Raw genomic sequence first — 72,089 nt, 5'->3', positions numbered from 1 at the left:
ATCGGTATTCGGACGTCGCACAGTGGACTATTTGCACAGAAAAAGCGGACATAGCAGAATTTAAAAAATTTTGGAATAAGTGTAAAATTTCTGGTGCTTGAGTTAGTTAAATATATGAGGAACAATGTATCAACATCCTTTTCTTGATTTATGCAATCATAAAGCGATGTTCTTCAATGAAACTGAAGGATTTTATGACGCGCTTTCCTTCCTTGACAATTGTCCAAAACGCGGCGCTTCTATATTCAAAATTTTTCATCATTTTGAAAACATTGAATACATTGTTATTATATTCAAACTTTTCAGACAAATATAACCTTCATTTTCCAACAGGTTTTACTTTGTTATCATACATATTTGTCTAATAATTAATGTTTGAATATGATCGATAATTTAATCATCTTTTTTTACGATTTTAAAACTTCATTAATGATTTTGTTATACTTCCGGGTGTGCTCCGATACTCTATTTGGTGTCATTCTATTCTGTAACATGTCCTGATTGCAATGCCAAAAAATTTGGTTCCGATCGCGTCCGACTGCAGATTTTATAGCAATTTGAAACTTAATTGTCACCGGATTTTACTCGTAGGCTTACACGCCCGCGTTCATTGACCATGCACGGGACGCTCATAAATTCTTCGAAAGTATTATCTAGACTGTCGACGATTAAGGGTCCAAGTGATGTTTATACTATGGTACAAATAAGACTCCAACTCTGTTCTCTATTTTCTAAATGCATTCAGTTGAAACAGTGCCTTCAGAGTTAGTTATAACAATATATTTTAATTTTTTGTATTGTGGTGTGTCCGCCACTACCTTCTTGCTAATTTATCTTTTCTTCTAAACTTTTCTAACTTTCTCTATTGCCTTAGTATTTCTAAGCACTTCCTATTCTGCAATCTTTAATTTTCGCAGGCTCTAGTGCAAGTCTGGTCAATGTCAGAGTGCACATTTGGCAGCCAGACTTGTGCGGGTCTATATTTTTCCGTTGAGTTTCTCTTTCGCCCTTTCAACTTTCCACTCTGTACTTTTCAACCTCTTAAATCAACTTGATTTATTATTTTGAAACATCAAATTTCTCCATGTTAGAAAGATTTCGACGATACAGCAAATATTATTCTGAACAAACATTTTGTTTCTATAGCGATTAACATATTTAAATATAAATGATAATACTCTGTAATACTAATAATATGTTTAAAAATTGCAAGAAAAATATCTGCAGTTCGTAGTATGTAACAAATGTCAAGAAATTTATGCAAATAAAAGTACTCTTACTTATATCCCGTCTCTTCCGTTTTCGTACTAACTGTGATAAAAATAGTTAAAAATCTAAAGAAGACTGAGTTCAAGCTTTAAAATACTCTTTGATTTACTAATTTTGGACGAATTTTGACAAAGTTACAGAAGTTTAAAGAGCGCGTCAATTTTAAAATACTCATATTCGCTTTTCCGGTACAAATACTCCACTGTGCGCCGATACTTCTAGCTCCAGTCGTCGGATAGCAGAGGAGACTGCTGTCACCGCAAGCTCCGCGAGGTGGGTGGTCTCGATCCAAGACCTTCCGGTGGTGAGCACATACGTGTCATCGGCATAACATGTAAGGCGCGCCCCGGCAGAGAGGGAAACCCGCAACGCGCGGTCGTATCCCAGGTTTCACAGGAAAGGTCCTAGAACTGCTCCCTGGGGTACGCCGCGGGCCACCGATCTCCGGTGCATTTCCCCATCCCGACCCGGGTATTCACGAGGCACGTCGTGATAGATGAGGCCCTCCCTAATCCTCCCCCAGGGCAGGGTGTTAAAGGCGTTCTTGATGTTTAGCAAGACACCAAGAGGTAGGCGACTCCGCGAGGGAACGCACGCGATGCAGCGCATCTATCGTACTGCGTCCCTCACGGAAGCCAAATTGGCAGTCGGCCAAATCGGGACCACCGCGGGACAAGTGTCTGGCGAGGCGGGCAGCTAGAATTCTCTCGAATAATTTGCCCACCTCCCACCATCCATAATTTGCCCACCATCCAGGAGCACTATTGGCCGGAACGAGGAAGGAGAACTTGCGGGCTTCCCCTCTTTTTGGATCAAGACCAACCTACCAATCTTCCATTGGGAAGGAAATCTCGTGCGCTGCAAATAGCTGTTAAAGAGCTGTAGCAGTCGCGGACCGAGGACGCATAAGGCCTTTGCCCAGACACGGCCAGGGATGCCGTCGGGACCCGGAGCAGTATTCCGGGCCGCCATGCGTGCAATCCCGGCCGCGAGTTCCTCCTCCGTGACCCCCAGATCGTCCGACCATGGGAATGAGTCCGACGTGACCGTTGGTGGCGGCTCGTCGTCCCTAGGAAATAGGGTATCCACCACCTCGGTCAAAAACTGGGGGTCTAAACTCTCCGTCAGAGGGGGCGCCCATGGTCGAAGCTTGCCCATGACCATCTTATATGGGCGCCCCCACGCGTCCTTCTTCAAAGAGAGGATGAAATCGTCACACGCCTGGGCCTTAGCCTTCTTGATGGCCGCCTGAAAGGACGTCGCAAGTGTGCGATACGTCCCATATAAAATCTCTTCCCTCGCCGCATCACGGTGCCGTCTCCGGCGAGCGCGTTGGAACTGGCGACGGGCGTGATAGCATTCTCTGCGCATTTGCGCGATTTCGCCTGTCCACCAGTATGCAGCCCGTCGGCGGAAGCCGCCCGTCCGGGGCATAGACGCGTCACAAATCATAGACAACGCGACCCGGAACCAGTCAGCTTCCGCATCTACATCCGCGACAGGCCCAGCCGGGATTTCCGGCCAGGCCACGGCGTGGGAGGCGGACATCAGGGTGTCCTCGTCCAAGCGCGTCAGCGCCCATCTCCGCGGTTGTACGTCTTTTGGGCGGCGATAGGTGGCGGAGTAATGCATACGGATATAGAGGTGGTCACTGAGTGTTTCCACCTCCTCCGCCACCCTCCAACCGGACACGCAGCGCGCCGCAGGGGGCGTTGCCCATGAAAGGTCGACGATAGATTCCCCCTGCGGCCTCACACACGTGCTCGCGGTGCCCCGGTTCAACAGCCGGAGCCCGTTAGCCGCCGCCCAGTCGAGCACCGCCTCTCCCCTCGCATTGGTGCTGGGAGACCCCCAAACTTGAGCTTTGGAGTTAAAGTCTCTCAACACCAGGAGTGGACTGGGAAGACAATGTGCAATGCACGTGGATGCCCCGTCCAAAAACTCCTTGAACGCCGCGAGGGTCCAGCTGGGCGGTTGCATAAATGCTCACTACCGCGGTATCATCCCAATTTACCGCCACGAATCCTCGGCCGCGGTAAATTAACGCACAGACCGAGGACCCGGGCAGAGCATTCAACACAATAGCCACAGAGCCCACATCGTCCCCAAACCAGTGCGGATGTTTGGGGCCTTTGTAGGGCTCCGCAGCTACGGCCAACCCTACCTGCCACTCAGCCAGGGTGTGGACGAACAAATCCTGAGCCCTGCCTGAGTGGTTTAGGTTGGCCTGGAGAACGCAGCCTTTGGGGGCCATTACTGGCTGACGTCCATCGCCCCTTCCGGGGCATCTTCACTCTTCCCGCTTGCTGCAGGCTTATCTGCGGCTGCCGATGACACAGACTTCTTCTCCTTTACAGCTTCCGCAGCTGCAGCCGCCTGCTCCTTTCGGAGTTGTCTCCCACGTCGCCGGGAACATTAGACGCACGTTTTGGCAGCCAATCTCTGCCCAGCCGGCCTCCCTAAATCGGTGCACAGGGGACACCTGGGGGCCGCTGAGCACTGCCCCGCAAGGTGACCGGTCTCACCACACTTATAGCACCTGTTGGACCGGTCAACAGGTGCTTTGCACCGCTGCCTCACATGCCCCGCTTCGAGGCAGCGGTAACACTGGAGTGGGCGAGTTGGCAGAGCCTCCACCCTAGCCGACAACCACCCAATTCTAATCCTCCTGGCGGCAACAAGCTTATTTAGCGCCGCCAGTGGACAACGGACCCATACGGTCCCGAAGCCCGTGGGGGACGCCCGTACCTTTTTTTTTTACGTGGGGGAAATCTTCAAAAAGATACCCCGCACCCTTGGGGACGGGCGCGGGGTTATGCCGGATTTTTACCCGCTAAAACCCCCACGGTGGTCCTCCATGGCGTGCTGGGGAGCCCCAGGAACTCTCAAAGAACACAACTGGGACTCCCCATGGCGCCCGAGCTTTAAATGCCCTTCCTCCAGGCCGATTTTCACGGCGACACCCGGACCACCGAGGTGTCGCCTTCCCCCCCGGGCCCGCGTGCAGGGCGTCCTGGGCCCCCACCCAGGACGCCACGGCCCCTGCGGCGGATCTGCGAGGGGAGGCGTAAGACCTCCCCAGAGCCGCCGGGCTACAAAGCCAGGACAATCGGCGGCCTGAGGCCGCCGAGCCCCCCCCCCCCCCCCGACGTCTGGGGGAGGACGACCGGGAACTTGCGGCCCCAGTGCCACCCCTTCTCGTGGCAGAGCGGGCCGGCCTGCGCCTAGTCCGCTCCGCGGCCTCCTTCTGGAGCATTACCTGCTCACAGAAGGAGGCGACCGCTCTCCAATTTCTCTCGCTTGCCAGCATTGCCCCAAATACTGCTGGCAGCGGGAGGTCGTGCCCGATTTGTTGCTGCGCGACACGGCGCAGCGCTGAAAAGGCGGGGCACTCCTCCAGCGTGTGCTGCGCCGTGTCCACTCCTTCCCCGCAGTGGTGGCATGCCGTCGTCGACTCCTTCCGGATTCGACACAGGTATTCACCGAAGCAACCATGTCTGGTGAACACCTGCGTCACACGGTAGGTGAGCCTACCATGACCTCTATCCTGCCGCTCTTTGAGTAGCGGCAGGAGAGCCCCAACAACCGGCTTATCAGTGTAACGGCGCAACTCGCGTCGCCACCGATTTTCAGCCTGCTGTCGGGCCTGGCGCTTGAACGCTGCGACCGCTCTGGGCTCTGGCGAGACACCATTGAGCCGGCGGACGGCACAGACGCGCGTATAGACCAACGCGTCCGCCACCGCCAGCATTTGAAATGGTATCAGGCCCGCCAGAGCCATCGCCGCCGCGTAGGAGATGGTGCGATATCCCCTAGTGACCCTGATGGCCATCCTTCTGTGCAGCCGGTGCAGCAGAATAATGCTGCCGCTGCACCGACGGGCCATCAGGGCGGCCGCCCATACGGCTGTGCCGTACAGGACCATCGACCGCACCACACCCACATACAGGCGGCGAATCCTCTCCTGAGGTCCCCCAAGGTTCGGCATAATGCGGCCTAGTGCGGCCGCTGCTCGCTCCACGCGGGGGACCAAACAATCGAAGTGACGCTCAAAGCGCCAGCGGTTGTCGAGGACGAGTCCAAGATACTTCATCTCGGACCTGACCTCGACCAAGGCATCACCCACCTGGACCCAAGACTGGGGCAGACTCCTCGACCGCGGCAAGCCATGAAAGACTATAGCCCTTGTCTTACGGGTGTCTATCCTCAGCGCCAGCTCAAGGATCCGCGCGACGACGACGGCAACTGCCTCCTCGACGAGACGAATGGCCCTCTCGATTGTCTCCCCGACGGCAAGAATAAGCGTGTCGTCTGCGTAGCTGACGACATACGCGCCGTCGGGGAGAAAGGCCCGCAGAACGTAGTCGTACCCCAGGGCCTACAGAATCGGTCCAAGCACCGACCCCTGGGGTACGCCACGACTTACCTCCCTCCGCACAGTGCTGTACCGGCCCGTGTACACAATCCCCCTGTCCACTTGTTTATCACGACGTGCCTCCCTAATGGCGGTCCAGGGTAGGGTGTTGAAGGCGTTGACGATATCTAGCGATACCGCCAGATGCACCCCACCCCGGGAAACTGCCGCCTCCGCGAGGGGTTTGACGCGCTCGATCGCATCAAACGTAGAACGTCCCTCACGGAAGCCGTACTGGTTATCAGCCAGATCGGGTCCAACCGAGGACAGGTGCCTGCCGAGGCGCGAAGCTATGATACGCTCAAAAAGCTTTCCCGCCTCATTTAGCAGGCGTTTGGGCCTATACGCGGAGGGAGAATCCGCGGGTCTTCCCTGCTTTTTCAAGAGGACCAAACGTCCGGTCTTCCACTCTGCGGGGAAGTCGCCGCGCTGAAGGCAAGTATTAAACACACCCTTCAGCGCGGCGCCAAGGACGCCCGCAGCCAAGGCCCAGACTCTGCCGGGGACGCCGTCCAGTCCCGGCGCGCGGTTTTTTGCCCCGAGCCGCTTCAGCGCCACGGCGAGCTCCTCATCCGTGACCCCCAGTTCGTCGGACCAGATGACGGGGTCCGACGTGGACGCAGGTGGCGCGTTATCCACACCCTGTGGAAAAAGGGTACCCACCACCTGCTCCAGAAACTGGAGGTCAAGCGATTCCGTCATAGGGGGCGCCAAGGGTCGTAGACGACCCAGAACGATCCTATACGGACGCCCCCACGGATCCCGATCAAGAGTCGCGCGGAGCTCCTCCCACGCCTGGGCCTTGGCCACTTTGATGGCCAGCTGCAGGGCTACGACCTTTTCACGGTAGAGCCCGTACAGCGTAGCTACCCACGCCGGATCTTCATTACGCCGCCGACGGGCACGAGTGTACCGGCGGCGCACCCGAACACAATCGCTGCGTAGCTCAGCGATCTCGGGCGACCACCAGTACACTGATTTCCTTCCCTGGGGGCCCGCACGTGGCATCGCCGCATCACAAATCATTGTGATTGCGCAGCGAAGCCACCCGGCCCCCTCTTGCCCGTCGGCAGGCCTGGCACAATCTGGGTGCCAGGCCACGACGTGGGCAGCGGCCATCAAGGCGTCCCTGTCCAACTTACGGAGTGACCACCGCGGCGATTGTCGCGCTCCTCCATCCGGCGGCCTCGGGGCTCGTCATGCGGGACGGTGGACGTTATATAACGATGGTCCGAAAGAGTCTCCATCTCCGCCACCACCCTCCACCCCGAGATACGGCGCGCAGCAGCAGCGGAAGCAAAAGTGAGGTCTACTATAGACCCCCCATTGTGCCGCACGCATGTATGGACGGAGACTGTGTTCAGCAAACAGAGCTCCAGTCCTGCCGCCCAATTGAGTAGCGTCTCACCCCTCGCGTCTGTCCAGGGAGATCCACAGGCCGTAGCCTTAGCATTGAAATCCCCCAGGACAATGACTGGACGAGGCAGGCAGCGGGACACGCAAAGCCCAACCTCGTCCAGAAATACCTCGAATGACGCGAGGGGCCAGCTCGGAGGAGCGTAAATACCCACCACCACGGTGTCACCCCAACTAACAGCCACGAATCCCCGTCCTCGCTCAACAAGCGAGCATGGCGGGGATCCCCGGCGGCCATTCCAAAAAATAGCGACAGAGGCCTAGTCGTCACCGGACCAGTTTGATTGGACCGGGACCCTATTGGGCTCTGCCACCACCCCTAAACCTGCACCCCACTCGGCCAGAGCCTGCAAAAGCAGGTCCTGCGCCCTAGCCGAGCGGTTTAGGTTCGCCTGAAGGATAGGGCCCGTGGGCCCCATTTCAGGCGATGTCCATGGGGCCATCAGCCCCAATACCTAAACCGCTTGCCCTCGGCCCCGTGTCCTCCGCGTTCTCAGCCGCTGGGGTCGCCGTCGAACCAACGGGCGGGCTCTCCGGTGCAGTGGTAGAACTGCATGGGGCGGGCCTGTAGCGTGTCGACAGGCACGCGGGTCCACCCCATAACCAAATTGCCGACTAGGGCCGCCTTCCGAGCCGCGGCCGCTGGGCAACGCACCCATAGGGTCCCCAGCCTACCACGACTAGACCAGGTCGCACTAGTCCGCTGTGGCGTCACCGAGGGCATCAGCCCCCGCACGCGGAGGTCGGCCGTCTTGACCGGCCGGGCCACCTTGACTCCCGTGCCTGCTAGCACTTCCACCAGTTTGGCGGCGAGCAGGTCCGCCTTGGCGGCACCATCTGCTCCCGGGACCTCTAACTTAAAGGCCCTGGTAGCCGCCACCCTGGGGACCACTGGCGGCACGCCAATGGCCGCCAGGTCAACACTCATACAATGTAAGGCCATTACTAGCGACGATATAAGCCAATCGTTTGGGACATTTTTCGTATAGACACTGATATTTTAAGTACTGGAACTGACGTTCCCTTATTTTTTTGCTGAGTCTATTTTTGTTGCGCGCCTTGCCGCTCGCATTCTTGCGCCTCCGATCATTACGCGAATCTGATTTGGAGCTTTTTTATCCTTTTCTGTAGGCTTTCATGTAAGAAGTTTACTTACAATTTCCTTGACGATGTAATCAGGTACTTCAACTTGGTTCTCGCGAGCGTTAGCACATAGTGGTAATGTACAATGTCAGTGGAACAGCAAACGTTTGTACAGTTAAAGATAAATTGTTCAGCATTTGCTCCACCTCGACTGCATCCGGTTCAAACACACCATATTTCTTGAAAATGGCTTTGTTTCTCTCCTGCAGCTACTTCATACCGACCTTCTCACGAAAGGTCTCCGTGGTTCGTTTTCTTGAAGCCCGTCCTGGGCGCTTCTTCTTTGCAGTGGTGGGATCAGATTTGATCTGACCCCTACTATCGATCACAGTGTTATCACTTTGTTTATCCATAGTGAAGCACTTAAAATTGGCACAAAGTAGGGCAACTGGACTTTAATAAAGCTCTATAAAGAACGGCTTTAGGCGACTCGTCATTTAGTCGCATAGGTTCATTGGCGCACTCACTAGCAGCCTCCGTCGCATCAGATACTTCTGTTGTGAGGACGGATAAGACTAGTGTAAATCCGGCCGTCCGAGGATGAGCGCGGATATGCGACCTCACCAGATGCTTAGACGCGAACTAACTGCTATCTACTCTTCGCTGACCGCTACCAAGAGAACGGAAAAATCCAGGGCGTCGTAGGGCTGTTACTGCGAGCGAATCCTTTCGTCACGGTACCGATCACTGCCGGTGACCGCGTCCACGGGGACCGCGAGGAGGCGGATTCGCTGTGTACACACCAGTACGCACGCCGAGGCCCTGTTAAGGGGGGAAATACCTTTAGAATCTTAAAAAATTGAAAAATTTTTTTTTCCATAAAATGTTAGTGCAACATCTTAAAAATATGGTCTCAAAATTTTGAAGTGAAATACGAAGCCCTTTTGAAGTCATGGCCGATTAGCGCCGCGGGTATAGACGCGTTCAGTGCGGAGGACTGAAACTTTAAACGCGTTCTTCTCAAAACTGCATTTTTACAATTGGTGTGGCTGATAACTCAAAAACTAGTTTATCAATCGCGCTCAAATTTTTTGCACATATCCATGACAATAGTATCTAACATATGAACCTAAATGTATGAAATAAATTGAACATTAAAGTCCTTTTTATTGCAAAATAATGCAAAAATTTTCAATAAAATTCAAAGTTTTTCTTTAAAAGCGCGCCATTTCTTTAATTTTACACATTTTGCACATTTCTGAGGTTCATCTACTAACTGTGAATGTTAGTTTTCGAAACATTGTCTGCAAACTTGTTTCAGACCAATAGATCTAAGGCTAGAACCCACACCGATTCACGAGACGCGCCAAACACTTCCAGGATGGACTGTTATAATTCCGCCACTTTTAAATATATTTAAAAACAAAAAATATTGTGTAATAGGCAATAGTTATAATAAATTATACCTGAAATTTCAAAAACGCAAAACAAAGATATCCTATACAAAAAAAGTCACAAAAATCAGCCTATTTTCATCGGTCTAAAGGTATTTCCCCCCTTAAGGCGGCGGGAATAAGGAATAGGGAAGGGGAGAAAGGAGAAGGAAAGAGGGTGGGTTTTTCTTCCGTTTTGTGGAGCCGCTAGGCTTGGTCAGGCGGTCCACCACGCGCCCATTCTCACACACATTCACACATCAGTCCTTTCATTCTCCTGAAAAGAAATACTCTGCTCGATAAATTAATAAATAAATTAAATAAATAGATATGTCGCGTTTACTTTAGTTTCGTGCCTCGATTTGACTTTGCCCATTTTCTGCTTCGATGTGGTTTTTAATATAGAACGATTCGACACTGAAGTCGGCCAGTAATGGGAAGGCCTTTGGTGACGACACGAGGAACTGTGCCGCCTCCGGCCATCTCCACTGGTCGGCCGGTACTATGACGCGGAGAGCCTCTCTTTGTGGATCGAAAATTGGACACTCCAGAAGGAAGTGTCCGACGGTGTCTCTTTCTGCGCCGCACACGCAGTGCTGGTCATCGACAACACAGTAGCTGAAGAGTCGGTACTGAAAGTTGCCATGACCTGTAAGCACCTGCGTGATGCAATAGTGCGGTTTAATCCATTTGGCGTCTAACCTACCACGAATGTCTGAGAAAAAGGTATACGTGGTTCGACCCTTCTGGGAGGAGTCCCATCGGGATTGCCAAACTCTGTGTACCTTGTCTATCACACGATCTTTCGCTCCATCCAGCCCGGCTGGAATTACAATCTGCCCTACGATTGCGTCTTGTCCCTTTCGAAGGTGATGTAATGCCCTATGCTTCTCTAAAGCGATGTCAATCGGGTCCGTGCCCGTCACCACGCACAGACCGTCCCACGATGATTTGCGGTAAGCCGAAGTCACCGGGATCAGAATCCGGCGTTGTACGGAGCGGAACGTCTTCAACTCACTCTCCGTGCAGAGGTCGGCCCAACCGGCGGCGGCATACGTCACCACCGGGACGAACACACCCCTGTAGATCACAAAGGGAGCGTCGAAGCGGAGGCCCCATTGATACCTCGCTAGTCTACTTAATTTTCCAAAGAGAGGCCCCATTTTGGTATCTAGGTACTGACAGTGGGTACGCATACCCATTCCGCTATCAATGTGCACTCCTAGATACCTGACGGAAGATTTAAAGCTAATGCTCGCGTTGCCGATTTTTATGGTTGGGGCTCTGCTGGATAGGTTCGCTTTGGTTTTCCGGACGACTTTCCGTATCCTATCTGGACGCGCTCCTCCCCGTCGGCCTATCGGGGCCTTCTCGATGCAGCTACTCCTGAGTGGAATTGCCTTAGTTTTGCGGGCTGAGATCTCGAGCTTGGCCGAAGAACACCAGTCTAATATTAAATCGGAGTCGTGTGGATTCATCTGATTCCTCCTGGAAGGCTCGTCTTTTCTTGTAAACGCTCTTTTTGAGCAACGTAAGCTCCTTGGTCCACCATGGGTTCGATTTCCTAAAAACTCTCTTTTTTGGCATGGACACCCTGCAAGAGTCAATATTGACTTCCGTGAGCGTCGCCGCCATGGTTTCAACGTCTTCCGCAGATTCGAACCGAAGGGGCTCGAGCCTCGATCCGGAGAGATCACCCAGTTTATCTGCATACAGCTCCCAATCAGCTCGACTTGTGCGGAACCGAGTGTTTGCGGTACACCGATCAACCGCAGCGGCTTTCAGTACCCTCAACTCGATATCCACGGCGTTATGGTCACTATTCGTCCAGTCATTCCTCACCCTCCAGCTCCCGATAGAACGAAACATGGAGGCGGAAACCAGGGTAACATTGATGAACGATGACCCCTTGGCGTCCAATACGTTGGTGGCTGCGAAGTGTCATTCACAACTTCCATGCAGACTGCTCGGAGAAGCCCCTCGAATAGGGCGCCTCTTTCGTTGGTGCTCTGGAGACCCCAGAGTGACGATCTTGCATTTGCATCTACTGAAACAAGAATTCTCTGTCCCCTCAGGTCATGAAACACCACCTCTAGGTACCTGAGGTGTTCTTCAATTTCGTCGCTGAACTGAAAATAGCACAATACGACGTAAAACGAAAAACTGGGTGCTAGTATTTCCACGTATACGCAGTGGCTGGTACTGAGCTGCGAGATATATACAGCGTCGAAGCTAGAGTTGCAGACCACGACAGCCGCCCCCGGAGGTTGCGACCGCATGGCTACCACTCGTGCTTCGGATCCTCATCCACCGGTGACGTAACTCGAGCTTTGTAACCTGAAGTACGGTTCCTGCAATAACAGGACGTCGAGGTGCTTTTCGGTCACGAGCTGGCCGACCTCTCCCGTAACTGCATTCGAACGCTGTGCGTTCAATTTTGGGGGGGGGGGGGGGGGCCGAAACCATCGCCAAGTTGGTGTTCCTTGGCCCGGGTGCGGAGCATTCGCATTTCGGCATCTCTTCCACCCCTGGCGTAGGGTGGCCGGCAGGGGACTGAAGGTTAGATTAGGTTAGGCCCCTCTACCTTTCGCAATACGGGCTTGGGACCGGCTATGGTGGTAGCCCCCTGGTTGGTACGCCCCTTGCTGTGGGAACGCAAGGTAGCCGCCTTCCAGGGGGTGTTAGGTTAAGTAAATGAGTAATAAATACTATTTACAAAAGCTATTCTAATGAAGAACAAACACAATAATAAATAAGATCCACACACATATGATCCGCACGTTACACAAATTCCGCACATAACAAAATGTGACCTCTAAATTAAGTGTCTCCTTTATAAGATATCTCCCCCCACCTATGGGGTGTACCTCCTAATATGGGGTTCGTCCTTGTATAATGTTTCGGATGGTGTGGTGATTCGGTGAATATGGGGACACCAGTCCGTAGGAAATCACTGGTTTACTTTAGCGTGGGATAGTCACTGGATTTCGAGGAGCAAAATCGGCACTGTTCTTTGAATGTTGTATTTCCAATTTAATACAACTAAACAACTAGTTAACGTTACAATAACAATAAAATACAAATAAAGAACAGAAATACACGAAACGGAATTGGTTATTGATCGCCACGAACACTTTAGAACTGAGCGAATTTGAATTGATGCGGTACGTTTGAAAGATCGCAACGAACAGGTGTACTCGGTGACCGTTCGGGCGCTCGGAGAGATTTTTTCGGCGCGCTAATCGCGAACCGACGGTTTACGATTTGGGTATACTGACCGAGGCGTCAACTTGAGCCCGTCGTCGGTATTGCTCGAGATTCGTACAGTCACAGAAACAAGAAGAAAGAGCAAAAATATTGCACTATACGAATTGCATAAAATAAATGTCATTACAAAAATATTGCAATAAACAACATCTAAAGAATAACAAGAAAAAATAAAAAATAATACAAAAGAACATATATTAATATAATGATATAATAGAGGTAGATTAATAGTTAACACCGTGGAATAAAAAGAGAATAAAATTGCCACCAAAATATTAAAATCAAATATGTTACAAAGCAACAGAAAGATTTTTTAAGCAGTATTTATTAATATAAAAAATAAGTGTGAGTTTGGTATTATTAGTATTAGTAGTATTATTCGACAAATACAAATTTTAATAATTGTTCAACTCTAAATGGGTTGAACCTACTTGGAAAGTCGCAATTAACATTATCACTATGAAAATTCCAACAAATTTTACAAATCGCGTTTAGACATGTGTAACATCCCTGAAGAATTTACAAACTTTCATCCCGGTGTCATTTTTTCAATTATCGACTGTATTTCTCTCTTACCGACCGTGACATTAGACAAATCAAGTACCATAAGAATTCAGTAAACTATCGGTAATAAATGTTTAGTTCTACATGAAAAATTCCGTAATGCTATGTGCCTACCTGTCGCGATGCTCGCCCCGAATTTCCTAGTATTCTCGTGTTATCTTAGAGAAGGATAGGAATATATTTTACAATTGCGACATTATTAGTTAAACAAATCAGTCAATACATGTCGAGCCTACTGATATTGTGTTATCCCGAACTAAAGTCAAATGTTAGTTTATTGCAGGATATGCTGTAAAATATAATATTATGCTATGGAATGTTCTAGAAGCATCGTATGCTTATACATTTAGTTCCGATCCGTATAGAAGTCGTGCGCAGTATATAGAAGAAGATAGAAAATGCAATTTTCATTAAAACACTATTAAATTACTACTTTTATATCTGAAACATTGTAAACGTAAGTTTGTTTATTTAGATACGCCCGGAGACGGGCGTTGCTTCTGTAACGACTCTGGAACCTAGTGTAACATCCCTGAAGAATTTTTAAACTTTTATTGCAGTGTCATTTCTTCAATTATCGACTGTATTTCACCCTTACCGACCGCGACATTAGACAAATCGAGTATCATAAGAATTCAGTAAACTGTCGGTAATAAATATATAATTCTATAAGGAAAAATTCCGCAATGCTATGTGTTTACGTGCCGCGAAGCTCGCCCCGAATTTCCTGGAATTCTCGCGTAGTCTTAGAGAAGGATAGAAATACATTTTACAATTGCGATATTATTAATTATCAAAAACTATTAGCTAAACAAATCAGTTACTACATATCAAGCGTACTAATATTATGTTATCCAGAATTAAAGTCAAACGTTAGTTTATTGCAATATATGTTGTAAATTATAATATTATTCAATGGAATGTTCTAGAAGCATCCTATGCTTATACATCTAGCTCCGAACCGTATAGAAGTCGTGCGTAGTACATAGAAAAGGATAGAAAATGCAATTTCATTAAAACACTATTAAATTACTATTTTTATATCAGGAATATAAATCATTATGTAGAATGCGATATTAATAATGTAATTAAACCGTTCGTTTGTACAATTAATGTCTAATTACGAATTTATAAGACAATTATATATTTCGACGTTATGGGGGTTTTCCGAGAATTCGCCAGGCTGGCGAGTATAAAAGGCCGAGCGGAGATCGCCAAAATTGCAAAACAGTTTTCGAAGTCGAGCCAGCTAGAAGTCTTCAGATAAGTATAACCGGAACAGTTTTCGCTGTCAAGAGCCGCAACGATTCTTAATACTTGACTGGTAAAGCGGGTATACGCCATTTGGATACTTGGTCGTGGGTCGTTCTAGTAGCTAGCTAACGCAGGCTTCCCATTCAAACGGTCTCGTATCTGAAACTCCGCTAGGAGAGTGCTATACTTTGCGCCAAGAAAGGCTAAGATATCGAAAGGATAGCTCTCAGCTACTCATATTTGATTTTACATCGGATTGCTAACGCGCCATCAGATTCTCGGAGCTCGCTCTGGGTCGTTTCGTAGCTAGCTAACGCAGGCTCCCCATTTGAGCGGCTTGGTCTCTGAAGTCCGTGTCTTTTGGGTGGCAGTTCAGCAATTACGATTTTATATTAGAATCAATTGATTTGCTACCCTGTCAACTTATACTGTTCACCCTTTTCCTGTATCGTTGGGTCGTTCTAGTAGCTAGCTAACGCAGGCTCCCCAATTAAGCGATCTGGTTTTGGCTGTCAGTGTTCGTTTTGACAAAAAGGGTCATGTACAATTAGTTGTCGAGTCAGACTAAAAGAGTAACTGTTCCGAGGTAATAATTCATTTAGATTCAAACAAATTTTGAACTTGAATTAATAAAAGAATATTGTTCTGTCATCAGCGTAATCTCAGTAGTCGACTACACCGCGTTAGATATCAGATAAAATCATTAATCTGTCTAACTTTGCGAAAGCGTATTTAGGTACACTTAGAGAATCACACTTAGGTCGTGTTCCTCGCTGCGGTAGACTATCACGCGCTAGTATTAATAATTTCGTAAAAGACTTTTCATTATATAAATTATAAACGTATTAATCAATATAAACTTTGTAATTGCGATAGCGTTCGAGACGAGAACTGAATAATATAGAATATCGAATTCAATTAATTATATAAAAGCGAAGTTAGCTTCATCCGAAAACAGACTTAGGTACGATCTAATATAAAGTATTACCTAGCGAGAGTCATTTAGTTAGATTCATAATTATCTATTACGTATTGCTTAATTTGCCAAGTTCTGTTATTTCTATTATTAATATTATATCAAGTCTATTCTAGTTTCTTTAATCAAACCAGTATACTTTTCATATTTTGTTATTTGTTACTTGTTATTTGTTAAATTCATCATCTTCATTATTTTATTGAATAAACCCTTATTGTTGAAAGATATTGGCCTGTGGATTTCACTCCTTAACCGCACACCACACGAATCCCACAATCTTTAGATTTAGTTATTTTCCAAAACGAGTCGTTTAATTGGTAAAAGCCGCTCTTTACCTTCTTAGCGCTAGTAACTATCTGAACTTAGGTTCCAGAGTCGTTACACTAGGTTCAGATAGTTACTAGCACTAGGAAGGTAAAGAGCGGCTTTTACCAACTAAACGACTCGTTTTGGAAAATAACTAAATATAAAGATTGTGGGATTCGTGTGGTGTGCGGTTATGGAGTGAAATCCACAGGTCAATATCTTTCAACAATAAGGTTTATTCAATAAAACAATGAAGATGATGAATTTAACAAATAACAAGTAACAAATAACAACAAAATATGAAAAGTATACTGGTTTGATCAAAAGAAACTAAATAGATTTTTATATAATATTAATAATAGAAATAATAGAACATGGCAAATTAAACAATACGTAATAGGTAATTGTGATTCTAACAAAATGACTTGCTAGTTAATACTTTATATTATATTGTACCTAAGTCTTATTTCGGATAAAGCTAACTTCGCTTTCATATAATTACTGAATTTGATATTCTATGTTATTTAATTCTTGTTTCGAACGCTATCGCAATGACCAAGCTTATATTGATTAATATGTTTGCAGTTTATATAATGAATATTCTTTACGGAATTATTAATGTTAGCGCGTGATAGTCTACCGCAGCGAGGAACACGACTTAAGTGTGATTCTCTAATTGTACCTAAATACGCTTTCGCAAAGTTAGACAGATTAATGATTTTATCTGATATCTAACGCGGTGTAGTCGACTACTGAGTTTACGCTGATGACAGAACAATATTCTTTTACTAATTCAAGTTCAAAGTTTGTTTGAATCTAAATGAATTATTTCCTCGGAACAGTTACTCTTTTAATCTGACTCGACAACTAATTGTCCATGACCCTTTTTGTCAAAACAAACACTGACAGCCAAAACCAGATCGCTTAATTGGGGAGCCTCTTGTTCACTGGCTACTAGAACGACCCACGACCAAGTATCCAAATGGCGTATACCCGCTTTACCAGTCAAGTATTAAGAATCGTTGCGGCTCTTGACAGCGAAAACTGTTCCGGTTATACTTATCCAGGAGACTTCTAGCTGGCTCGACTTCGAAAACTGTTCTGCGATTTTAGCGAGTTTCGCTCGGCCTTTTATACTCGCCAGTCTGGCAAATTCTTGGAAAACCCCCATAATGTCGAAATATATAATTGTCGTATAAATTCGCAATTAGGCATTAATTATGAAAACGAACGATTCAATTATATTATTAATATCGCATTTTACATAATAGTTTATATTCCTGATATAAAAATAGTAATTTAATAGTGTTTTAATGAAATTGCATTTTCTATCTCCTTCTCTACACTACGCACGACTTCTATACGGATCGGAGCTAGATGTATAAGCATACGATGCTTCTAGAACATTCCATTGAACAATATTATAATTTACAATATATACTGCAATAAACTAACATCTGACTCTATTTCCGGATAACATAATATTAATACGCTCGACATATATTGACTGATTTGTTTAGCTAATAGTTTTCAATAACTAATAATATCGCAATTGTAAAATATATTCCTATCCTTCTCTAGGACTACGCGCGAATTCCAGGAAATTCGGGACGAGCTTCGCGGCACGTAAACACACATAGCATTGCGGAATTTTCCTTATAGAATTATACATTTATTACAATAGCTATAAAATAATACATTGATTTTGTTTTTGTTAAAGATATCGATAAAACTGAAAACTTTAACACCATAGATTCTAGTATATGTAAGAACTAAGGAGAGCGTTTTTTTGTTACCCTAGTGTATATAAATACCGGCTCAGCGAGAGCGCAGCGCAGATAGCAAGGACTAGTTCAAAAGTACGAAGCGTTCGGTTAAATATTATTTGTTTCTTTCTGTATTAAATAAACATTGTTATTTTTGTTTAAATAAATAACCTTAACAGGTTATGGGCCCAGCCTATCGCGTCTTTAGTGAATATTAAGTGAATTACTAAAGGTGAAAGAGTGTTGCAAAATCCAAGATGGATGTTTCAAGTCTGAAAATTGAGAAACTACGTGACAAATATAATTGGCATCAATGGCGGTTCATTATTCGTACTTTGCTGGAGAATGAGGACGATCTATTGGATGTCTGTGAGGGAAAACTGATAAAACCTACAGATAGTGTACTGGATCGGGACGTGAAGCTTAAAAGGTTTGGAAAGGCCGACAGAGCTGCTAGGAAACTAATCTTGACGACGGTTGAGAAAAAGCCGTTGGATCTACTTTTGAACTGTACAACCGCCAAGGATATGTGGACGAAATTGAATTCCATATATGATATGAAATCTAACGAAACTCTATCTCTGATACAGAAACAGTTCTTTGAGTATAAGTGGGAATCAAGTGAAAGTGTTGCGCATAATTTATCTAAACTGGAGAACTTAGTTACAAAAATGAAAAGTCTTGGTGGTGAAATTCCTGATTCCATGGTGCTAACGCGAGTGTTGTGTATTCTACCAGCAAAATTCAACCATTTTCATAGCGCGTGGGATTCAGTAGACGAACAGAAGAAAACGTTGGAAAATTTAACCACGAGGCTAATGGCGGAAGAATTAAGAATTCAAACACAAGAAGAGTCATGTGAGACAACGGTTGCGCTGTTTACAAATTCAAGACACAAAAGTTCGACGAATAATAGGAATGATCGAAAAGGTCAGGACGAGTATGTACAGAGAAATAAACAGATAATCTGTTATACTTGTGGACGGGGAGATCATTTGAAAAAAAACTGTCCGGGTTGTTATTCGTGCGGTTCGAAGAATCACGTTAGCAGAAATTGTCCTAAGAAAGGAAGGAGAATAGCAAAGTTGGATGGTGGGAGTTCAACACAACATATGCACACCAGGCAGGCATTCGTAGGTGTCAATGGCACTATCACTGGAGATGGCTGGCTGATAGACTCAGGAGCATCTGATCATATGTCGCACCGACGGGATTGGTTCCATGATTTTGAAGAGTTCGGGAGTCCAATAAATATCAAGGTTGGAAATGGAGAAGAAATTTGTGCATATGGGAAAGGTAATATTGAAATAGAGACTTTTGTAAACAATGACTGGATTCCAGGGACTATGTATGATGTTTTATATGTACCGTGTTTAAACAAAATTTGTTCTCGGTAAAAGTAGTCGCGAAGAAAGGCGTGAATTTTTCTATTACAAATTGCGGAAAGCGTTGCTCATTTACGCGTAATAATAATGTCATAGCGACAGGTTCGGATAGCGGTAACTTGTACAAATTAGATGCCCGTGTCGTAAAACCGAAAGAATGTTACGTTGTCGATAAAGTAGATACTCTTCAACTATGGCATAAACGACTTTGTCATCAAAACAAACGACACGTCAAATCGTTTCTAGGTAATAGCGAGGTAAACTTAGAAGTTGATAATGATTTTTAACCGACTTCGAAAAAGGAGGAGGTTACTCAATTCGATCAGTATATTTTTTTTTTTTTTTTTTTTTTTTTTTTTTATTTTTATTTTCTATGTGTGCCCGCCTATTACGCCTAGCTGGATGCACCGATCGGAACGAAACCTTTTGCATCTGGTAGGTTCTGACTCCCCATTGGTACCATTATCAAAAAATTTTTCATTTTTCAATTGCAAAGTGTTGTTATTGCAAAAAAACCGGCAACTTTTGAAATAAACTTTTCTCGATTTTAGTGCGCTTTTAATATCTTATCACGGACATGATTCTGAACAATTTTGTTCATATAAAAATTTCGCGGAAAGCTTTAGTTTTCGAGATATTAGCGAAAAATTGTTGAAAAGTTTTGAAATCAACTTTGGACGATTTTAATGTCCTTTTAATATGTTATCAGGGGCACGATTCTGAACAACTTTTTCCTTATCCGCAATTAAGGGGAAGCTTTAGTTTTCGAGTTATTAGCGAAAAACTATTGTTACTAATACAGTATTCACTCCGTAAATGTTACTTTTGCCGGTCTCGATTGTACATTTACGGTAGAGGTCCTACATTCTTTGTAGTGTGCCGAACGTAGAAAGAGACAGCCATACAAAAGACAAAGAGGGATAGAGTTTCGAGCGTTCGGCAAACATGAAAGACTGCGTGTTGTGTCTTTTAAATTTAAAAATTAAAATTCTTTATTTTTGGTTTTTCGTCAATGGAACTTTTACCATCGTATTTGTCTCGTTTTTCTGATTAAAATGACACCAAACACGATATGATTACGATCGTAATTACTTATGTAACAAGCCATAAAAGTTTGGGATGTAACATTTACGGTAGAGGTGCGAATTCCTTCTAAAGGCTTGCTATACAAGTAATTATGATTTTAATTATACCGTGTTTGGTACCATTTTAATCTTAATCAGAAAAACAAGACGAATACGATAATCAAAGCTTCATTGATGAAACCCCAAAAATAAAGAATTTTTATTTTTTAATTTAAAAGACAGAAGACGCACGAGTGTTTCACGTTTGCCGAACGCGTCAACCTTCTGCTTCTCTTTCTTTCCTATTCGCCGTCCTCTTTTATGTTAAAAACTTTAATCACTCGTTACACACACAATTGTTAACGTAATTATATCATGTTTGGTGTCATTTTAATCAGGAAATCTAGACAAATACAACAGTAAAAGTTTCATGAAAAAATAGTAAGAAATAAGAAAGTTACAATCTTTTCCTTTGCTTGCATTAGTTGTGTCTCACCGATATTCGATCCTCGTCGTTTCGGCGACCGATCGTGTTTCATTCTTGACTGATTTCGAGGGGGATCCCCCAGTAGTGGGGATACAATTTTAACATTTACGGTAGAGATCTTTTTAACATTTACAGAGTGAATACTGTATATTGAATTCTACGTATGCCTCCCTGCCTCTGGTGGTGTATGAGTCAACATGCAATCGCCGATTTTATTTACCAATTTTACAACAATTAATAAAAAAAAAAAATTGAAAAACGAATATCCATGTTGTCTTTTACTTAATTATGTTCATGGCATTTACGCGGACAAAAAAAAAGCCCGGAAGAACTGTCTCACAGTATCCTATAAAATTCTCCCCATTCCACTAAAAAGCGTGAAATAAAATAATTTTAAGAAAAAAAATACACCGACTTCGAAATGCACTAAAAAGTATAAAATAATTTCTATTTCATTCAATCATACAATTACGTCACAGATATGAATGAAACCTATTTACTCGTTAGGTAGTGTATTAAATACATTTCAACCTTTTCGGAGGCGGCGCAAAATTAAAAATACCTCAGTAAACGTTGCTGCCAATAATCAGTTGATTGTGGTATGGCGTATTGGAAATTAATAAATCCTGAGAAAGAATATGATTCATTATAGATATATCTGGGACTATACGTAAATGTAACGACTGCATCTTCATTTCGTAACGTTTCTGATATAAATGAAATTGAATCTACTTCTTTCGCGTGTGGAAGCCATGGATCTAAGAACCTATAAACGGAGCCCACGACGCGGGAATTACCAAATTTGCGGCAGATCGGCTCTATCTTTATAGAATATGCGGCGATCGAGTCTTTCCGTCGCATACTCTATGAATCTAGATAGACCATAGTTCCATTCTATACGCACTAACACCTACTTCGCGGCGTGCTGTCGAGTTATATATATAGAAAAAAAATAGCTATACAAGCTTTGCCTATGTTCGGCTGTCTAAAGGTTGACATGTTCAAGAAAATCTTTTAATTTTGCGCCGCCTCCGAAAAGGTTGAAATGTATTTAATACACTACCTAACGAGTAAATAGGTTTCATTCATATCTGTGACGTAATTGTATGATTGAATGAAATAGAAATTATTTTATACTTTTTAGTGCATTTCGAAGTCGGTGTATTTTTTTTCTTAAAATTATTTTATTGTGAAGGATGTGCGTATGGAAAGATGCATAGATTAACTTTTCATGAAAGAATGGAACGTGCAACCGAGGTTCGAGAAGTTATACATACCGATGTTTGTGGACCAATGCAGGTAGAGTCTTTAGGTAAAAAGCGATACTCCTTGATTTTCAAAGATGAATATTCAAGTTTTAGAAAAATTTATTTTCTACGCGAGAAGTTAGAAGTTTTTGAAAAACTAGAAATGTTTTGCAGAGAGATTAAGAACCAGTTTGGTAGAGACATAGAAGAACTTCATAGCGACGGTGGCAAGGAGTACATGAACAATAAAATAATTTTTAGAAAAAAAATACGCCGACTTCGAAATGCACTAAAAAGCATAAAATAATTTCTATTTCCTAATGAAGTAATTTCTATTTCATTCAATCATACAATTACGTAACAGATATGAATGAAACCTATTTACTCGTTAGGTAGTATATTAAATACATTTCAACCTTTTCGGAGGCGGCGCAAAATTAAATAACATATTCAAAATAATCTTTTAATTTTGCGCCGCCTCCGAAAAGGTTGAAATGCATTTAATATAATACCTAACGAGTAAATAGGTTTCATTCATATCTGTTACGTAATTGTATGATTGAATGAAATAGAAATTACTTCATTAGGAAATAGAAATTATTTTATACTTTCTAGTGCATTTCGAAGTCGGCGTATTTTTTTTCTAAAAATTATTTTATTTCACGCTTTTTATCGGCCGGCAAGACGTGTTTGTAGAAACAGTAGAAAATCGGCGACTGCATGTTGACTCATACACCACCAGAGACACGGAAGCATACGTAGAATTCAATATATTAGTAACAATAGTTTTTCGCTAATAACTCGAAAACTAAAGCTTCCCCTTAATTGTGGATAAAGAAAAAGTTGTTCAGAATCGTGTTCCTGATAACATATTAAAAGGACATGAAAATCGTCCAAAGTTGATTTCATAACTTTTCAACAATTGTTCGTTAATATCTCGAAAACTAAACCTTTCCGCGAAATTTGTATATGAACAAAATTGTTCAGAATCATGACCGTGATAAGATATTAAAAGCGCACTAAAATCGAGAAAAGTTTATTTCAAAAGTTGCCGGTTTTTTTGCAATAACAATACTTTGCAATTAAAAAATGAAAAATTTTTTGATAATGGTACCAATGGGAAGTCAGAACCTAGCAGATGCAAAAGGTTTCGTTCCGATCGGTCCATCCAGCTAGGCGTAATCGGCGGGCACACATAGAAAAAAAAAAAAAGAAAATATATACTGATCGAATTGAGTAACCTCCTCCTTTTTCGAAGTCGGTTAAAAAGGTAGAAAATCTTTTAAATAGTAGAGGTATAAAACACTCGGTAAACATTGCTTACACACCACAACAAAATGGTGTAGCGGAACGCGACAATCGCATTATAACCGAGACTGCACGATCTATGATTTACTCAAATTCAAATCTACCTTTATTTCTATGGGCAGAGGCAATGAATACAACGGTATACGTTATAAATCGTACAGGTCCATCAAAACAAACAGGAAAAACTCCGTATGATCTGTGGTACGGCAAAACCGCGAATGTAAATAACCTTAAGGTCTTTGGTACGGAATGCTTCATTCATATACCAGACGAGAGGCGGAAGAAGTTTGACAAAAAGGCTGTTAAAGGTTTCTTTGTTGGATACGTAGATAACTGTAAAGGATTTCACGTTTATATTCCTAGTTTAAGAGACGTAGTTTTAAGCCGCGATGTTTTGGTTACGAAGGAAAGGTTGATTGCGAGAGAGACTATTCTTGAAATGCAAAATGCAAGTACAAGTAAGGATGAGTTAGTCATTAAAACAGATAAGGACGCGTTTACTAGTGCGAGGGATGATGCTGAGGATAATCAGGTAGAAAATATCAAATCTTTGAGTGTAGATAACAGTAGTTCAACGCGACAGTTGAGAAATAGGCAAATGATAAGACCAACAGATTTTTACGGATGTCCAATAACTTATTTCGCAGAAAAATTGCCTACTAGTTATAAAGATGCTATCAAATCTAAAGACAATTATAAATGGAGAGCAGCTATGCAGGATGAGATTGAATCTCTACGTGAAAACCAAACATGGGTATTAGTACAAAAACCAGAAAATCAAACGATTATCAACAATCGGTGGGTTTACACAAAAAAACTTAATTCAGACGGTACTGAACGGTATAAGGCACGATTGGTCATAAAGGGTTACAATCAGGTAGAAGGGTTAGATTATAAAGAAACGTTTAGTCCAGTAGTTCGTCACGATACGATAAGAATACTGTTGAGTATTGCAGCTCGCGACGCACTATGTCTTGCACAGTTTGATATAAAAACTGCCTTTTTATATGGTAAATTAGACGAACATATTTATATGAAACAACCTGAAGGATTTGATGATGGGACATCGAGGGTATGCAAATTGCAGAAAAGTTTATATGGGCTAAAACAAGCACCGCGATGTTGGACCGAATATTTTTCAAAATTCCTAAAAGATTTTGGTTTTCAACAAAGCACAGCTGATCCCTGTTTTTATATATATAGTATGAATAGTGAAAAACTGCTTCTAGCCATCTATGTAGATGACGGATTTCTAGCTGCTACACGTGACTTTCTGTTGGACAAATTCCTATATGAATTAAATCAACGATTTAAAGCGACAGCTACAAAAAATGTAAATAGTTTTCTCGGAATAGAGATTAATAGATTAAGCGACGGATCAATCTTTATAAGTCAATGTAAATATATTATGAAAATTTTAGGAAAGTTTAAGTTGAATAACGCAAACAGCGTTTCTACTCCAATTGCTACGGGATGGGAGTCAAATACGTCCGAAAAAGAGAATTGCGATGTACCGTACCGAGAAGCTGTTGGAAATTTAATGTTCTTACAAGTAGTTAGTAGACCAGATATAGGATACGCCGTTAATGTAACTGCAAGTGCTTTAGAAAATCCTAGCAAAGAACATTGGCTATTAATTAAGCGTATACTGCGATATCTTATAGGAAGCAAAGATGTAGGTCTGCTTTATTGCAGGACAGGGTTTTTCGAAGCATATAGCGATGCGGATTTTGCAGGCGACAAAAAGGATCGAAAATCGACTTCGGGTATAGTATGTAAATACGCGAATGCGGCCGTCACATGGCAGAGTAAACGGCAACAATCCGTAGCGTTGCCTACAACTGAGGCTGAATATGTCAGTGCAGCATCAGCTGCCAAAGAAATCATCTGGTTGAAAAAAATATTGACTGAGTGCGGTAATGATGAGAATTATGTACTTTATGTAGATAACATAAGCACGATAAAATTAATAAAAAATCCAGAATTCCATCAGCGAAGTAAGCATATTGATGTGAAATATCACTTTGTTTCGTGATCACTTTTTCCGACAAGCTTTCTCGAGTCGGTTGATCGATTCTCGGATCGCTAATTCTATCCTAGCGAGGATACGGAGCACAGGATGTTTAGGCAGAGTCACGTGAAGTTGTTAAAATAAAATAAAAGATATAACTTTAACGTTCACAAAATGGTATATTAAACACTTCACACGCACGCTCACCTCGGGACAATGGACGAATTATAACGATAATACAAACTGGTTGAAATACTCGGAAAAGCGGTTGAAATTTAGGTCGAGAATTGCTAACACGTTTGCTTTCGTGAAAGGTTTACAAGGATCTGAATTTAAAATCGGAACGGCAATCGCTTGAACCATCGATCCGATCGATGGCGTTGCGATAGGGCTAATCCCGTGCAGGAGGGATTAGTGCCTGTACGCAGCGACGTAATATGGCACAGAAGTGCCTCGGTCTATTATTATTATCTTTATTTCGGAACAACTACAATTAATATTTCAATTACTCTTATTATTCTCAAAATAACTGATATTACTACCCATATTATTTTGCTGTTGTCGACAGAACTATAATTACTATGCCTATTACTCTTGTTATTCTCAATATAACTTATATTATTAGGCATATTATGTCGCCATTATCGATAGACCTTTTTTTTTACGGGACCGAAACCACCGCCGTGTTGGAATTCCTCAGCCCAGGAGGTGGGGCAATCGCCTTTCGGCATCTCTTCCACCCCTGGCGTAGGGTGGCCGGTAGGGGGAACTATAGGCTAGGTACGATTAGGCCCCTCTACTTTTCTCAACCCTGCTTAGGACGGGCTACGGCAGTTGCCCCCAAGAAAGGTCCGCACACCTGTGGGAACTCAGGTGGCCCCACCTTACAGGGGGAGTTAGGTCGGTTATCTCCTAAAAAGATTTAAAACGCCTATCTTACCTACCTACCTACACAGTCTACGTAAGAAACCCCCTTTTAGGCAGCCCCACACCCACACACCCTCCCCCTTCCTCACACAGCATGCAAAAAACTAAAATCACATTCCTACAAACAACCTCATACACTCACACACGCGCAAGCCCACGCAAAGAAACAGAAACATAACCGGCTAAAACCAAAAATTCCTACATTCCATCACCCACCAACACATTCTCATATACGTAACTATATATATAAATACACTTAGGTTCTCGTCCAACGTAAGTCACCTCTGCTATCTTTCTATCTTTCCACCTCTCGAACACCCCCATACGGTATTATTATGGGGCTGCTGCCCAGCATGAAAATGAATCGGGCAAAAACAAGGATAACAAAAGAAAGATAAAACGAAGTAAGTAAAATAGATTCATGAAAATAAAAATAATAAACTCCAAATAGAAATAATAAACTCCCAACACACATGCGCCATACAGCATACTTCTATATCCCCTCTATAACCCCTGGTTAAACCGCATCAGTGTGAAAGGGTTCCCCGTCACTTCACATCTGGGTTCTCAATTTTCTCTGAATGACCATAGACAATTCTCTCTAATTGTCCGCACAGCCCATGGCTATCTTCTTATAAAAGATCACCCAGATGCCCAACTGTCCATCGCTATATTTATTGTAATTTTAATATTCATCTTAACTAGCAATATATTTAGTTTTAGTTTTAGTTAAATACACTACTTCGTTTATTTTATTCCTTTATTCTATTTTACAATTACCTTATATATTTAGTTATTCAATTTAATTTAATTTAATTCAACTTAACCCAATTCAAACTAATTCAATTCAGTTAAAACTGTAGTTATAGTTATAGTTATAATTAGAATATTTGTGATGGCTATGTGCCACTATCTAATATACTTAATATTTAACTAAACCTAGTATTTAACAGTCGTAGCTTAGTGCGAAGCACTCTATGGGCGACCTGCAGTCCACTTGCCGGAGCTAATTCCACCATTTATTTAAGATAAAAGGCATCGCAGACTACTCAACACTTTATACCACTAAAGACAGTTAACAAACTTGAGGAGCATTCGGATATTTGAAAAATGTAGCACTCCGTAGCAGGATTAGTCATAATGAACGTCCAATTTATGTCCAGGCAAAGAATCAATGTTCCAACAAGTATCATAGGAGGTAAAGAGAAAGAAACCCCTTGTTTCGCAGTCCATAAACCCTTCAGTTCACTGTTTAAATATTCCAAGAAATACACACACAACACAAATATTCTGAGGGAATTCTGTCTGCTTACTATCTATCCTTCCTCTGCGGGCTCACAGCCCTTAGAACCAAGTTACAGAGTTAAATAGGGATCCCAGTTGTTTCCTATAATAACTTTCCTAATCTAGTATTACCGTCATCCATTGTCTTAACCTAATTTGTTAAATGCTCTATTTTTAATTCCCTCCTTTCATATGCAGATTGTTCTAACCTAGGTTATTATTTTCACCATATTATTTTCCTGTGGCCACGACACCAATTTGTAATCCAATTAACCTCTAGTCTCTCGTTCAAACTCTCTATTTATTTCTTCCTCTATTTATTTCTGTCACTTTCACCCTTTCTATCATCTCACTTCAACAATTACTTTATACTGCCTATGATCCTCTGTCTTTAGAGTGTGTATGGTTTTCAGATTTTGCGATGCACTCCTACCGGAAATGTTCCTGGAAGTGCACGGCAGAACGGAGCATACGAGGTGTGACACAAAAGTAACGAGACTGGTCCAATAAATCATTGTACCTGTAGAATCAGTTCTCCGTGACATTATCACCTTCAAAGTAGTCCCCTTCAGCATTCACACACTTATGCATTCGACGCTGCCATTGCTGGTAACAATTCTGGAGCGAGGTTTTTGAAAGTTCTTTCGGGAGATTCTCCGTTTTTGCCTGAACCTCTTCAACTGAGGTGAAATAGGTTCCCTTTAAGCAAAATTTAACTTTGGGAAATAAAAAAAAGTCGCATGGATCCAAATCAGGTGAATAAGGAGGATGCCCCATCACAGTAATATTTTTGCTGGTCAGAAACTGCTTGACAGACAGTGCCGTGTGAGCGGGTGCATCGTCCTGCTGCAACAGCCATCCATCGCTCCACAACTGTGGCCTTTTTTTCCTAATTTTTTCACTAAATCTTTTTAGTACTTCAATGTAATAGTGCTGGTTAACAGTCTGATCACTGGGAAACCACTCAATCATTACAATTCCATTAATGTCGAATTTTGATTTTGACATGCCCGTTTTTTTGGGTTTTGGGGATCCTGAAGATTTCCACTGCATCGACTGGCACTTACTTTGTGGGTCATAGGTAAAACTCCATGTCTCATCACATGTTACAACAAATTTCAACAAATTTTACAAGAAACTTGATGTTCATTCGCTGTTCGGTTTTTACGTTAGACATTTTTCCGGCAAAATGCAGTTGCACGTGTTCACTGAATAACGCAATACTTCCAAATGGTATGACCGATTCAATCGAAATTTGCAACATGGATAAAGGAGGTATGTGGGATGATGCCACAAAAACAATTGCTGTCAATTCCATTGTTTTTTCAAGTTACAGACCTAGTCTCGTTACTTTTGTGTCACACCTCGTATACTTCATGTAGGGTAGAAGTATATACACTCTCACAATACCCTTCTATTTAGTTTGCTTTAGTAAAATAAAATAAGATATTAGTAGCCCTTACCGAGAGCCTAGCTTCTTTATATATATACCCTTGCCTATTGGTTAAAATTAAATTAGCCTTTGTGTCACGCTAAGGAATCTTGTCCGTGCAGCAGGCTTTTCCAACATATCTTTCACTGTATTTCAGATATGATTAATCTATAAAGTCAATTTCAATAGCTGTAAAAATCCATGAAATAGGCATAGACTAGGATTTACCCCCCTTGTCTCCCATCCAAATTCTATTATTTGATGGTCTGATCCCAACGTTTCCCCCGTTTCTTTTGCTCTCATTTCTAGAGCCTGCTCCGCTGGAGCAATTATTAGGTCTAAATTAGAAGCCCCCTGATCTGGTCTCCCTATTCTCGATAACGTATTAAAGTTGACGACCACCAATTCCTCCTCGTCCAAAACTTCCTCCAACAACTCTCCGCTCTGATCTTCCTCGTCACAGTTCCAACTTCTACTCTTTGCGTTGAAATCACCCACAAAAATTCTACTTCCCCTGGTTCTAGAATTCCCTAATAGCTCTTTCCAATCCCTTTTGGTGATCGAGTTCCCAGGTCTTCTATATACTACTACTATCTCCATGTTACCCCCCTCAGTCTCTATTTCTACCAGCAGATTTTCCATCTTTCTTTCATCCCGTATATACTCCTCCACCCTAATCACCTTTATATCCTCTCTTATCATTACACATAAGCCCCCACCTCTATTTTCTCCCCCACTATCCTTTCTGATGAAATGCCACCCTGGTATTCTATATACCTCCTCCGGGCGCAGCCATGTCTCCGTAATTGCTATAAGGTCAAAATTTTCCCCCACTCTCCTTATCTCCTCCCTCTTATTCCTCATACTCCTAGCATTCCATACTCCACACCTCATCTCTTTCCTATTCCCAATATTTTCCCTTTTGCTCCCTCCTTTATGTTTCGTGACGCTACCGTTGTTCCTATTTCTTCCCCCCCTCTAGGGCCCCCCCAGGATTTCTTACTTACTAATATACAATCACATAAAAACATATAACGTAAGTATACATAAAACTCGCATAATATTCAAAAATTTATATTACTAAAAAACTTTGTAGCAACAATCAGTCTTATTCGACCTTCGTCAAACCTATGTTCTCTATACTTATCAGAAAATAAAATATTCGCTTTATAATACATTTGTATACCTAAAAGCACCATAGATTGTCCATACATCACAACCTTTAAGGCACCTCTGTAACCTTTCAATCTACCATCAAAAAAGTATAACGAAACAAAAACAAAACCAAAACTTAAAATTATTTGTCTTTCACATTCATCCCACACAGATCTTCCGTTGTACCTATTACCCTTAACATAAACATAATACTGCTTTACCTTTTTGGTCGTATTGATTAAAATATTTCTAATCTCAAAAATTAAGAAATGAAAATAAAACAGAACTAGAAACAAAACAAAAATAAACATAAAAATAACAAAAAATAACTGCGTCTCGCAATCAGCTTCCGCCTTCTTAAAAACTATTTTTCCCTTAACAATTAAGTGTCTTTGTCTTAAACCTAAACTATGTCTATGTCTATAAGTCCATTTGGAAAAGTCCTTTTTTAGTCGGTCTTTTAAGAGCTTTCCGTATTCTATTAACTCTTTTTTATCAATTTTCCACTTATATACTAATCTTACCGTTCCACACTTCACTTTTAAACTCTTTTTACCCTCTCTAGCACTTATTCTTCTCTTCTTCCTGTCGTTGTCCTTCTTCTCCTCTTCTTTTCCTCTTCTCCTATTTCTTCTCTTATCCATTTTTATCCCTTTCACCATTTTTCTTTTGTTTGTTCTTCTTTCTCTACTCTCTCTGTTTGCTCTTTTCCTATCTTCCCATTTCTCTTTTCGTTCTCCCTTTGCACCAACTCTTTTTCTTTCTCCGTCACCTCCCTTCTTCTTTCCTGCGATTCTGCCTGTTTTGCATCCTCCATCCAAAGCTTCAACACTCTTTCCATTTCTTCTTTATCTCTCCTCTGCTTCTCCGTCCACAATATCCATTCACTGGATTTTCCTTCCCTTATTTTCCTTATCTCCGCTTCCCTGTTTCTTTTTTCGGCTCTCCTTCTTACTCTTTCTCTTGTCTGCGGGTCAATATAGGTGTCAAACGGGGGAGTTACTATCGCGTTCCAGTCCTCCTCTTCTTCGGGGGATTTTGCCCTGTGTTTCTTCCCTCTACTCTCCTTTAGTATTTCCTCAAATCTTCCCTCCATATTTTTTTCATGTAAGAAGTTAATAAACTCCTTCATTATCTCCTCCTCCTCCATTCTTTGTCTTTTTTCCGACTCCAGGTTATTCTGTTTCTTTTTCTCCTCATCCCTTCTTTCTTCTCCCTTATTTCCCTCTTCACCCGAGGGCACCCGTTCCCTTTCTTCTCTATCTTCCTCAGGTCTCTCTCCTCTCACCATTTCATGTGGGAAGGGAATATCTTCCAGTACCTTCCCATTCCTTTCTGTCCTTTCTTTGCACTCCAGGCAAATGTAGCGATTATTTATTTTGATTAGGTCCGTTTTGCTATTAAAGCATGCGGGCCTACCTCCCTTCTTTCCCTTTGGAGCTAGGTTCCAGCCAACCGCTCCTTCTTCCTCTTCGTCCTCCTCGTCTACTCTTTCTTTTTCCATCCCTGCAGGGATAGTCGATTTTCTCTCCCCGCTTCTTCCTCTCCTTACGACATCACTGAAACTTTTTCTGCCTCGATTTCCTCCTCTGCTTCTATTCAGCTCTTCCCTTCCTCTCCTTACATTCTCCAACTCTCTCTCTATTGGGATTTCTTTTTCCTCCCAGATTTCCCTTTTTCCCCTTTGTATTAACGCCGGGTAATCTCTACTTCCTCCATCCTCGCCTTCGTCTAGTCCTCCCACTCTATCCACTTCTCTGTCTCCCAAAGATCTTGCTACGATCCCTCTTGCTGTGTCGAACTCAACATTCCGGAAGGCCATGACCTTCCTAATTGCGGCCTCCCTCTGCCACATCCAACACCCCCTTGCCAGAGAGCCATGATTGCCGCCACAATTGACACATTTTGGGTCCTTATTGCACTGTCCATGTTCTTTGTCCCCACACACAGCACATTTCCTTACTTGCTCCCTGCACGTCGCCTGCACATGCCCAAACTTCAGACAGCGATAACATTGTTTCACTGGTTCCACGAAGGGCTCGATTTTTATCCCCACGTGGCCTTGCCCTATGAGTAACCTTGTAGGCAGAACGCTCCACTTAAAAACAATCATAATTGCCCTCATTGGCTCATACGTCACCTTTCCATCAATAATTCTTCTCCTTCTCATCCTCTCTAGCACATAGTCTCCTTGTCCGGGTGTTGCTTCCTCCTCTACCTCATCCACCGAATCTTCCCACTCGAAGATTATTCCCCTCCTGTACTTCATTCTTCTCGGTAAGAACGTCGTAAATCTTTCTTCTCCCTTGCAATAACGCTTTAGCAGGTTATTCGCCTCCTGTCTGCTTCTGGTTGTAACCTCGGCCCTGCTAAAACCAACCATCCTAATGGATTTTATGTTAACCCCTGTTCCCTGCACCATTCTATAAATTTTTATAAGATTGTTCCTTTTCGTTTTGTTTTTCCCTGTCACCTTAAGTGCACAGCATACTAAGTATTCCCCCCCAGCTACGTATTCCTCATACAAATCTATAATTTTTTCTTTTTTTTTTGTTCGAATTTATCATTCCCTTCATTTTCTCTAGCTTTAATGTCCTTATTTCTATTCGTTTCCCCCCATTGTTCTCAACCACGTGTTGCGTATCACGCACGCACTCCTCGTTGTTCGTATTTATTCTTTCTACTTCCCCCTTATCCCCTATCTTATCGTCTAATACTACTACTACCTTATTACTATTATAGATTGCGACATTCGTCCGATTGTCTTTTCCACCCTCAATTGTTTTAACGGCCTCGCGTTCTTTGTTTTCTTCTGTTACGATCTTCACTGTACTACACTCGGCTTCAAAATGGCCGTTGTTCTGCGCAAATAAAGCGTCCTTTTCCGTTTCCCCACGCTCCCGCACTGTATCGGGGGTCGCTGGAGTCGTCACTGTTACCAACCTTACCGAGTCGAACTCACCTTCCCCATCCGATACGATCACCTCATTGGCCAATTCACTTAGAACCGACACTACGTCACTTCCTCCCACCTCTCTGATTCTTCTCTTTTCCTTCCTGACTCCCTCCTCCGCCTCCTCGCTCTCCTCTTCCATTTCCCTAGCTCTTTTCTTTCTCTCTTCCACCTCCATCTTATCCCTATTTCTTCCCTCCTTTTCTTCCTCCTGTTTCGCACCTTCCATACATTCCCTTTTCGAAGTGTCCAAGATAGCCTCTTCCTCCTCGGCCAGGTACTCCAGCGCCCAGTCCTTCTTTAAGCTTTTCAATAAGCTCGTATCCTCTTTTCCTTCATCCGGGCAAATTCCCTCCTCTCCTTCCATGTTCATCGTAATCTCCTTTTCGCCTTTACCTTCATCACCACTCATAGCATCTTCCTATTCTTCCGTTTCTTTTCCTCCCTCCACTTTCCTTCTCTCTCTCCTTGTCTCCCTTATCCTTTCTATGTTTCTGTTCCTGGTTCTTGGCCAACCAGGAGGCCCACGTTATTTTCTTACACTCTTTCTTATATTGTAATTTATTCTTACTTACTACCAAACAGTAAAATAAACTAACAAACTCTTATAAACCTATCTCTACACAATTGTCCAAAACAGACCAATCGGAACTCAAGAAAATAAAAAAAAATCACAGAGCACAATAGGAACGCGTCTTACTCCATCGTCGCCATCTTGTCTCTCCCCTGCGCTTCTATGTCTGTATTGCCAACCCAACGCTACGCTCCCTTACCTAGATCCAAAGCGCAGATTCCCTCTCTAACGGGTTCTCCAAACCAGTATATCAAGCATTTGCTTATATAGTAATAAGTAAAAAACGTTCCCTAGCTAAGAGCAAGGTAAATAAAATAAATAGGTAACTAAAGAAAAAGTATAAGTAATTGACTAAATAAGTAAATAAACTTCGCACAAGAAACCGGTAAAAAAGTAACCACGTAACTATATAATAAATAAAATGAGTAACACAGCGACTAGATAGAATCTCAGGAAAGCCGCCGACTGTCGGAATGATACCACCGAAATCCTTCCTTCTAAGCCGCAACTATAGTAATCGACCCAGAGAATAGGAACCTACCTCTCTATCATACCTCCTCTTAGTATCTAAAATATCCCTTACATATTAGGAAAATATAAGCAAATGCCTAGATAAACTGCCCGCCCAAATCCGATACATAAATAACTAAGTGACTAGATAATGAGTTAAATAAAATAAATAAATAACTGAACAAAAAAGGTAGATAGTTGACTAGATAAACTTCCCCTAAAAAACCGATAAAATTCTCAATCATATCTCTTTTTAATACCTTAAATATCCCGACGCAGTAGAAAAAATATGAGTAAGTAAATGACTAGATAAAACCACCCGTCCGAATCCGATACATAAGTAACTAAATGACTATATAATAAATTAGATAAAATAAATAAATTACTGAACAAAAAGGTAAGTAAGAGACTAGAAAAACCACACCCAGGTAACCGGTAAATAAGTAACCCGGCGACTAGATAATAAGTTCGATGAGTACCACGGCAGCTAAATAGTACCTTAAGAGAACCACCGACTGTTAGAATGATATCCCAGATATCCTTCCTACCAACCCGCAGCAATAGTAATCGACCAGCAGCTTAAAACCCTACCTCTCTATCATATCTCTCCTTTGTATCCAAAATATCTCTAACGTAATTAGCAAAGGCATCCCAGTTACCCTTGCTACTCATCAGAATCGTGATAAATCCTCTCGGCGACCTCAAAATTTCCTCCCCCGGTATTCCGTATTGTCTTCTTTTATCCTTCCATGCCTCACAAACAAAGAGAGTATGCTCCGCATCATCCCATAGTGATCCACAGAGATTGCAGGAGGGCTTCTCTATCCTGCTAATCCTAAACAAGAAGGCATTAAAGGCTCCATGTCCCGTAAGCGCCTGGGCCATATAATAATCAATCTCTCCATAACATCTCCTCTTCCAGAGAGTAACATCTGGTATCAGCCGCCTAGTCCATGCGCCACTATCTAACGGACCTCTGACAGACCATCTTTCTTGCCACTTTTTAATGACAGCCCTTTCCGCTCTTTTTTTAATCCTACCCTTCCTCCCGCTGCCAGAACAAGAACCCATCTCGCGATTTTCCCTTTCGCACTTTGTAAAAATCTCTTTCCTCATATGAGCAACCATATCCAATGATGGGACCGCCGCGACAACTCCCGCCGCCTCGCCGGCTGTAGTCTTGTATGCGCAGCAAACTAGCTGCGCACACTTCCTATATATCCTACCCAATATTTTCTTGTTTTTTTGACATTTCAGCGAGTCCGCCCACACAGGGGCCGCATATAATACTATGGAACTAACTACCGAGGCAAGCAGGGCCCTCTTTTTCATCCTCGGGCCCCTCAGATTCGGGGCAATTTTTGCCAGTCCTCCCAAAGTGGATTCGACCTTAGTCTCTAATTTCCTTAAGTGATCTCCAAAGTTTAAGAAGGAGTCAACCCAGACACCCAAGTATTTGATGCACTTTTTTGGATACACTTGGTCCTTTTTAACCCATAAGGGTTGCTGGCGCCATTCCTTATTAGTGGCATACGTCCGAAAAACCACAGACTCCGTTTTCTCGGAGGAAATCTGAAGACCCAGCTTTTCAATAGAGTTTACAATTTCATTCAGTTTAATACTAAGTGCATAGAAGGTGTCCTTAGCTTTCCGACCCGACAGCAAGACCAGGGTGTCGTCTGCGTAGCAGATCACCCTGAGTCCCACCGCCAAGCATTTCTTCAAGACCTGGTCGTAGGTGAGGATCCAAAGGAGCGGGCCGAGGATCGAGCCCTGAGGGACGCCTCTGCTTACCTCGAATTCATATCTGCCCTGTTCAAAGACTATAGAGCCTTTTCTTTCCCTTAAATACGAGCCAATGAGGGCGAGGAGATACCGCGGCAACCCCATCCCCCTCAGCGCTCCAATAATGGCTGGCCAACTCAGACAGTTAAAGGCGTTCTTAATGTCTAGAGCAACCGCGATAACCTTCTCGCCTCCCTCCCAACGTCTTCTTACCAGGCCAAGCAGATCCAGTGGCGCATGGACCGTCGACCTCCCTTTCCTAAAACCAAATTGGTGTTTAGACAAACCATAATGTTTACCCACCCAGTCCTCTATTCTACCGGATATTACCCTCTCGAAGAGTTTACCGACCTCACTAATGAGACAAATCGGTCTATACTTCCTTTCGTTTAAATCCAAATTCTTAGGCAATAGGACAACCAGAGCCTCCTTCCATTTCCTGGGAAATTTTAGAGCCTTCAGTGGGATCGATAAAAATTCTGCCATACTTCCACTACTCTTCAGAGCAATGGTTTTAACAATATTCCCCGGAACGCCATCGGGACCCGGTGCCTTCCCCTTCTTCATTCTTTTTGCATGAAAAACTATTTCTCTACTGTTTACTTTTAATTTTTCTTCCTTTGAGTCTCTAATAATTTGCTCCAGAACATCCTCCGCAATCTCCGGGACACCTTCTCCTGTCGGGAATAAATCCTCAATGATGCTGACCCCTAGCTTCCACCCCAGAGGGGGATTCCTCTTCCTAAGCTTTTTAAATATAATCTTGTAAGCAAGGCCCCAAACGTCCCTATCCAAATCCCTAATCAGATTATTCCAGCAGTTGATCTTTTTAATCTTAATCAGTTTTTTTAACTCCTGCTTACAGCGCTTATAGAGCTCCAGAGCTAATTCATACTCTTCTCTCCTTCCTTCCTTCTTTCTCCTCAGTTTGGTCACCCTTCGCGCCATCCTATTGCATCTGCCCTATACCTCACTAACCTCTGAATCCCACCAATATGCGTGGGATTTCCTATTCCCCCTCCCCTTCAACCTTCTTTTAAAAACAAGATCACAAATCTCCCCGAAGAGAGACTCAATCTTTCCCTCCCTTATATCCCAAAATCCCGAATCAGCCCCCTGCTCTCTCAATGCTACAACTAGCCAATTAAACTCCCAATTAAGTTCATTCCTTTTAAATTTCAGGTCGCCTACTATCCATCCGGCACAAGGGACCAGCTCCAGTCTACCAGGGCCACCATCGGTAAGTATGCTTTCTTCCCTAACTACATAGGTAATATATCTATGATCGCTTAAGGTAACTTCCTGCTCCACCTTCCATAAGTCGATAAGGCAGTACAGCTCTCTAGAAGCAATCGTAACGTCAATACTAGTCGCCCCTCTCTTGCCCTCGAAAGTAATCACATTATTCCTATTAACACATATAAAACCACTTAAATCAAGCCAATTCTCGATTATTCTGCCTCTAGGGTCAATCCTATTCTCTAAGGGTTTCCCCCATCTAATCGAGTGGGCATTTAAGTCCCCCGCGATCAAAATTCTTTTATGGCTCCCCTTATCTTTGAGCTCCCTAATATCCTCCTCTAACTCTTCCCAATACTTGGTAAAACGTCTAATTGATATATTAGGAGAGATATAAATTGATACTAATACCATGTTCCCATATATACCAATAACGTAAGCTTCCCTCGCCACGAGAATATCCAAGCCTATTTCCAAGTTCCTACCTAGGATGCACGCACCCCTTCCCTTACTCCATAAGACTAAGCTATGTCCCATGGATTTCGGTGGTTCACTTATCATCGCCAACCTACGATCCTCTCGCTGCATTTTGTCCACTAGTAAATCTAGAGCTCGAGGCGCCCTATTTAGATTGATCTGGATAAAATTTAACACACTCATTAAAGTCAGGAATTAAAAACCTTTATTCAAGCTAGAGAATAAAACTTAAGAAAAGTACAACTACTTAACGCTAATTATCCGCTAGTGACCCCTCCGACTGGTCGTTTCCAAAGTCAGCCTCTACGACATCACCACATAGATCACCGGCTAACGCCAGATCGTCAAGTACATGCAGAGCTTTTTTTGCTCTCTCGCATTCCGCCTCAAAGGACGCAGACTCACCCCTGCGCCGTCTCGCCTCCTCCTCCGCTTTCTCTCCTTGTTTGCTTCTCCTGCCTATTCCCTCCTCTCCTCTCAAACTCGTCCTTCTCCTCGCCTCCTTGTCCTTACTTCCTTCCACTTTCTCCTTCATAGGTCTAGTACATCCCTCCGTGTAATGGCCGTACCCGCAACATCTCCAACACCTAATAAGGATTTTATTATAACTATGAATCGAACATGACGTCCATCCTACCCTGATGTTTTTCTTTTCCAACAGCACGCCTACCAGCCTACTGGGAAGCTTTAAAAAGGCTGTCTGGTGCCCGCCAAACTCCCTAATAGTTCTGGTTATCTCAATGTCCTCGACCTCTATACCCTCCTCACTCCTGAGACTATGCGAAATTGCTTCCCTATCCACTGAAGGATCAATATTCCTTATGCGAATCCCCTCCCTCGGCTCAAGTTTCCTGGCCCTAGCAACCCCAGCCATTTTCCTATTAATATCCCCAATCCATTCCTTGATACCCTTGTCGCCCTTCAAATCTACCAAGATTCCCCCTCCCCGGGCCATTCTCATTGAGGTAACCAACACCCCCTTGGGTGTCCCCATAATCCTTTTAAATTGACCAATATCTTTAGTACCCTCACTCCTTTCAAATTTAACTAGGACCGCTTTCCCCTTATGTGTCCTTACCTTAAATGTTTCCTGGCTCCTCTCCTTATTTAGAGTCTCATACTTTTCCATAATACCTTTTTGTTTAACCTTTTCAACCCCTTCTCTTTTCCTCATTTCATCTCCGAGAAATCTCACTTCACCTCCCCTCTCCTGGTATAAGAGCCCGGCAGTAGAGTCCCTCTTACCCCTCGCCTGCGCGTTCTCCTGCACAACCTCACTCCATGTTTTATTCGCCTGCACCTCAAGGTCCGTTTGCGTGCCAACCGATCTAACTATCTTGGTTCCGGATTCCTTAGGTCTCGTCTCCCATAATTTCTCCTCTGCAATATTGCTATCTGTAACTAACCAATCTTTACTTACCTTACTTCCATTGCCCACAGCCGGATATTCTCGATACAGTGCCGTTCGCCCTCCTTCACCCACATTCTGTGCCCCCATAGCCCATCGTCCTTCCTTAACACTACAGTCCCTGCTGATATGCCCCTCTTTTCCACAAGCGTAACACACGTTTTTTTCCTGCTTACAGGACCAGGCTAAATGCGTTCTTGAGCCACACCTAAAACACTTCCTATTATCAGTGTAGCCACTTACTTTGCAGCACGTCCATCCAACCTTGATTCTTTCCTTCGCAATGAGCTCGTCCGCTATTTCCTCCTGAAGCTCTACACACGCATTATTATTGCCACTCAGTGATTTCCTAAAGGAGATAATTCTTATGTCCGTAATCCTATATCCATCCCTTAGTATCCCCTTCAGATCATCCTCACTAATATCTAAGTCTATGCCAGTGAGCATGACTTTCTTTCTCCTGCCTACAACTGGTTCCACTTTGAATCCAGCCCCTTTAACTCTGTCGCCAAAATTACAAAGCTCTTCCTCCTCCTCGAAATAAAACAAAATTTCTCTCCCTCCCTTGGTCTGTCTTATACGATTAATCCTAATATTGCCTATCATGATCTTCTCTTTAATTTCCCTCAGCGTCTGCTCGTATGTAGCCCCCTCCTTACATTTTATCTTCAGAAAGCCCCCCTCTCTCTTCCTCCCCCCTTCCTCTTTCTGCTTCCTAGCCGCGCCCAGAAAGCTTTCCCCTTTTCTCCCTTCGTCCAATTTAGTCCTGCCATCCCTTCCGGAATTGTTCAGTCCTGGAGATTCTACAGCACTCGACATTTGCTCGTCCAGCCACCTTTTAACCTGCTTTTTAATAATACCTGCCGGCAAACCTTCACTTTCCATGCTCCTCAGGTCATCCCTTAGATATCTTTTCCTCTTTCTGTCAACAAGTCTGAAATCTTCCTCCCCCATATTCCTGTTCAGTGTCTGTACCCCTAAGATGTCATGCACCTTCTTCCCTAGACCAACCGCTTCTTCTTTCCTTACCTGCCCTCCTGTTGCCTCTTCAACTAATCTACCACACTTCATTATAAGGTCTGAAATGCCTTTAAGTCGTACCGAGCTAAAGCGCGGAGCTCCTACAAGAGTCTCAAGGATCCTATTCAAGTCCCACACCCAGTTTCTCATGCTCCCAATTAGGTCCTCTACCTCTCCTTTCTCCTCATCCCTTACATTACTGATCATATTTTCCCTAATCCTATCAACTATCTTTTGCTTCATTTCTCTTTTCAAATTCCCGCTCTGAATTATGATTTTTCCCATCTCTTGACTGGCCTCCCCCAAATCGCCTGCCACTCTCAATAAATCTAATAACTCCTTAGAGTCCTGTCCAGATACCTTCGCCTGAATTATCCCTTTCGTCTCCTTTAATTTCTCCATATTTTCACTATCCTCATCTTTCCGCACCACTTTTCTAACCTCACTTGTCACCGTGTTCCCATCTCTTCCTTTATCCACCCCCTTTACAGGGCTAACCCCTGCAACTGACGACACAACTACTTCCTTTAATTGCATCCTACCTTCGTCCTCACACACATCATTCCCTCCTCTTCCTCCTCCAACAACAGTTGTATTCCCAGCAATGCCGGTCCCAATAATCTCCGCAATTTTTTCCTGTCTTTTTTCCATATCCTCATACACCGTACTATCATCTAGCCACGAGTAACCTTGCCCCTTCTTTGGCCAATTCTCCGATCCCCTACACTCCTCAATCGAACTATTTGCTCCATCGTCAAAGCACGAGGATCTCCTCCTGCTGTCCCAGAAAAAATTCCGAATTAGTTCCTTCTGTTTCTTGTTTAGCTCCTCTTGTCTAACAATCCTAGACTTATTTTTATCAACATTCTTATCATTATCATTATATATGCTTACACTAGTATTAAGATTTGAAGTTTGTTTATTATTAAGACTCATACTTAGTCCCACGCACGTGGTCGGAAGGAAATACTCCCAGCACAGAGCCGCCATGCACTGGGAGGCCTTGTACAACCGAGGGGCGGCAGGTGCCCCGGAGGTGGCATGCTAACGACTGATGCACCCACTAGCCACACATCCGCACATAGACAGTCAATGCCTGAGCTACGGGAGATGTGCATCCTCTTCGTCGCAGCCAAAACTTGGGATTAGGGATTTTTTATAGAGGTTGTCATCCTCGCAGTCCAACCAACTAAGGTAAGACTCCCGTTCCTGCGAAACTTGACCACAGGTTTACGGTATACCAGAGCTCAGATACCTTGGGATCGCTACTTCCCACACTATAAGCGTTTTCAGGCAACTTATAGTTCTTGAGGTTTCGCCGTGCCTCCGTTAGCAAGTGAGATACCATTGAAAGGTATCCCACTTCCCAGACACCATCACGAGGAGGTGGAGGTCCGACTTGCAAGCCCAAAACTTGCCATTTGGGGTCCAATATAACTTAGATTATTACACATATTATGTTGCTGTTATCGATAGAAATATACTTACTATGCCTATTACTCTAGGTGTTCTCAATATAACCTATATTATTATGCATATTATGGTGCTGTTATCGATAGACCTATAATTATTATTCCTATTACTTTCATTGTCACCAATATAACTTAGGTTATTACACATATTATGTTGCTGTTATCGATGGAAATATAATTACTATGCCTATTACTCTTATTATTCTCAATGTTACTTATGATATTACACACATTATGTTGCCATTACCGATGGATCTATAATTATTATTCCTATTTCTCTCATTTTCACCAATATAACTTAGGTTATTACACATATTATGTATCTGTTATCGATAGAACTATAATTACCATGCCTATTACTCTTGTTATTCTCAACATAACTCATATTATTAGCCATATTATGTCGCCATTATCGATAGACCTATAATTATTATTCCTATTACTCTCATTGTCACCAATATAACGTATATTATTAACCATATTATGTTGCTGTTATCGATAGCACTATAATTAATATTTATATTACTCTTATTATTCTCAATATAACATAGGTTATTACACATATTATGTTGCTGTTATCGATGGAAATATAATTACTATGCCTATTACTCTTATTATTCTCAATGTTACTTATGATATTACACACATTATGTTGCCATTACCGATGGATCTATAATTATTATTCCTATTTCTCTCATTGTCATCAATATAACTTATATTATTAACCATATTATGGAGCTGTTATACATAGCACATACTATGCCTATTACTCTTGTCATTCTCAATGTAACTTATATTATTACACACATTATGTCGCCATTATCGATAGACCTATAATTATTATTCCTATTACTCTCATTTTCACCAATATAACTTAGGTTATTACACATATTATGTATCTGTTATCGATAGAACTATAATTACTATGCCTATTACTCTTGTTATTCTCAATATAACTTATATTATTACTTATATTATGTAGCTATTATAGATAGACCTATAATTATTATTCTTATTACTCTCATTGTCATCAATATAGATGAGAGAAGGAAGATGGCGGCGGACAAGTGACACGTGATACGTTTGAGCTCCCGAAATATTGGCGGTTATTAGTGCACGATTGGCTAATTTTGGACAAGAGTGACTTTTTATTTTGTTACTGATTAAATACTTTAGTATAATACTAGTGGTAGGTGAGACTTTTGAGTAAGGAAGGTGGAGAGTTAAGGAAAATAAAAGGCCCCCTTGTTGGCCTAGAACCAGGGAAACCAGGGAAGAAGGGGAGGTAGTTGAAAGGACGAGTGAGGGCAAGGTGGAGGAAAGGAAAGAGGTCCAGGAGAAATGGGAAGAAGAAATGAGTTCTGAAGAGGGAGAAAAGGAAGAGGATATGATAAAGAAGAACGAGGAGAGAAAAAGAGGACAAGCAGAGGTGGAAAAGGAAGATAATAGTTTAGTAAAGAGCCTAAGAAAAGACTGGGCTTTGGAATATTTGGCAGAAGAGGAAAGGGCGGTTCTAGAGGCGTCCAGAAGGGAATGCAAAGGACAGGAAAACGAGGAGGAGAAAGTGGTGAAAGGAGGAGAGAATAAAATGGAGACGGAAGAAAGAAAAAAACGGGGAAGAGAAGTGGAAGAGGAGGAAGAACATCAGGAGGGGAGAGGCAGAAAGGAGAAAAGAAGGTAAAAGAAGGAGTCAGGAAATGACGTTTCAGACATGGAAGATGGAGAGACCAATGGGAGAACGCCGAGTGAGGTTTTTGTGAATGACGCGAATCAGGGATTGGCAAGCGTGGCGACGGTGGCGCCAACGAAGGAGATACGGAGGCCTGGGGAAGTGAATAGTGAAGGAGAAAAAAACGGCCATTCTTTTAGCAAGCGTGGAGAAGGAAGTGTTGTAGAAGTGAACAAGGATAGTTTTGAGATTATCGGGGAGGAAGGAAAGGACGATAGTGAAGGTAAAGAGAACAATTATATTGTAGAAATAGACACTAACAAAAATAGGATAATAGAAAGTAGAAATAAGACTATAGAAAATAAGAATGGGGAAAGCGTGATCGAACCAACACGTGGTGACGGTGAAAATTATGCACAGCACGTGGGCCCCAGAGAGGGAAATATTAGGGATATAAGGGAAAGAACAGTTGATTTGTACGAGGAAGGACCTGTAAGAGAGGAATATGTGGTGTGCTGTGTCCTTAAGGTGGGAAATAAAAATAAAACGAAGAGAAATAACATGATCAAAATTTACAGGTTTATTCAAGGAGAATTTGTTCTAGAGAGGATGAAGAGGGAAAGAATAGTGGACGGAAAAGTAGCGTATGAACCCATACGGTCAATTTTAATTACGTGTAAAGGTAACGTGTTACCCTCTAGACTACTGATAGGTCAAGGCCATGTTGGCATTAAAATCGAGCCATTCGTAGAACCTGTTAAGCACTGTTTTAGATGTTTTAAGTTTGGACACCTTCAGGCGATGTGCAAAGAACGAATTAAAAAGTGCTTAGTGTGTGGGGAAGCGGAACATGGTAGGTGCGAGAAAAGTCCAAAATGTGTTAACTGCGGAGGGAGCCACAGTTCGCTGGCAAGAGTATGTTGGTTGTGGCAGAAGGAAGCAGCGATTCGGAAAGTCATGGCTTTCCGAAACGTGGAATTCGAAACGGCAAGGGGATTCGTGGCCAGGAATATGGGAGAAACAGAAACGGACAGGGTAGGAGGATTGGACGATATAAGGGAGAAAGGAAGTAGAGACATTCCCAGGCTACCGAGGAAAGAAAGAAGAGAAGTATGGGACAATAAGGATGTCCCGATTGGGAGAGAGTTGGAGAGGATAAGGATTGGGAAGGAGGAGTTGGACAAAAACAGGAAGGGACCGAAAAGTCATGCAACATATAGCGGGGCCGTGAGAGGGGGAAAAGGCGAAGAGAGTGACAAAGGAGAATCGGATAGAAGGGATACTGAAGAGTAGGAAGGGATTGAAGGGACATCGGGATGGTCTAAACAGAAAAGGAAGTATAAAGGACTGAAACCGAGTTGCTTCAATAACAAGACTGATTTATTCTTATCAAGTAATAAATATATATGCCTAGAATGTAAGGAGAAGACAGAAAGGCAGAAACAGACGGAGGAGGAGGGGATTGAGATCTTGACGAGGATCCACTTCCGCATGATGTGGTGGGTGAACAGCCAGAGGGAGAATGCGAATACGAAAAATTGAGGTTCGCATTAAACAAGGATGAAATGGAAAAGGAGAGAAGGAGGGCAAGAAAGGAAAAACAATTGAATAGAGAGTGGTTGGTAGAATTGAGGAAAAGGACTGATGACGAAATCAGTCGATGAGATGATAAAAGTACTGCAAGAAAAACAGATAGAAGGAAAGCTTCACGAAGTGATTAGGACAAGAAAGTACAGGGCTAAATGGACAGTCCACCCTGACCCGAACGAAGATTGGAATAAGGTCACCCCCCCCCCCCCCTTTGAAATGTATGTGGATGAAAGAACTAGGGAAAAACTGAGGAGAAGAGCAGAAAGGGAAAGAGAGGAGCTTGCTCGAAAGAGAGGAACGATGAACGAAAGGGAGGAGGAATCGGAGCAACTGAGGACGGAGAGGAGAGAGGAAGAAAATAAGGTAGCGGATAAAGGCCAAAGAATCGGGGATGAGCCCAATGGAAGGGAGGAGAGTGGTGATAAGGAGGACTGGGGAGCTGACTGGAGATCCAGAGGCGATAGACCAAAAGAGTGGAAGGGAAGAGAAAGGGAAGAAAAAGGACGAAAGGAGGTCGAGGAGGAGAGAAAAGAGGAAGAATACGAGGAGACATGGTGAAGTTAGGTGGTGAACAAAAGTGGTGTGAGGAGGAACTAAAGGGACAACAGGTCCTAGATGTGGGGGATGAAGACGCAAGGGAAAGCAGTTTAACGATGAAAAGCGTCCCAGAAGTGGGATCGTATAAGAAAGTTAATAGGAAGATAAAGGAACCTAATGACAGAATGAGTACCTTAGATGCGTCAATTGCGAAAGCTACATAATAGCACGTGTTTTTTGCTTTTTTATTTCTATTTATAAATTCGACGTAAGTTCCTATGATCAACAGTATTATTTGTGTTTCTTTTTATTTTGTAACCAAAAAAATGAAGGATTGCATAAGGACAGTAAGCCTATTAGATAAGGAAAGTAGTGATAAGGAAACATATCTGTGTGTAAAATGTACCAAAGAAGAGCAATGATATTTACTCTATATATGCGGGATCAAAGCTATTTTTAACCGACTTCGAAAAAGGAGGAGGTTACTCCATTCGGTCAGTATATTTTTCTTTTTTTTTTTTTTTTTCTATATATGTTCGCCGATTACTCCGAACTGGCTGGACCGATCGGAATGAAACCTTTTGCATATGGTAGGAGCTAACTTCCCATTGGTACCTTTATAAAAAATTTTTTAATTTTTTAATTGCAAAGTGTTGTTATTGCAAAAAAACCGGCAACTTTTGAAATAAACTTTTCCCGATTTTGGTGCGCGTTTAATATCTTATCACGTACATGATTCTGAACAATTTTGTTCATATACAAAGTTCGCGGAAAGCTTTTGTTTTCGAGATATTAGCGAAAAATTGTTATTAACTTTTGAAATCAAATTCGAACGATTTTAATGTCCTTCGAATATGTTGTTAGGGGCGTGGTTCTGGACAACTTTTTCCTCTTGCATAATTGACGGAAAGCTTTTGTTTTAGAGATATTAGCGAAAAACTATTGTTATAAATATTAGTGGAACGCCCCGTGCTACGCACGGGAAAGACAAGACAGGGCAATTACAATGCTCTGTACCAAAACACTAAACTAAGCTTTACCGCTCTGACACGCGACTTATACAGCAAGATGAGTTCACGTTGACGTTGGTGTATTATTGCCATTGCTTGGTACAGTCTCCGTATCGTTCTAAAAATGCATCAATTTGATTTGTTAGAAAATTTGTTGCGCAGGATCTGCTATTATTTTACGGATACTTTGACACTTGCACAGTCCTAAACCGTCAGAGATACACATGCGCAATAAATTTTTGCAAAGAAAGTTAACAAAGAACAAATGGATGAAGAACCCTTAATCATGATGTAATGAGTTTGTACTTTGTACTACGCCTCCGAAAAAGTTGAAATGTATTTAATATACTACCTAACGAGTAAATAGGTTCCATTCATATCTGTTACGTAATTGTATGATTGAATGAAATAGAAATTACTTCATTAGGAAATAGAAATTATTTTATACTTTTTAGTGCATTTCGAAGTCGGTGTACTTTTTTTATGAAAATTATTTTATTATATTTCCAGAGAGAATAATTTAGGATAGGTTAGGTATGTTGACTGATTTTGAGATAACGAACTTCGGCGTGGAGGGATATTTTTTGATATTGTTTTACTTAAGAAAGGTATATTTCAGAGTTAGTAGGTTAGGGTATAAGGATTTATATTGGGTGAGGGGTATACTTTTGTTTAAATGTACAACGGGACTAAGCTATGTAGGATATTTAGTAAATAAGAACAGGCGTTGGACGTGTGCAGCGTCCGGAGATGGATGTGTGAGAGTGAGGAAGGAGGGGAGGTATGGGTGTTGCGATGGAGAGGATATACATGGGAAGTATGAGAGAGTGTTTAGTAAAGAGGCGGTGGAAAAGGGCCCCTCTTAAGCGGAAAAATACTCTGAGAGGGGAATGAAGTGCGGAGTGTGGAACGCGAGGAGTGTAAGGAATAAAAGAGAGGAGATAAGGAGAGTGGGGGAGTCTTTCGATGTGTTGGCAATCACGGAAACGTGGTTGAGAGTGGAGGATGTTTTTCAAATTCCGGGTTGGCATATTATTAGAAAAGATGGTAATGATGATGGAAGGCATATGCGTTATGTTTAAAGAGAATGTGAAGGTGCGTGGATCGGGTATATTCTTGAGAGATGAGTCGAAGATGGAAAGTATATGGGTGGAAATCGAGACGGATGGTGGGAAGATTGAAATCATGGTGGTTTACAGAAGGCCGGGGAGAACAATCTCCAAAAGGGATTGGAGACTGCTGTTGAGGAACGCTGGGAGAGGGGAGAGAAGAATTTTTGTAGGGGATTTCAATGCAAAGAGTAGGTTATGGAATTGTGAAAATGAGGATCAGGGGGGTGAGCTGTTAGGGGAGGTTTTAGAAGAGGAGGACATGGTGGTGGTTAACCACAGTACGTTATCGAGAATAGGAAGGCCTGACCAGGTGGCATCGAATATAGATTTGGTGATCGCACCATCGGAAATGGGGTTGGAGATGAGGGCTAGGGAAATGGGGGAGACCTTGGGGTCAGATCATCAGATTATTGAGGTCGTATGGAAGGAGGAACTGAATATGATTGGAGAAAGAAGAGGATACAGAAAGTACAAGATGGAGAAAATAGATAAGGGAGAGCTTCTGAAGTGGTTTATTAGAAGTGTGAGGGAAGTAATGGAAATAGTAGAAGGGGAACAGAATGTGGATAGGAAAAATGAAGGGATAGTAGAGCTACTGGGAAGAGGAATTGAAGCAAGCTATAAGGAGGAATACAGAAGAGGCAACCGCACTAGAGGGGGAAGAGAGGGCAGATCAGGGAAAAGTAGACGGACGGGGAGGAGAGTTAGAAAACAGCCATGATGGGATGAGGAATATGAGAGGTTGAAGGAGGAGAGGAAGAAGGCAACATTGTTAATGGGTAAAAGACCACCGGAGGAGAGCTGGAATAGGCTCAAGCAGGCTAAGTTAAATATGGAATGAGCCATAAAGAAAAAGAAAAAAGAAGCGTGGGAGGACTTTGTTAAAAGTATTAAATACAAGAGTAACACAGGGGAAATGTGGAGGAAGGTGAGAAGCTTGGCGAGGGGAATAGGAGCTGAGGAATAGAAAACTCTAGGAAGGTGGGAAATTCAGAAGCTGGAGGAGGAAGAGGTAAGAAAATTGTTGGCGGAAGAGTACGGTTGTAGGTTGGAGAAAGGGGCAGTGGATAAGGAGGATGAAGGTCATGCGGCCGGAGAAGATGTCCTGAGAAACGCAGAGGAGGATCAGGCATGGAAATGGTTGAACAGGGACCTTGAAATGGAGGAGCTGGAGTGGGCCCTGGCAGGAACCAAGAAAAAATCGGCACCAGGAGAGGACGGTTAGAAAGAGGTTATTTTGAAATTATATAATGAAGTTTGGAGGAAAGGAAGAATCCCGGCAAGATAGAGGAAGGCTGTTGTGAAATTCATACCAAAGCCTCAGAAGAAGGCACTCAGACAAATATCGCTGATGAATTGTATGGGCAAGTTGATGGAAAAGATAGTTAATGAAAGGTTGAGGATTTGGGCGGAAGAAGCAGGGAAGATGGACCCCAATCAATCGTGTTTTCGGAAAGGAAGCGGGACAATTAATAACATCAATATCTTGGTTAATTCGGTTAAAGAGAGCTGGGGGAAAGGCGAGTCGGTGATGGCGGCTTTTGTGGATGTAAAATCGGCATATGACAACGTTGTTCATGGAAAACTGATAGAGATGTTGGAGGGAATGAACTGCCTGGGAAGGATCAAGTCATATCTGAAGGCATGGTTGGAAAAAAGAAAGATTGAGATCGCTGACTTGGGAGGTATAAGCACACAGATGAAATTGCTAAAAGGTTTGCCCCAAGGAAATATAAGGGAAGACAATATTTTTCGGCGAGGTGGAACAACGTAGGAAATAAGTTCCCTTGGTTTAGATTTTTGGGAGAGTTGGAGAGAAGTACAATATGTGCACTTAATAGAATAAGGGCACACCATTATAATATGAACTGGTCATTGTTTAGAAAGTTTATGACAAATGATCCGTACTGCGAGATTTGCGATAGAATTGAGGATATTAATCATGTACTGTGGATGTGTGAGAAGTATGGAAGAGAGAGGGAAGGTTTTATGAGAAGGATGAGGGTGTGCAAGCTGAGCGAGGAGAATGATTTTTATACAAGCGAGGAGATGGGTGGAGCGAAACCTCTGAAACCGCGAAACCGCTTTTTAAAAAAATGCGGGATAAAAGTATAAGATTTAATATGAGTTCCAATATAGACGTATACAAGACTGATGCTGCTAACAATAGATGGCGTTACTACTATGTTAGGGTGTGTGAATGTGGTGTGAGAGCGCTGCACATAGCCAGTGATGTAATGTAAGATTGATGTATGGGCAAATTGTGTCTCAGTTGAGACCAAAAGCCCTCTTCTGTTGAAGAAAATAAACTACTACTACTACTACTTGTCATCAATATAACTTATATTATTAACCTTATTATGGTGCTGTTATCGATAGCACTACAATTAATATTTCTATTACTCTTATTATTCTCAAAATAACTTACATTATTACCCATATTATGTTGCTGTTATCGGCAGAACTATAATTACTATGCCTATTACTCTTGTTATTCTCAACATAATTTATATTATTACCCATATCAGGTTGCTGTTATCGATAGCACTATAACTACTATCCCCATTACTCTTGTTATTCTTAATATAACTTATATTATTAGCCATATTATGTCGCCATTATCGATAGACCTATAATTACTATTCCTATTACTCTCATTGTCACTAATATAACTTTATATTATTACGCATATTATTACGCATACTAGGGTGTTGTTATCGTGAGCACTATAATTAATATTTCTATTACTCTTTATATTCTCTATATAACTTATGTTATTAGATATATTAACACTAAACCTACCGGCACACAACGTACACATACTTTGAAATTAAAAATGAAGTTAAAGAATAAATATACAAATGACGAAACATAAATTAGTACACACATTTATTCTTTATTTTGATGAAAATCAATACTGATTTCATGAAACGTACTTTATCAAAATGTGTACCTTTTAATAAGATACTTGTGAAGCGGCCACTTGACCGGTTTGGTAGTTTTAGTGTTAAGTTGACACCGAATGGCGCTTTAGAAATTGGGCGCAAGTCGGATCCTCCACCTCTTCGTGGTGGTTGTTGGGGAGAGGGATCTCTTTCCAATGAGATCTCTCTTCCGAACGGAGGAACGGCGAACCCCCAAGAGCTGTCATGTTGCCTAAAAACACATGCAACATGGGATGTAGCGACCCCAGGGGATCTGAGCTCCTTGCAAATCGTAAACCTGTGGTCATGTTTCGCAGGAACGGGAGTCTTACCTTAGTCGATTGGACTGCGAGGATGACAACCTCTCCAAAAAAATCCCTAACCCCAAGTTTTGGCTGCGACGAAGAGGGTGCGTACTTTCTGTAGTACTGGATATGAAAGGCTACACGCGGGTACGTGGCTGGTGGGTGCATCAGTCGCTAGCATGCCAGCCTCGGGGTACCTGCCGCCCCCGGTTGTATTGAGGCCTCCTTGAGCATGGCGGCTCTACTCGAATAGTAACTTGACCGACCAGCTCGTAGAAACTACTATGAGTAATAAAAAATCAAACTTAAACTTAAATATAAATACAACTAAACAACAGCCTAAAACAATTAGGCAGGAGATTATTAAACAGGATGACTGCGAGCATATTTCTAAAGTTTTAGGACGTACAATAACAACGATGTCATCAGAGGAAGCTGTGCGAACAGGTAAAGGTATTCATTTTCCCCTACGGGCTGTGGGTTGCCTGAAAACAACCACAGTTTGGGACTTAGCGATCCCAGGGTACCCGAGCTCCTTGTATACTGTAAACCTGTGGTCATGTTTTGCAGGAACGGGGGCCTTACCTTAGCTGGTTGGGCCACGAGGATGACACTCTCCATAAAAAATCCTTAGCCCCAAACTCTGACTGTGGTTATGAGGGCGCGCACAATCCATGGAGTACCGCTTCGGCGGTCCCGTGCGCGGGTGCGTGGCTGGTGAGTGCACCAGTCGTTAGCATGCCAACCTCCGGGGACTGGCCGCCCCCCGGTTGTATTAGGCTTACCCGGGTAAGGCGGCAATGCCCGGGTGGACCTTTTGACCGACCAATTTCGTGGGATGCAAATGGATTCTAAACTTAAATCTTTCTTTTATAAATCAAAAACAAATATGACGGATAAAGACGTAGGAAATGAGGGTACAAATAAGGTACAACACGAGGATTTGATTGTAAATATGGATAATACAGGTAAGGATAAATCAAAGAAGATGGATGATATTAGACCTTCTTTAAGGAAAGAAATGACATATCAGGACATGGTTGTTCATGGGACGGAGGGATTAGTGGAAGAGGAAACTGGCTCACAAGGAGGGTAACAGACTGGGGGGAAAGATTTAGAGGAGGCTCACGGTGGAAATGATGATGTAGCGATTGCGACAGACTTGGTTAAATTTAGTGAAGATATTGCGGTGATTTATAACGGAAGTGGCAATTTGAAAAAGGAGATTAGATTGGAGGCGAATGAAAGACTGAAGGAGATTATTTGGGATATTTCTAATGCTATTACTACTGGTGACAAGAGGGCGATTGCAGAGGTAATATTGAGCTGGCCAGAGAAAATGGAAGGTATAATCGAAGTATTGAAGACCAATAAACGATTCAGCAATGCCTCTTTGGAGATGATTTCGGGAATTATTGGTATGGCGAGGAATCAGATAGCTTCTCGGGATATCGGGAGTGAATTTGGGAATAAGAGCAGGAGGGGGGCACAGGGGGATGCGGAACTGGAGGATCCGGGTAGGGTGGGAAACGGGAGTGAGGAGGACGCACATTTCACTCCTGTCAGGTCTAAAAGGAAGAAACCAGGGAGAGGTTTACGAATAACTTCAGATAATGATACCTCGAGTGTGACGACACCGGGCCCAAGTAAGAAGCGTGTGAACTGGTCAGTAGCTCCCTGTCCAAGCAAGCGGGGTAGCTCCACCTATCCGTATTGAACCTGAAACAAATAATGCAGTGTCAGAAAATGTAACGTCCCTAAGGTACTAGACTCAGGTATTTTACAGCACTTATGAAGCAAAGAGCGGCTTTTGCTTATTAAGCGACTCGTTTTTAATATAACTAATTCTAAAAGAATGTGGGATCGTGGTGGCGTGTGGTTAAAGAGTGAAACCTACAGGTTAATACCTTTCATTAATTAGGTTTATTCAAATAATGATCAGAAAGAGAGTTATAATTAACAATTTCTTTAGCGAATATATAAATGTATTAATGACTGAATTCTAAAAGCAAATTGAAGTATAATAGACTTGTTGTTGTCGCAAATCGTAGAACGGTAGCTAACTACTAGGTTTTTATAATGATATACGCAACGCAAGAAAATAACGCAATTTAATAATGGATCTAAATCCTAACAAAACTGACAGAACAATATTTGGTTAATTACAAAACTCTAAAATTTATATTAGACGTGGAACAGTTACTCCTTGTTTGACTCTAAACTAATTAGTTCATGGCCCTTTTTGTCAGAGCACAAATCGACACCCAAAACCTGATCGCTTAATTGGGGAGCCTGCGTTAGCTGGCTACTAGAACTACCCAACGATGCAAGAATCGAGTGACCGACGTGTGATCAACAGGGTTGCAAATAAAAATGACTCGACTTTAATTATTTATTGAAGTTAGCGAAACGCCACCCAAAAGACACGAGCTTCAGAGATCAAGCCGCTCAATAATGGGGAGCCTGCGTTAGCTGGCTACTAAACTACCCAGAGCGAACTCCGAGAATCCGACGGCGAGTTAATAACGTAGAAAAATAAGAAATATATATATGAATGACTGGAGAGCTCTCGTTTGATGTCTTAGTTCCTTCTGGGGCTGAGCATAGCACTCTCCTTATGGAGTTTCAGAGACAAGATCGTTTGAACGGGGAGTCTGCGTTAGCTAGCTGCTAGAATTACCCAACGATCGAGTATCCAAATGGCTGATACCCGCTGTCCAGTCAAAACTAAGAATCTTGAAGGCTCTTACCAGTTAAAACTGCTCCAGTTCGTCGCTTCCTAAAAGGTTCGGCACGTAGTACTTCAAAGATTGTTCTGCGCTCGCAGCTGCTGCTGCACGCCCTTTTATACCCAGAGAATCATGGGTTTTTCCCGCTCAAAAAGTAGTTGTTATTTTATTACGCTTTATTTAGTAGCAAAAAAAATGTGGGTGTCCCACTTGGACGCCGACCGATTGGACGCGTGCCGATTGGACGGTCCCGTTTCGACGCGTTCCAATTCGAAGCGGTGCCGATTGGACGCGTCCCAATTCGAAGCTGTTAAATTTGGTTAGGTGATGTTCTATAAGCTCTGCTTAGAATTGGAACGCGTCCAACCGGCACCGCTTCGAATTGGGACGCGTCGAATCGGGACCGTCCAATCGGGACGCGTCCAATCGGTCGGCGTCGAAGTGGGCATCACTCATATATATTAGTTTGATTAATAAAAATACGCTTTGATTTATTATTAATTAGTTTTTCACAAGTTTTCCCGTTAAATCGTATTTTTAATAATTTTTAGATACGCAAATTATAAGTGTTTTAATAGAAGAAATAATTAATTGCAAGCAATACATAAAATAATAGCTAGAAATATAACGCAATTTATAACGAGTGAATAATTAATAATATATATAATATAAACATTTAAATAATAATTTATAATTACTTTGTTTCGAAGTATATCTCCTGTCTCTTTCTAACTAACGCGCGCGCCATCGATCGGTGATCTACTCTAAACAATGTTGCACGCGTGAGCTACCCAATCCCATTACCACGCGAATTTTTATGGTGCAGTCGGTAATTTGCGATCGGTAATAGAATAGAAAAAGATATACGCAATAGCATGTTTCTTTATTTATCGACTGGATTTAATGTGATGTTCCCGGTGACGTTACACCTTCCCCCTTGGATGAGTCTCTTGTCCTCAAGAGACACTAGTTGCAACGTTTGATTGTACATCTGAAGCAGCTGCAATTGCCTGGGTCGTTCCGCGGGGATGTTGCACCTTCTCCGAATGGCCAGAGACAGTACTAGGACAGCCTGTTTGGATGTTAAAAAAGAGATTGCTAGGAGTATGATAGAGAAGGGTAGGATTAAAATAGGATGATCGATGTGTAGGATACGGGGAATATGTAGATGATAGGAGATTCTTCAGGTGCGGGGCTAGGAATCACCTTGCCTGAGCCTGTAAATCAAAAGAAAAAATCTGTTTTCGATGTAAGGCTGAAGGACATCTAGAGAGGGACTGTGTGTGTGCAGACCTTAGAGAACAGGATGGGGTGAGGATACAGGATAGAAATAGGGAGAGAATTGGGGATGGAATGAGTGTGGTGAATTATGGAAATAGCAATAGGAATATGGGAGGTAGATATTTGAATAAAGAAAGAGAAGTTTTGGGTAGGAATAGGTATGAAGTTCTGGATGGGGATGGTAGTTTTGAGACAAGGATGGAAGGTAATTTAATGGGGAGATTAACGACGAATCACAGTTGTGTGGAAATAAACCAGGTGGAGGGGAATGATAGAAGGGGGATGTTTAGGACAATAGGTACACAGACCGAGGATGTGGTTATAATATCACAGTCCACACCTAAATGGAATGAGATTGTTGGAAGGAAAAGGGGTGTAGGGATAACAAATAGCAAGGACGTTGGCCCAGATAGGGGGCTGAAACAGAATGAAGATAGAAATAGAGATAATGGAAGACCGAAAGACAGGAAGAAAGAAATTAGGAAGCATAATAGCAAAGCTATTTTCATTAAATATAATTCAGGAAATTTTAGAGAAAATCTCGAGGACCTGAAGAAAAGGGTTGATTCCTCTAAGGATATTCAGATCAAAGAAATCAGAGAAGCAAGAGCAGGGGGAATTGTCATAGAGCTTATGCGGGGACAGGATGGTGATGAGTTGGTTAACCAAATAGAAGACAAAATTAAGGAGGTAGGCAAGGTGAGACGTCTCGAACCGAGGGTGGGGTTACGTATCAGGGGAATCGAATCTTTACTTACTTAGTAAAGAGGCGGTCATTCAATTTATTGTACAGGAGGCTAAAGATATAGGCTTACAAGAGGAGTCTTTGGAGTTGTTAAGATTGTGCAAAGAACAAAGTGGGCACCAAACAGCTATTATTAAGTTACCGGTTAATGCAGCCGATTTCTTGGTACAAAAGAGGACAATTAAGACGGGGTGGACCAGGGCGAGAGTAGCGAGATACTCGCGTATCCTATTAAGGTGCTGGAAGTGTGGGAGAATGGGACATTCTACACAGGAATGTAGGGATCAAGGGAAGAGGGGAAAGGATGGGAAGGAAAATAGAGAGTGGGATAAAAGAGGGGATAAAGAGGGGGATAAGAGCAGAAACAGAGACTGTTCGGAGTCTTTGAATAGGTTAAGTGTGACTCAGGCCATGAACCAAGTCAAGGCCTCGCTGGCCAGAATAACGAGCTTTCAGTGGGGAGAGGATTTAGAAGGAGAGGAAATATAAGAATTATAATAAGAAATTAAAATGGCTAACCAACATATGTTCAGAGGTTTACGGAATACGACAGGAAGTCTTAAATGTATTCAGGTAAATCTGAATAATTCCAGAGGTGCGTTAGACCTTTTAGGTCAAAAAATGTTCCGGGAAAATATAGAAATTGCTCTGATTTCAGAGCCTCCTAGGAAAATAGACAATGTTATATGTGTGTGGTCGTTGAGTCGGAAGGCTGCTATTGTTATTAAAACTATTCAATTTGGTTTTACGGTATTAACTAGGGATAGAGATTTTGTGTTCATTGAGGTGCGGGGTTTTGTGTTGGTGTCGGTATATGTGTCGCCTAACGTAGATTTACAGTACTTTTGTGAAACTTGGGATAGATTAACGTCATTTATTACGGTACTTTTTGGTAAGGATAAGACTAATTTTATTATTACTGGGGATTTTAATGCCCACGCCCGCATGTGGCGTGGGAACATCTGGGATAGAAGAGGTGAGATCATAGAGGAATGGATACTTAGGGAGAACTTTACTTGCCTAAACGAACCGGGAGTTTCCACATATGTCAGTGCCTTAGGAGAATCGGTAATGGACATCACCCTGGGTTCTGCGGGGATGATTGAGAGGGTACGTAATTGGGCCGTTCTGGAAGAAGAATCCTTAAGTCATCATAAGTACATAAGTTTTGAAATTTTATTTACCTGCCCGCGTAGTCATCCTACTAATGGGAGCTCTCGTGGGACCCTGAAAAAATTAAAAAAGAACATATTACTTATCTTAGATAGCTTTAAAACCCCGGAAAGATGGGGAGCACATGGCAACCCTGAAGAAAGCATCTGCAACGTACTATGTAAAATAGCAGATAAATACTTATCTTGTAAGAGTAGGCCAAAGGCGAAAAGCAATGTGTACTGGTGGGATTCCGAAGTGGAGACACTATGGAAGACCTGCAATAAAAAAGGGAGATTAGCGAAGAAATATAAGAAGAAATTTGGAATTAATTCGGATACCTACCTGGTGGTTAAGAATGAACATCGTGACCTTAAAAGGAACCTAAAAAAATTAATCAAAGTTAAAAAATGTAAATGTTGGGACGCCTTAATTAGAGATTTAGACCGAGACGTGTGGGGAAAGGCTTTTCAAATTGCGATGAAGAAGCTTAGGAGTAGGGAACCTCCCCCTACCGCGGATGAGGCGCGTAGGGTGGTGGGTGGCCTATTCCCGAAGGGTCCGGGTTTAAGAGGAAGAAAGAGAAAGGCCTTTCTCCTAGAGAATATCAGGAGAGAGTGGGGGGGTCCCTGCAGGTATTAAAAGAGGAAGTAACTTCTGCGGCCAAAAGAATAAAAAAAGATAGAACCCCTGGCCCGGACCGCATCCCAGGGGCCCTTGTGGCTCTTTTCGCGAAGGCCAACCCTGATTTCCTAGCTTTGCAGTTCTCGAAACTTTTAGAGGTGTGCGAATTCCCTTCCCGATGGAAGACCGCAAGAGTGGTATTGATACCAAAAAAGCAGGATTTAGACGGTAATAAAAATTATAGGCCTATTTGCCTTATCAGCGAAGTCGGGAAAATTTTCGAGCCTATTCTCTGTAACAGGATGGAGAACTGGATGGAACTACACGCACCGTTACATCATGGGCAATATGGTTTCCGCAAAGGTTTTTCTACGATGGACGCCATTGATAGAGTGATTAAAAAAATACGTAAAGGTACCAGACGGAAAGGAGGGGTTCTGGCGGTGTCCATTGACATTAGGAACGCTTTCAACTCTATATTATGGAGTTCTATTATTGAGGCGCTTGACGATTTTGGATTTCCATCTTATCTCATTGCGATGATTAAAAGTTACTTGAAAGACCGGAAGGGAAGTATAGACACACAGGAAGGTTCCATAACCTTTAATATCACTAGAGGGGTTCCACAAGGTTCTATACTTGGACCCCTCTTGTGGAATATCGCTTACCATAGTATCCTTACATTAATTGAAGAACTGGGTGCGACACCTGTGTGCTATGCGGATGATACTCTAATCATCGTGAGAGGGAGTAATCCCAAGAGCTTGATACGGAAAATGAATAAAATCCTCCGGGTGGTGATAAGTGAGTTGGAGAGTAAAGGGCTGTATATAGCACCGGAAAAAACGGAGGCAATTATTTTTGGGAAAAGATGGAATAATAGTAGCCAATGCAAGCTGGTGATTAAAAACACAGAGGTCAAGATAAGCAATAGTATTTTATACCTAGGAGTTGTACTGGATTCTCGTTTAACCTTTCATGCGCATTTGCGCAGAGTTGAGATGAAGATTTCTAGCACTCTTCAGTCCCTTGCCCGAATACTTCCTAGAGTAACTGGCCCTAAACATAAAAAGAGGAAGCTTTTAATATCAATTGTTGCCTCGATAGTCTTATATGCAGCCTCAGTCTGGGTAGGAGCCTTAGAGCAATACAAAAGAAACCAAAGGATTGTGCAAGCAATCTATAGAAGATGTGCTCAACTAGCCTGTGGGGCATATAGGACCTCTTCTGGTTTGGGTGCTGGGTTTTTTTCGGGTGTACCTCCCCTTGAGTTAGTAGCTAGGATGAGAGCTAACTGCTATAATGAAATGGTACAGATAAGGAAGCGCGAGGGCCTAGTCCTGAAAAAAGAAAAAAACATTATTAAAAAAGAGCAACATTTGGTTCTCTTAGAAGAGTGGCAAAGAAAGTGGCAAGAATACGCAGGATCCAAGTGGACGAAATTCCTTATTCCGGAGATATCCGAGTGGAACCAAAGAAAATTTGGAGATTTGGACTATTGTCTAGTCCAATTCTTCACGGGCCATGGAACGTTTAATGGTTTCCTATACAAAATTGGCAGAAGAAATTCACCGGATTGCTGCTATTGTCGAGAAGAAGAAGATTCGCCGGCACATACCGTGGTCTCTTGTCCGTTTTGGGCGGGGACTAGATCCCAGCACAGTATTAACCTCACTCCAGGACCTGAAAAAGAAAAATGTTTAGAATTACTGAAGATTATGTTTAGGAACAAAGAGGATTGGAATGCGGTACAGGGGTTGATCTCGAATATCATAAAGAAAAAAGGAGATGATGATAGGAAAGCTGGTTATTAGTAGATTTACGGCATACTCGATACCTGGAAAAGAATTAGTTTATCAGTTAATAATAGACGTTTCTCTATTCTTTTTATTTATATATATATACTTACGTACTTTTTGTCCTTGTAGTGTATTGGAGAGCTGAGGTTGGGGTCCGTCCTCCCGCCATTTAGTCCTGGATGTGCCAGTTCCAGATTTATCTGTGCCAGTTCCGGTCCCTAAAAAGAAAAATAGATTTTATAATAACTATTTGTTTGTTAGACGGGTGGGCGGGACTTGCTTCATTGCTTTCCATAACACAATATTGTGGTTTAGTTTTATCTAGGGTAAGGGCCTCCTCTGTAGGTATATTGGTTATCTACTTTTATCGGTGTGATATCTGTCTATTTTGTTTTTAACCGACTTCGAAAAAGGAGGAGGTTACTCAATTCGATCAGTATATACATGAGGTGAAGGGTGAATGAATCGTAGTCCGTTTAACAATAACGAGAACTTTATTGATCGAAATGCACGTGGTGTTCGATGATCGAAAAGTGACCGTTCGAGTCGAAGTCGGTAATTCGAATGACCTTTTTCGTTGCCTCTTGAGCTGCTAAGCACCGCAAGCACGGGGAAAAACTCAAGAGGAGAAATCCCGTAAACACACGACAACGGAACATCATCTGGTCGGCGAAAGTTTTATTGTCTCCGGTACCTGGACATTTCCCAGGCCCCGAAACATCGACTTTGTAGCGGCGAAAAAATCAACGCTGCACGCTACATATATATATATATATATTTTCTACGTATGTTCGCCGATTACGCCTAGCTGGATGGACCGATCGGAATGAAACCTTTTGCATCTGGTAGGTTCTGACTCCCCATTGGTACGATTATCAAAAAATTTTTCAGTTTTTAATTGCAAAGTGTTGTTATTGCCAAAAACCGGCAACTTTTGAAATAAACTTTTCTCGATTTTAGTGCGCTTTTAATATCTTATCACAGACATAATTCTAAACAATTTTGTTCATATACAAATTTCGCGGAAAGCTTTTGTTTTCGAGATATTAGCGAAAATTGTTGTTAACTTTTGAAACCAACTTCGAACGATTTTAATGTCCTTCGAATATGTTGTTAGGGGCGTGGTTCTGGACAACTTTTTCCTCTTGCATAATTGACGGAAAGCTTTTGTTTTAGAGATATTAGCGAAAAACTATTGTTATAAATATTAGTGGAACGCCCCGTGCTACGCACGGGAAAGACAAGAAAGGGCAATTACAATGCACTGTACCAAAACACTAGCTAAGCTTTACCGCTCTGACACGCGACTTATACAGCAAGATGAGTTCACGTTGACCCTGGTGTATTATTCCCATTGCTTGGTACAGTCTCCGTATCGTTCTAAAAATGCATCAATTTGATATGTTAGAAAACTTGTTGTGCAGGATCTGCCATTATTTTACGGATACTTTGACCCTTGCGCAGTTCTAAACCGTAAGAGATACACATTAGCAGTAAATTTTTGCAAAGAATATTAACAATGACCGAATGGATGAAGTACCCTCAATCATGATGTAATTAGTTTGTACTTGTCCCTGAAAGAGTGTCCCTTATTTTTTTTTCTATGCATGTTCGTCGGTTTTTTCCTAGGTGGGTCCGATCGCAACAAAGTCTTTCGCATGTTGTCGAGTCTGACTCCCCATTGGTACGATTACCAAAAATTTTTTCATTTTTTAGTTGCAAAGGATTATTGTTGCAAAAAAATTGAAAAACGAATTATCCATGTTGTCTTTTACTTAATTATGCTCATGGCATTTACGCAGACAAAAGAAAGCCCGGAAGAACTGTCTCACAGTATCCTATACAATTCTTCCCATTTCACTAAAAAGCGTGAAATAAAATAATTTTCAGAAAAGAAATACACCGACTTCGAAATGCACTAAAAAGTACAAAATAATTTCTATTTCATTCAATCATACAATTACGTAACACATATGAATGATACCTATTTACTCGATAGGTAGTATATTAAATACATTTCAACCTTTTCGGAGGCGGCGCAAAATTAAAAGATTTTCTTGAACATGTCAACCTTTGGACAGCCGAACATAGGCAAAGCTTGTATAGCTATTTTTTTTTCTATACATATAACTCGACAGCACGCCGCGAAGTAGGTGTTAGTGCGTGTAGAATATAACTATGGTCTATCTAGAGTCATAGAATATGCGACGGAAAGACACGATCGTCGCATATTCTATAAAGATAGAGCCTATCTGCCGCAAATTTGGTAATTCCCGCGTTGTGGGCTCCGTTTATAGGTTCTTAGATCCATGGGTTCCACATGCGAACGAAGTCGATTCAATTTCATTTATATCAGAAACGTTGCGAAATGAAGATGTAGTCGTTACATTTACGTATATTACCAGATATATCTATAATGGTTCGTATTATGTAAACTTCTACGTTGCTTCTACGAATTTTGTCGTTATATTTTCTGTGAATTCTGTCTGGTTTAAAGCCCAGCTCGGGCTTCTCAGTAAGAATAAAAGTACTTTAATCTATGAATGATTTAAATGGAGGGTTCGGGCCTCCAGGTACTGGATAGCGGAGTGATCTGACTGGTCGCTAAAGAAAGTGAGAAACCTCTTTCGTTTATAATTAACATAAGACAATTGCTACGCGGTATTTCGCGGCTAGCTCGATGGTGGCCCGCGACCCCGCCCCGCCCGCGAATTCTCGAAACGGCCCTTTCGACCTGATCCGCGACTACGACCGTCGCGGCGCCTCCGCGGATTCACGGACGAGTAGCACTTCGGCGTCCGATTCGAATCTGTTCAATACCGCTTTGATTTATTAATTAATTGGGCGCCAGACGCGTTTCCGCGTCGCGATAAGGAACTTTAACGCGAAAGACTCGAACCGGCGGCGGAACGGCCCGGCAGCTCAGTATCCGTACGCGATGGTAGAGTGGCGTGATTCTTACAGGGTAAGGAGGCTAAACGCGGAGGCGGATTTGATAGAATATTCCGGGATAATTCGTAAGAGACCTCGACTCAGCAGTATTTAGTAAAAGCAGCGCTGTTTATTGTAAATATAATTAATCTAGGCGATGAACAGTATAATCCCGTACCGACAACCAGTTCGCTCGTTACTGCTTAGCGACTGACCGATGCCCGAAAGCTACGTGATTCTAATCCCGTAAACGGGAACTAATGCCAATTCCTAAGCGCGATACAGTCGTCGATTTCCGGAATGATACGCGACGCAATTATTTATACGCAACTCTATTAACTAACGAAACGCGACGCAATTATCCTAACGCGATATAACGCGACGAAACGCAAATATTCTAAACGCAATATAACGCAACGAAACGCAATTATCTTAAACGCACGAAATCTAACGCAATGAACTAAACGCGACGCGATTTATCCTTACGCGCGAATTGATTCTGTATCGACGACCGTCTAGAGAGAGAAGGCGAGAACTAGCACGACAAACTACGAAATGTCCGATACGACAAAACATGCACTTTCCGATCTGCTCCCGCGTAAATGAGAAGTCGAAATCGAGACGTGGGTGGGCCCAAAATTTGCAACGCTTTCGCGAGACTAAGAAACTAAATCGTGGCTAACGCGGTACCAATCCCCCGGTCCGTTTCAGTGACCTGCCGAGCGTGGCTTATAGGAAGATCGCTTCTCGATCTTCCTATCTCACGATACTTCCGGAACTTCCCAAATTACTTAATCTAATTACTAACTAACGCTCAATGCCGACACTCCGGGCACATTTTGCAGAAACGGCCGGTGATTGGCACGCCCGGTGTTCGACAACCCACGGTACATTGTTCCCGATTTCGAATTTTTTACAACGATAGAAGGTGAGGGGCTTACTGAGATGTCCGAGATTGGGCAGTTTCCGGAAGACGGCAGCGATGGATACCGCAGAAAAACGTTATACTTTGAAAATGACTTGGAACGGGGCAAATGCCGAATACAGAATGCTAAACCGCGTGCCCTTATGCCGGTACTCGGACACCTCGTGATCACCCATACCCCAGGCCGAAGTTTCCGTCTTCTCGCGAAGGCATCTTCGGCAGGACCTCCTCTTGCTCCGCGACCTCTCTTCCTCTATCGCAGGTCCTTAGCGGGGAAGCGGCAAGGTAGCGGAACCTTCCTTAGGCGTACGTCGTTCTCTCGCAGACCTTCCTCCCCTTACTCCGCTGCCTCTCTTGGTCTATTGCTGGATCCGAGCGGGGTAGCGGCAGGGTAGCGGTGCGTTCCCTCGACGTACGGTGTTCCTTCGCTGGTGATGACGTCGTTATCCGATTGTAGATACAAAATAAAGCGGCGACAGATTCCGGTCGTACGATATTATATGCGCTTCGTTCTCTCTCTAGACGGTTTCTGCTCCTAATGCAATGACTGTCCGGTCTCCCGAGGAAGTTCCTTGTGACGGGTATAAAATACCGCGTCACACAATATATATTCTGCAAATCCAACACATATATACATGTATATCCAACAATAAGAGATTCGTTCATTTATCGCGATATTAAATCGCACGCATAAAAAAAATATTTACGAATTTTGTAATACAATTTTGTTTCGTTCAATCTGATGACTTTCAATGAGTCGGCGCTCGAAGACGCGAAAGGAAAGTAAATGCTTTACGTGAAATCTCGATTGGTTATTTACATATAAATATATAAATTGGTGGTTGGAGTCGATGCCTCGGTAAATAGCACGATTGAGGGTTGTCGCAGCACCTCTTACACTCGGCCGATAAATCGGAGGAGATGTTCCGGTGGAGACTCGCACGAAGTCGAGATCAGGTTGAGACACCTAGGAGTTCGTCCAGAGGAGTTTGTTGGGGCTCAAGCCTTGCTCTGATGCCGGACGCCTGATTCCAACAGTACTGATCCGATCGTGTAATTCGCGACGCGAATAGTACAGTAACACACAAATTGACCTTGTCGAGCAACTCGGGAAAAGCCAAAAGGTGCCTGTACTATGAGATTCATGCACTAATTGAGAACAACCAGAAGATGCCGGCAGGCACAATATGTGGGCTGGACGACACTTCGGTTACCCAAACTGAAGATGCATCCGATTTGAACAAATTAAACTCCAAACAGCGTGAAAGCTGTGCCACACGGTCGTGTCCACCTCTTCACAAAGGTATTTGAGAACAACTAAGGAGTAGCGGCAGGGCACTTTCATGAGCTGGGCGATACTCTGATTACTCAAACGAGTCTTGAGCTGTGCCCCGATCAAACATGGCAGAAATCATACAATTCTACACCAGCGAGACTACCTCTCGCAAGGGCACACAGGTACAATTAGAAGATACGGCGGGACATTTTATGTGGGCCGAGCGACACTTCAATTGCCTGCATGAGCCTGAGAGCTGTACCACGCCAAAATGTACAATTTAAATGATCTCAGTCGCTATTCACAACTGTGGGAATATCGTCGAAAGTTATTGAAGAGAATTGACTACCAATCAACCGTTACTTACCACCTCTTTACCCAATGAATTTAGAAATTATCGATTCGGTTATTCGCTTTAATACGAATTAATATTTAGGTTTTACTACTACGCTGTTTACGATCGAATAATTGTTCCGAAATTTTACTCTGACTGTGCCACCGTTCGGCTTGAACGATCGACTCCTCGGTTTCAGGCATTTACGCGTCGCGGATAAATTGTCGGCTTGACAAATCTATCAGGTCGGTTTGACCTCGCAATCGCGTACCGTGTTTCGCAGAATAGATATTTCTTAAACCGTCTCGATTCGCTTCCAGACGTAGAGTGACGAATTTGATCCTCGCATCGACCTCCTTCGATCGCTATCGAGTGGGGATCGATGCGCACGCATAATTAGTGAAAGTGGGGTAAATATTCTACCGGTAACCCCATGAAATAATGATCACGACGTGTGCTCGGAGTAGGGATACCACATACCGCGACAATACATGAACTGATATATAAGGTGTTCCTATATTATGTAACCAGCACGGTTACAATCCTTTCTCAGGATTTATTAATTTCCAATACTCCATACCACAATCAACTGGATATTGGCAGCAACGTTTACTGAGGTATTTTTAATTTTGCGCCACCTCCGAAAAGGTTGAAATGTATTTAATATACTACGTAACGAGTAAATAGGTTTCATTCATATCTGTGACGTAATTGTATGATTGAATGAAATAGAAATTATTTTATACTTTTTAGTGCATTTCGAAGTCGGTGTATTTTTTTTTCTTAAAATTATTTTATTTCACGCTTTTTAGTGGAATGGGGAGAATTGTATAGGATACCGTGAGACAGTTCTTCCGGGCTTTTTTTTTGTCTGCGTAAATGTCATTAGCATAATTAAGTAAAAGACAACATGGATATTCGTTTTTCAATTTTTTTTGCAACAATAAACCTTTGCAACTAAAAAATGAAAAAATTTTTGGTAATCGTACCAATGGGGAGTCAGACTCTACAACATGCGAAAGACTTTGTTGCGATCGGACCCACCTAGGAAAAAACCGGCGAACATGCATAGAAAAAAAAATAAGGGACACTCTTTCAGGGACAAGTACAAACTAATTACATCATGATTGAGGGTACTTCATCCATTTGTCCTTTGTTAACTTTCTTTGCAAAAATTTGTTGCACATGTGTATCTCTTACGCAAGAGTCAAATTATCCGTAAAATAATAGCAGATTCTGCGCAACAAATTTTCTAACAAATCAAATTGATGCATTTTTAGAACGATACAGAGACTGTACCAAGCAATGGGAATAATACACCAACGTCAACGTGAAATCATCTTGCTGTATAAGTCGCGTGTCAGAGCGGTAAAGCTTAGTTAGTGTTTTGGTACAGTGCATTGTAATTGCCCTTCCTTGTCTTTCCCGTGCGTAGCACGGGGCGTTCCACTACTATTAATAACAATAGTTTTTCGCTAATATCTCTAAAACAAAAGCTTTCCGTCAATTATGCAAGAGGAAAAAGTTGTCCAGAACCACGCTCCTAACAACATATTCGAAGGACATTAAAATCGTTCGCAGTTGATTTCAAAAGTTAATAACAATTTTTAGCTAATATCTCGAAAACAAAAGCTTTTCGCTAAATTTGTATATGGACAAAATTGTTCAGAATCATGGCCGTGATAAGATATTAAAAGCGCACTAAAATCGAGAAAAGTTTATTTCAAAAGTTGCCGGTTTTTTTGCAATAACAATACTTTGCAATTAAAAAATGCAAAATTTTTTGATAATGGTACCAATGGGAAGTTAGAACCTACCAGATGCAATAGGTTTTGTTCCGATCGGTGCATCCAGCTAGGCGTAATCAGCGGGCACACATAGAAAAAGAAAATATATACTGATCGAATTGAGTAACCTTCTTGTTAGGAATCGCTATTATCGACCACATAGCACCGATCGGCCGTCGTGGCGCTACGTAGATCGCGGAACCCCCTCTCCTTATAGGTTCAAGCTATAAAGCGAGTCGCGAGAACAGAATTGTACCATCTTTTGAAGCAGAGCGAAATATAAGCAAAAATATTAAAGAGAGCGAGTCTTTATTTCAATAAAATCATTCTGGTGCGTGAAGTTCAAATTCCTTTATTCACGGGAGAAGAACAAGAAATATTTCTGGCTTAAGATATAAACGGTTCGCCTACGACCATCACCGGCGTCAATTAAATCATCTCTTTTTCACCAACAAAAAAACATTGGTCCTTCGAGCCGGATATTCGGAGTAATTACGGTGAGCTAATCCCTAAAATAGTAATTACTAATCGGCTTAAATTCTAACGGGATTAACGGTTGTCCTTGACCGTCAGCGCTCAAAAACAAACACTGCAAGTCGCTAACGGTCTTACTGTCTATTTTCCTTTTTTCTGGAGTCTCTGAAACAATGGACAAATTCGTTACGAAACAGCTCGATTTATTCAAACGAATAAAATCTACAGTTGAAAATATGAAAAAGATGGGAGCGGTAAAAATCACAAAGGGGGTGGTCAGTGCTCGACTGGAGCTTCTGGAGAAAAACTGGACAGCTTTTTCCGAAACTCACAACGAGCTTTTAGATGTCTTCTCCAAGGAATCGGAGCATTTCTACTTCCAGGAAGACTATATCAGCATCGGGGAAGAAGCATACCTGGCTCAAAAGGCATTTTTACTGGATCTTCAGGAGGAACTTTCTACCGGTAAGAGCACTCCATCACAAAATCCTTCGTCGCTGCGAGCCTTACCAAAAATAGTGCTCCCTGTTTTTTCGGGAGAACACAACAATTGGTCGAATTTCCGTGATCTTTTCCAATCGCTCATCATCGATAATGACTCGCTCTCGCTTGTCGAAAAACTCCATTATCTAAAAACAAGTTTATCTGGTGAACCCGCTCTGTTATTACAAAACATTTCGGTTACCGGTGATAATTTTGAACGCGCCTGGCGGTGTATTACCGAAAGGTATCAATATCTACGAGTGCTGATTCACGCCCAGCTTACTTCTTTAACATCTCACCCTACGATGAAGAAGGAGTCCGCACAAGAGTTGAAGGGATTGGTTGACGGCATTACCGATTCGGTTCAAGCCCTCGAAGCTTTGAAGCGGCCAGTCAAGCATTGGGACGATTATCTGGTTTTCGTCATCGCCGGAAAATTGGACCCCAAAACCAGGATGGCTTGGGAATCACACGTCGGAGCGTCAACCGAACCTTCTACATTTGAGGAGCTCAGAACCTTCCTCATCACAAGAGTAAGAGCACTGGAGGCTGTGGAAGGTTCGGCCATTTCATCGGCGGCGTCCAGCGGATGATCAGGAGCACCAAAGCTGGAAAAAGGAGCGTCATTTAATTCCTATGCGCGCGTAAGGTCGCACGCCACGTCTACGTCCAGTCGCAGCACTCAACGATGCGCCATTTGCAAGAAGGAGCATCCATTACTCTTTTGTTCAATATTTAAGGGCATGAATCCTCGAGAGAGGAAGCAGCTGGTCACAGAAAAGCACCTATGTTACAATTGTCTGGGTCCTCACTCTTCTACCGCGTGTAAGTCCACTAAGCGTTGCCAAGTATGCGTGGGTAAGCATCACACCTCTCTTCATTCGAACATTGAGCAATTTTCTGCCGCTGGTTCTTCTTCTTTAGTCCAGGTACCCAGGGCAAGTCCTGAGGTGGAGAACGGTCCTAATTCAGAGCGAGCTGACACTTCCAGCAAGGTTATTCACTGCGCAACGACTTCCTGTTCCGTGTCTGAATCGATTTCGGTCATACTAGCCACTGCGGAGCTCGTGCTGGAGTCAGACCAGGGAAATTGGATGCTCGTCAGAGCTCTTATAGATCCCAGTTCGGAGGTTTCACTGGTAGAAGAAAGCGTTGCTCAAATCTTGAGACTTTCCAAAATTCCAGATAAAATCCCGATAATTGGTGTTAGAAAGACACAGACCTTCACTAAAGGTAGGGTTTTTCTACGTTTATATTCTCGTTATGACGAATCCACTTCATATAATTTGACCGCTTACATGCTTCCTCGATCATCAGCGTATGAGAACAGAACTTCATCAAGTCCAGTCGCGCTTTCGCATCTTCAAGGGTTAAAACTGGCGGATCCGAATTTTCAATCATTCCGACGTGTAAGCGTTATACTGGGAGCGGGAATATACGCTCAGATCATTCGGTCCGGTTTAATACAAGGTCCCCCAAATACTCCAATAGCTCAGGCTACTTCACTTGGGTGGATTAACGGGACCCTTACTCTCCCCCCAAAACAATAAAGCCGAATCTCATCAGGCAATATCTTTACAGTGTTCATTAATGGATCCGGACTTAACAGAAACACTCACCAAGTTCTGGAAGCTCGAGGAAGTCCCTTCCAACTCAAAACAGCTCACTAGCGAGGAGCAGGCGTGCGAGGATCACTTCCGAAAAACAGATTCTCGGGATGCTTCGGGGAGATACACCGTGTCTCTTCCATTCAAATCTTCACCTTCTCTTCTGGGTGAGAGCAAACGAGCCGCTATCCCTTTCTTCGCGAAGTTAGAAACGCGCTTCAATTCAAATCCATCACTACAAAAAGAATATTGCGATTTTATTAAAGAGTATGAGTCGCTAGGACACATGGAGCGCGTGCCGGAACAAGAAATTTTCAGTTCAAACTATTATTTGCCTCATCACGGTGTGTGGCGTCAAGCTAGCGCGACTACTAAACTTAGAGTCGTGTTTAACGCCTCACACAAAAGCACTTCAGGTCTGTCTTTAAACGACCTGGTACATACTGGTCCAAATCTATTACCGGAAGTTGTTTCTATTCTATTACGCTGGCGCAGACATGCTGTAGCTTTCGCGGCGGACATTGAGAAAATGTATCGTCAAATTCGAGTATCTCAAGCAGATTGTGAGTTTCAAAAAATCGTTTGGCGAAATTCTCCTAACTCTCAACTCTCTACTTACAAACTTTTAACAGTTACTTACGGCATGGCATGCGCTCCATTTCTGACCATTCGTACTCTACATCAGTTAAGTACAGATGAAAAGGAGGCTTATCCGCTGGCAGCTCTCTGTCTTTTGCACGACACCTACGTCGATGACGTAGTATCTGGATCTAACACTCTGGAAGAAGCCACTCTCCTTAGTCAACAATTAATCGAGTTGTTAAGGGCGGGCGGCTTTAAACTTAGAAAATGGATATCTAATAATCCCGATCTTTTAAAAAACTTACCAGCGGATTACCTTGGTTCTTCTTCTAATCCTGCGTGCAACTTTGACGCAGTTTCGAGTGTCCTAGGTTTGAGTTGGAACACTTCCTCGGATTGCTTTATCTTCAACCCTCAACCTCGGAATCGTACTGGACTCATAACTAAAACAACAGTTTTTAGTGAGATCTCAGGATTGTTCGACCCACTGGGCCTTCTGGCTCCTGTAGTATTTCTCGCAAAAATCTTTATGCAGTCGCTTTGGCTGTTGAGTTTAAATTGGGATGATCCCCTTCCCAACCCTCAAAGGAATTTCTGGTTAACTTACTTGTCGGAGTTGAGCGCTCTTTTCTCGCTTCGGATACCTCGCTGGCTTTCTACTTCATCTAACAATAATATTCTTCAATTGCACGGATTTGCTGACGCGCCCGAAAGGGCCTATGCTGCAGTCATTTATATACGGGTCTTGTCCCAGCATCCCGAAGCTACACCCACGATGACACTCGTGGCAGCTAAAACGCGAGTAACTCCTTTGAAACAAATATCGCTGTCTAGACTCGAACTATGTGCAGCTACCCTACTGGTTAGGCTTATAAAAAGTGTTAGAGATACTCTTTCTCCGCATGCCTGTGAACTTCATCTCTGGTCTGACTCCACCATAGTTCTTAGTTGGCTTCAGCAACACCCTTCTAAATGGAAGACGTTCGTCGCCAATCGGATGTCAGAGATTCAGACATCGATGCCTCATGCAGTCTGGCGTCATATTCCGTCGGCAGAAAACCCGGCCGACTTAGCTTCTCGTGGTCTTTCAGGAAAAAGGTTGGGGTCAAGTAGTATTTGGTGGAAGGGACCTACATTTTTGTCCCAACATAATCCTAATCTGAATAATTACCTTCTCTCGAACTTAGTCACGGATAAGGAAGCTCGGAACTCAAAGTTAGTTTGCTCCACGGTCACTAGCTCCTCCTTCTTAGAGGAGTTCATATCTCGATATTCATCTGTGGATAAATTGTGTAGAATCACTTGCTGGTGTCTTCGCTTCGGGAATACAAACATACAGAATTGTTTACCTCAGCTTACTACGGATATTGGTGTTGATGAATTACTGAATGCGCGACTTACCTTAATTCGATGTATACAAAACATAGAGTTTTCAGAAGAAAGGACTTTACTTGACCAGTCTGCTTCTATCTCTCGTGGACCATTGAGCAGACTGAACCCCTTTTTGGACGAAAAGGGAATTCTTCGCGTCGGAGGAAGATTAAAACACTCACTACAGGACTTTAATGAAAAACATCCCATTATTCTTCCAAAAAGGGGACGCTTCACTACACTGATCATTCGCGAAGCTCACTTGAGAACCTTGCACGGCGGAGTACAACTTACTTTGGGGTTTCTTCGTCAACGATACTGGATCCTCTGTGGACGTCGTGCTGTTCGGACCTACGTATTTTCGTGCGTTACTTGTTGGCGATGGCGCGCGAAAACTGCCGAACAGCAAATGGGTAATCTCCCTCTCGATCGCGTGCGACCGTCTAGACCATTCATTAATACTGGCATTGACTACGCCGGGCCGTTCGTTATAAAAATTAGTCCAGGTCGGTGTTTACGTTCTCGGAAAGCCTATGTAACGGTCTTTGTCTGCTTAACTTCTCGCGCGGTTGATCTCGAGCTAGTATCCGATTACACAACAGACGCTTTCCTCGCCGCGTACCGGCGCTTTGTATCTCGACGGGGAATATGTTCCCTTATTCGCAGCGATCAAGGAACAACCTTTATCGGCGCCCAACGCGCCCAGCTTCATCGTCTCTTTCAAACCGCGCAAATCGAATGGTCGAAAGTAGCGAATATCTTAGCTAAAGAAGGAACTGTGTGGCAATTCAATCCCCCATCTGCTCCCCACTTCGGGGGCATTTGGGAAGCGGCCGTCAAATCGCTAAAATTCCATCTTAGACGGGTAGTGGGAGATACTCTTCTGACTTTTGAGGAATTTACCACTGTTTTAGCGCAGAACGAAGCTTGCCTCAATTCGCGTCCCTTAGCGCCTCTTGGGGATAGCGCAGATTCTTTCGATTTTCTCACACCAGGTCACTTTTTAATAGGAGGTCCTCTCGTTGCCGTACCGAAACCCACTCTAATCGACGAAAAAACTTCGCGACTTTCTCGTTGGCAGCTCGTGCAGCAGATGCGGGATCATTTCTGGCGGCGCTGGGCGACAGAATACCTTCACTCCCTTCAAACTCGAAGCAAATGGTCTCAGCCTCAACCAAACGTGATGCCTGGAGATCTCTGCCTAATCACGTCGGAAATCACTCCTCCAACCAAATGGCCGATTGGAAGAATTACCGAGGTCTACCTGGCTCCGATGGCAAGGTTCGCGTCGTCCTCGTACGAACCCCGCAAACAACTTTAAAACGGCCCGTAGCGAAACTATGTCTGTTCCCCGAA

At 42.8% G+C, this 72,089-nt stretch overlaps 3 long non-coding RNA genes across 4 annotated transcripts; all 3 read right to left on the bottom strand.

Annotated features, from left to right (window-relative positions):
• Positions 1–56,406: 56,406 nt before the first annotated feature.
• LOC143266166 (uncharacterized) lies at positions 56,407–58,225 on the bottom strand. 2 transcript variants are annotated; one of them, XR_013041245.1, is made up of 4 exons: positions 58,109–58,225; positions 56,886–56,924; positions 56,573–56,818; positions 56,407–56,516 (listed from the first exon to the last, which is right to left on the bottom strand). It is a non-coding gene; the product is annotated as an uncharacterized LOC143266166 (long non-coding RNA). The 2 variants fall into 2 exon arrangements; XR_013041244.1 differs by having other exon boundaries at positions 56,413–56,818.
• A 147-nt stretch (positions 58,226–58,372) lies between these two features.
• On the bottom strand, positions 58,373–63,408 carry LOC143266167 (uncharacterized). The gene is made up of 4 exons (XR_013041246.1): positions 62,836–63,408; positions 59,078–59,181; positions 58,737–58,847; positions 58,373–58,504 (listed from the first exon to the last, which is right to left on the bottom strand). It is a non-coding gene; the product is annotated as an uncharacterized LOC143266167 (long non-coding RNA).
• Positions 63,409–67,425: 4,017 nt separating this feature from the next.
• Positions 67,426–70,664, bottom strand: LOC143266168 (uncharacterized). Its single transcript, XR_013041247.1, has 6 exons — positions 70,534–70,664; positions 69,970–70,446; positions 69,668–69,805; positions 69,421–69,558; positions 68,793–69,015; positions 67,426–67,781 (listed from the first exon to the last, which is right to left on the bottom strand). It is a non-coding gene; the product is annotated as an uncharacterized LOC143266168 (long non-coding RNA).
• Positions 70,665–72,089: the final 1,425 nt, after the last annotated feature.

Source organism: Megachile rotundata, unplaced genomic scaffold (genome assembly GCF_050947335.1).
Source record: "Megachile rotundata isolate GNS110a unplaced genomic scaffold, iyMegRotu1 scaffold0057, whole genome shotgun sequence".
Lineage (NCBI taxonomy): Eukaryota > Metazoa > Arthropoda > Insecta > Hymenoptera > Megachilidae > Megachile > Megachile rotundata.
The sequence above is the reverse complement of the archived record's forward strand: the minus strand, read 5'-3'. Positions and strand labels throughout refer to the sequence as shown.